Source organism: Bos javanicus, chromosome 4 (assembly GCF_032452875.1).
Source record: "Bos javanicus breed banteng chromosome 4, ARS-OSU_banteng_1.0, whole genome shotgun sequence".
Lineage (NCBI taxonomy): Eukaryota > Metazoa > Chordata > Mammalia > Artiodactyla > Bovidae > Bos > Bos javanicus.
Window position 1 is genome coordinate 109249487 of NC_083871.1, and position 72089 is coordinate 109321575.

The following is a 72089-nucleotide window of genomic DNA, read 5'->3' on the forward strand; positions in this document are numbered from 1 at the left end:
TCTGACCAGTGTATTCTTGGAAAAATTCTATTAGCCTTTGTCCTGCTTCATTTTGTACTATAAGGCCAAACTTGCCTGTTACTCCAGATATCTCTTAACTTCATACTTTTGCATTCCAATCTGCTATGATGAAATGTACTTTTTTTTTTTTTTTTTTGGGTGTTACTTCTAGTCTTGAAGGTCTTCACAGAATTGGTCAACTTCAGGTTCTTCCACATCAGTAGTCAGGGCATAGACTTGGATTATTGTGGTGTTGAATGGTTTGTCCTGGAAATAAACTGAGATCATTCTGTCATTCTTGTGACTGCACCCAAGTAATGCATTTCTGACTCTTTTGTTGACTAAAGAATCTCATTTCTTCTAAGGGATTCTTTCCCACAGTAATATTGTGAGTAATATGCTCACAGTAATGAACATATAACGGTCATCTAAATTAAATTCACCCATTTCCGTCCATTGCACTGATTACTATGCTGGCAATGTTCATTTTTGCCATCTGTTGCTTGACCACATCCAATATACCTTGATTCTTGAACCTAACATTCCAGGTTCCTATGCAACATTGTTCTTTACAGCATTGGATTTCATTTTCTCTACCAGACACATGCACAACTTAGCATTGTCTGCACTTTAACCCAGCTGCTTCGTTGTTTCTGTAGCTGTTAATAATTGCCCTCCACTCTTCCCCAGTAGCATATTGGACACCTACTGACCTGAGGGGTCCATCTTCTGGTGTTATATCTTTTTGCCATTTCATATTCTTCATAAGGTTCTTGTGGCAAGAATATTGGAATAGTTTGCCATTCCCTCTTCTAGAGGACCACGTTTTGTAAGAACTCTTTACTATGACCTGCCTGTCTTGGGTGACCCTGCACAGCATGACTCATAGCTTCATTGATTTATACAAGCCTCTTAGCCAGAACAAGGCTCTCATCCAAAATCAGGGAAAAGCCATACATCTGACTATACTGAACTTTGTCAGCAAAATAGTCTGTGCTTTTTAATACAGTCTAAGTTTGTCATAACTTTCCTTCCAAGAGCAAGTGTCATTTTCAGGCATCAGATCAGTTCAGTCACTCAGTTGTGTCTGATGCTTTGCATCCCCATGGAGTGCAGCATGCCAGGCTTCCGTGTCCATTACCAGTTCCCACAGCTTGCTCAGACTCGTATCCATCAAGTTGGTGATGCCATCCAACTGTCTCATCCTCGATCATCCCCTTCTCCTCCCGCCTTCAATCTTTCCCAGAATCAGGGTCTTTTCCAATGAGTCTGTTCTTCACATCAGCTGGCCAAAGTATTGGAGTTTCAGCTTCAGCATCAGTCCTTCCAATGAATATTCAGGGTTGATTTCCTTTAAGATGGACTGGTTTGATCTCCTTGTAGTCCAAGTGACTCTCAAACATCTTCTCGAGCACCACAGTTCTGAAGCATCAATTCTTTGTCACTCAGTCATCTTTATGGTCCAACTCTCACATCCATAGATGGCTACTGGAAAAACCAGACCTTTGGCTATATGGACATTTGTTTGTAAAGTAACTTCTCTGCTTTTTAATATGCTGTCTAGGCTTGTCATTGCTTTTCTTCCAAGGAGCAAATGTCTTTTAATTTCATGGCTGCAGTCACCATCTGCAGTGATTTTGAAGCCCAAGAAAATAAAGTCTCTCACTGTTTCCATTGTTTTCCCATCCACTTATCATGAAGTGATGGGATCAGATGCCATGATCTTAGTTTTATGAATGTTCAGCTTTAAGCCAAATTTTTCACTCTCCTCTTTCACTTTCATCGAGAGGCTCTTTAGTTCTTCTTCACTTTCTGCCATAAAGGTGGTGTCATCTGCATATCTGAGGTTATTGGTATTTGTCTGTGCAAACTTGATTCCAGCTTGTGCTTCATCCACTCTGGCATTTTTCATGATGTACTCTGCATAGAGGTTAAATAAGCAGGGTGACAATGTACAGCCTTGACGTACTCCTTTCCCAATTTGGAACAAGTCTGTTTTCCATGTCTGGTTCTAACTATTGCTTCTTGACCTGCATACAGACTTCTCAGGAGGCAGGTAAGGTGGTCTGGTGTTCCCATCTCTTTAAGAATTTTCCACAGCTTGTCACGATCCACACAGTCAAAGGATTTAGTGTAGTCAATGAAACAGAAATAGATGTTCTCCTGGAATTCTCTTGTTTTTCCTATGATCCAATGAATGTTGGTAACTTGATCTCTGATTCCTCTGTCTTTTCTAAATCAAGCTTGAATCTCTGGAAGTTCTCAGTTCATGAACAGTTGAAGCCTGGCTTGGAGAATTTTGAGATTTCCTTTGCTAGCGTGTGAGATGAATGCAATTGTGGGATAGTTTGAACATTCTTCGGCATTGCCTTTCTTTGGGATGAATGAAAACTGACCTTTTTCAGTCCTGTGGCTACTGCTAAGTTTCCCAAATTTGCTGGTGTATTGAGGGCAGCCCTTTAGCAACATCATCTTTTAAGATTTGAAATAGCTTATCTGGAATTCCATCACCTCCACTAGCTTTGTTCATAGTGATGCTTCCTAAGGCTCACTTGACTTTGAACTCCAGGATGTCTCACTCTAGGTGATTATCTGGGTCATTTAAGATCTTTTTGTATAGTTCTTCTGGGTATTTGTGCCACCTTTTCTTAATATCTTCTGCTTCTCTTCAGTTCATACTTTTTCTGTCCTTTATTTTTCCCATCTTTGCATGAAATATTCCCTTGGTATCTCTAATTTTCTTGAAGAGATCTCTAGTCTTTCCCATTCTGTTGTTTTCCTCTATTTCTTTGCACTGATCACTTAGGAAAGTTTTCTCATCTCTCCTTGCTATTCTTTGGAATTCAGCATTCAGATGGATATATCTTTCATTTTCTCCTTTGCTTTTCACTTCTCTTCTTTTTTTTAGCTATTTGTAAAGCCTCCTCAGACAGCAATTTTGCCTTTCTTCTTCTTGGGGATGGTTTTGATTATTGCCTTCTGTACAATGGTACAAACCTCTATCCATAGTTCTTCAGGCACTCTATCAGATCTCATCCCTTGAATCTACTTGTCACTTCCACTGTGTAATTGTAAGGGATTTGATTTAGGTCACAACTGAATGGTCTAGTGCTTTTCCATACTTTCTTCAATATAAGTCTGAATTTTACAACAAGGAGTTCATGATCTGAGCCACAGTCAGCTCCCAGTCTTGTTTTTGCTGACTATATAGAGCTTCTCTATCTTTGGCTGCAAAGAATATAATCAATCTGATTTCAGTATTGACCATCTTGTGATGTCCATGTGTAGAGTTGTCTCTTGTGTTGTTGGAAGAGGGTATTTGCTATGCCCAGTGCGTTCTCTTGGCAAAACTGTTAGCCTTTGCCCTGCTTCATTCTGTACTCCAAGGCCAAATTTGGTTACTCCAGGTATATTGTTACTTCCTACTTTTGCATTCCTGTCCGCTATGATGGAGGGCTTCTCTAGTGACTCAGTTGGCTAAGATTCTGCCTGAAATGCAGGAGACCTGGACTTGATCCCTGGGTTGGAAAGAACCCCTAGAGAAGAGAATGACTGCCCATTCCATTACTCTGGAGCATCTCCAGTATTCTGGCCTGGATAATTCCACAGACTCTATAGTACATGGGGTCACAAAAAGTAAGACATAACTGAGTGACTTTCACATCACATCACATTCCCTATGCCCTATGGTGAAAAAGACATTTTGGGGGGTGGGCAGTGGGGATTAGTTCTAGAAGGTCTTGCAGGTCTTCATAGAACCATTCATCTTCAGCTTCTTCAGCATTAGTGGTTGTGTACAGACTTGGATTACTGTGATATTGAATGGTCTGCCTTGGAAACAAAGAGGGATCACTGTGTCATTTTTGAGATTGCACCCAAGTACTGCATTTGGACTCTTATTGACTATGAGGGCTCCTCCATTTCTTCTAAGTGACTCTTGCCCACCATAGTAGATATAATGGTCATCTGAATTAAATCCACCCATTCTGGTTCATTTTAGTTCACTGATTCCTAAAATGTCAATGTTCAGTCTTGCCATCTCCTCTTTGACCACTTCCAATTTACCTTGATTCATGTACCTAACATTCCAGGTTCCTATGCAATTTTGTTCTTTATAGCCTCAGTCCTTACTTTCATTACCAGTCACATCCACAACTAGGCATTGTTTTTGCTTTGGCTCCATCCCTTCATTCTTTCTGGAGCTATTTCTCCACTCTTCTCCAGTAGCATACTGGGCACATACTGACTTTGGTGTGTGTGTGGGTGCTTCCCTTTGTGGCTCAGCTGGTATAGAATCTGCCTGCAATGCAGGAGACCTGAGTTTGATCCCTGGGCTGGGAAGATCCCCTGGGGAAGAAAATGGCAGCCCACTACAGTATTTGCCTGGAGAATCCCATGGACAGAGGAGCCTGGTGGTCCACTGTCCTTGGGGTTGCAAGAGTTGGACACAACTGAGCAACTAACACCTTCACTTGACCTGGGGAGTTTATCTTTCAGTGTCATATCTTTTTGCCTTTTCATACTGTTCATGGGGTTCTCAAGGCGGGGTTCTCAATTCCAAGGGAATTGGTTTGCAATTCCCTTCTCTGGTTCATATATTTTGTCAGAACTTTCCATGGTGACCTATTTTTAGGCATACAGGTATCCAATTATTCAGTACTGTTTGTTGAAAAGACCTTCATTTTTGACAGTATTTGCCACTGCCCTTTTATCAAAAAACAATTCATCATAAATATGTAGATCTACTTATAGACTGGTTATATGGATTGACTTTTTTCTACAAAGGAACATTTTAAATAGCCATGACTTTATTCAGGTTATATATTTATGTTTGAATGAACTTTTGGTAGTATATATCTTTGAAAGAATATTTAATTATATCTAATTTTAAATTATTATCATATAATAATTAAAAATTATCATTTAAATTATGTTCTTATATGTAGAATCTGTGATGATGTTACCTGTCTCATTTTTGATATTGATAATTTGCATCTTCTTCCTTTTTCCCCAATCATAGTAGCTATAAGTTATCTGCTCTATACATCTCAAAATAATGGATTTTAATTTCATTTATTTTATCATAATTTTCTGTTTTCTATGTCACCATTTAATGCTCTGGTCTTCATTTTATTTTTTATATTTTTCTTTGGAAAAAATTGCTCCTCTTCTAGTTTCTTCAGTTATAAGTTTATATCACTATTTGAATTTTCTTTTTTCTTTTCTAATATATAGGCTTTTGGTGGTATAAGTTTCTTTTTAAATACTGCTTTAGCTCTATTTGGCTTCCCTGGTGGCTCGGACAGTAAAAGCATCTGCCTACAATGTGGGAGACCCAGGTTTGATCCCTGGATCAGGAAGATCCTCTGGAGAAGAAAATGGCAACCCACTCCAGTACTCTTGCCTGGAAAATCCCATGGATGGACGAGAAGCCTGGTAGGCTACTGTCCATGGGTCACAGAGTTGGACACAACTGAGCAACTTCACTAGCTTTATCTCACAAATTTGTATATGTTATCTTTTAAATTTTCATTCACATAAAGAATGTTATAAATTAGTTTTGGATTTCTTCTTAAATCTGTAAGTTTAGAATATTTTTCAAATAGTCTGGGTTGTTTAGATATCTTTCTATTATTAATTTCTAATTAAATTCTACTAGTGTCAGAGAACATACAATTTAAGTTTTCTTTAAAAAAAAATTAGTCTTGTTTATTGCCCAGAAGAAGGTCTATCTAGTTACATTTTCAATGTGCAATTGAGCAGATTGCATATTCTGGTACTGTTGAGTGTGCTATAAACATCAATTAGATCAAGTTGGTCAACAGTATTGTCTATGTCTCCTGTATTATTACTGATTTCCCTTTGTTTTAACAACTTTTGAGAAGGTAAGAGTTGAAATCTTTTTTACTAAAAAATTTATTTTGGAGTATAGTTGATTTACATTGCATTGGTTTCAGTTCAGTTCAGTTGCTCAGTCGTGTCCGACTCTTGAGACCCCATGAACCACAGCATGCCAGGCCTCCCTGTCCATCACCAATTCCTGGAGTCCACCCAAACCCACGTCCATCGAGTTGGTGATGCCATCCAACCATCTCATCCTCTGTTGTCCCCTTCTCCTCTTGCCCTCAATCTTTTCCAGCATCAGGGTCTTTTCAAATGAGTCAGCTCTTCACATGAGGCAGCCAAAGTATTGCAGTTTCAGCTTCAACATCAGTCCTTCCAATGAACACCCAGGACTGATCTCCTTTAGGATGGACTGGTTGGATCTCCTTGCAGTCCAAGGGACTCTCAAGAGTCTTCTCCAACACCACAGTTCAAAAGCATCAATTCTTCAGCGCTCAGCTTTCTTTATAGTCCAACTCTCACATCCATACATGACCACTCGAAAAACGATAGCCTTGACTAGACAGATCTTTGTTGGCAAAGTAATGTCTCTGATTTTTAATATGCTGTCTAGGTTGGTCATAACTCTCCTTCCAAGGAGTAAGCATCTTTTAATTTCATGGCTGCAATCACCATCTGCAGTGATTTTGGAGCCCAGAAAAATAAAGTCAGCCACTGTTTCCACTGTTTGCCCACCTATCTGCCATGAAATGATGGAACCGGATGCCATGATCTTCATTTTCTGAATGTTGAGCTTTCACTTTCCTCTTTCACTTTCATCAAGAGGCTCTTTAGTTCCTCTTCACTTTCTGCCATAAGGGTGGTGTCATCTGCATATCTGAGGTTCTTGATATTTCTCCCGGCAATCTTGATTCCAGCTTATGCTTCCTCCAGCCCAGCATTGGTTTCAGGTATATAGTAATATGATTCGGTTATACACATACATATATCTATTCTTTTCCAGGATCTTTTCCCATATATCACAGGTTATTAAGTAGAATTCCTGATGCTGTACAGTAGGTCCTTGTTGATTATCTACTTTATGTATAGTAGTGTGTATATGTTGAGACTTCTCAGGTGATGCTAGGGGTAAAGAACCCACCTACCAATGCAGGAGACATAGGGAGCTGCAGGTTTGACCCCTGGGTTGAGAAGATCCCTTGGAGGAGGAACTGGCAACCCACTCCAGTGTTCTTGCATGGAGAATTCTATAGACAGAGGAGCCTGGTGAGCAAACATCCATAGGGTCACAAAGAATCAGACATGACTGAAGCAACTTAACACACATGCACACAGTGTGTGTATGTTAATCCCAGACCTTCAGTATCCCCACTCCCTTTCCTCTTTGGTAAGCCTAAGTTTGTTACCTTAGTCTGTGATTCTGTTTATGTTTTGTAAACAAGTTCATTTGTGTCTGTTTTTTAGGTTTCACATATAAGTGGTGTGTGATATTTGTCTTTGTCTGACTTATCACAAATAGATAATTTCTATGTTCATCCACAAAATCGCTACAAATTGCATTATTTCAGTCTTTTTTATGGCTGAGTAATATTCCACTGTGTATATGTACCACATCTTCTTTTTCAGTTCCCCTGTCAGTGGATGTTGAGTTTGCTTCCATGTCTTGGCTGTTGTAAACAGTGCTGCAGTGAACACTGGAGTGCATGTATCTTTTCAAATTATGGTGTTCTCTGTATATATGCTCAGGGATAGGATTTCTGGATCATATTGTAACTGTTCTTAGTTTTTTTAAGGAATCTCCATTCTGTTCTCCCGGAGAAGGCAATGGCACCCCACTCCAGTACTCTTGCCTGGAAAATCCCATGGACAGAGGAGGCTGGTACGCTGCAGTCCATGGGGTTGCTAAGAGTCAGACACGACTGAGCGACTTCACTTTCACTTTTCACTTTCATGCACTGGAGAAGGAAATGGCAACCCACTCCAGTGTTCTTGCCTGGAGAATCCCCTGGACGGGGGAGCCTGGTGGGCTGCCATCTATGGGGTCGCACAGAGTCGGACACGACTGAAGTGACTTAGCAGCATACTGTTTTCTGTGGTGTCTCCCCAAATTTACATTCCCACCACCAGTGCAGGAGGGAAATCTCTGACTATATTTTTCTGTTTCTCCTTGTAGTTTATTCAGGTTGTGCTTAATGAAATTTTAATTTCAGTTCATAAAAATGTGCATTTATTATGTTCTCTTGGTTTACTGATTAATTTTAAATTATGAAATGATACTCTTTATCCCTGTTAATGTTCTTTTTCTCTTAAATATACTTGTCTATACTAATATAACACTCAAACTTTCTTTTATAATTGTTAGCATGATATGTCATTTTCCATTCTATTTCTTTTACCATATTCATGTTTTTATATTTAATAGGTAAATTTTTTAGGCAATACATAGTTTATTCTTATTTTTTCATCCAGGCTGACAATTTATGCATTCAAAAATGTATTTAGATTATTTACATTTAATCTGAATATTGATGTGGTTGATTTTCAGTCTGACATTTTGCTATTTTTTCCCCCATTTATCCCATTTGTTTTTTTATTCCTTTTTATCTCTTTTTTTGTCTCCTTTGGTATTACTTGTTTTTCTATGATTACATTGAATCTTCTTTGGTTTTTCATTGGCTATAACCATTGCTTATTTTATGTTAGTGGCTGCTTTAAAATTTATGGCATACATACTTGCATATTTAAATTGTCACGATGTACATTCAAGTGATAATTATACCACTTCATATACAGTATATGAATTTTGTCATAGTGTACTTCACTTATCCCATCTTGTCTTTTGTCATAATATTGTTGTACATTTTAATTGTAGTAAACTTTAAGTGTAAACTGGAAAGTGTATTGATATTTTACTTAAAGGAGTCATATCACTTTTAAAGATATTTAGACAATGAAAAAAAGTTAAAAGATTAACACGTGCTGTTACTCTTTCCAGTATCCTTTGTGTAGATTCATATTTGCATCTGGTATTATTTTTCCGTTTTCTGAAGGGCTAACTGCACTGTTTCTTATAGTACAGATCCAGTGCTGACTAACCCTTTTAGCGTTCTAATGTCTGAATAGATTTTTATTTTGTCTTCATTTTTGAAAGCTGTAGGATTATAGGTTGAAAAGGTTTTTTTTGTTTTGTTTTGATTTTTATTTTCCTTCTTGCTATTCACTGTCTTTTTATCTTGCATGGCTTATAATGTCTTCTTTCATTCTTATTTTTTATTCTCCACACAAAGTATCTTTTTTTACTTGAATGTTGGCAGTGTTTTCCGTTTATTACTGATTTTAAACACTTGATTTTGAGGGATCTTGGTGTGTATTTTTCTCTTACTCCTCCTCCTTCTCCTACTCTTCTCCTTTCTCCTCCTTTATTATACTTCTTGAGTCTGTAGGTCAGAGTATTCACATTTCAAAAATTTGCAGCCTTATTTCCTCAAATATTTTTCTGTTCTGTCCTCTCTTTGGGGGATACCAGTTGTATGTATATTAGTGTTCACCAGTGATCACTTAAAGCATCATTTTCCCCCTCTATTTCATTTTGAGTTTTTCTATTGCTACATATTTGAGTTTATTGATAAATTGTTCTCCAATGATTCATCTGTTATCTATGCCATCCACTGTATTTTTCATTCCTGACATTGCATTTTTAGTCTCTAAATGTTTGGTATTGGTCTCTTTAATATCTTTTATGTCTCTACTTATAATGCTGAGTATTTCTGCTATCTTCTTGAATATTAACTCTTATTAGCTGATTTACTAATTCTTTCAACTCCTCCAGGGTTGTTTCTGATTGATTTTCTTGCTTTCATTTTAGCATTCCTGGTAAATTTTTATTGAATACCAAACATCGTGGCTTTGTGTTCTTTTTTTCATTCCTTTAAATATTGTTTGCTTTAGTTTGGGATGTAGTTAGGTTACTTACTAATAGGCTACTCCTTTCTGGCTTGTTTTAAAACTTTATTAGACCATGTCAGAGCAGTGTTAGTGTAGGACTAAGTTGCTATTCTACTGATAAAGAACCTTCTGAGCTTTGTGAATGATGGGAGTTTTCACTTAGGCTCTTATGAAGAAAAACTATGCTTGGTTTACGTAAACTCTGGAAATTGGATCCCTTCAACTTTCTGATTGGTACTCTCCAGACTGTGTGACTTCCTCACACTCATTAACTGACGAAATCTTACCTGAAGATTCACTCTGGAGTTTGCACTTTCCTGATGTTTTCTCTCTGGAGAGCTCTAGCTGCCTGTTCCTTTCCAGAAACTGGTTTCATCTCCTCTACTCAGGAAAACCACAAGGCTCCATTTGCATTCCCTTTCTTTGAACCATGGCCTAGGAACTCTCTCCAGGCAACAAGCTAACAAGCTTTCACTGTCTAACAATGCTTCTTTTTCGTTCTCCCGTATCTCATGGATCATCCTCCTTCATTGCCTGATGTCCAATGTCTTGAAGTGTCATAATTTTATTTTTTCTAGTTATTTATTTATTTTTTTAAATTTTATTTTATTTTTAAACTTTACATAATTGTATTAGTTTTGCCAAATATCAAAATGAATCCGCCACAGGTATACATGTGTTCCCCATCCTGAACCCTCGTCCCTCCTCCCTCCCCATACCATCCTTCTGGGTCATCCCAGTGCACTAGCCCCAAGCATCCAGTATCTTGCACCGAACCTGGACTGGCATCTCGTTTCATACATGATATTTTACATGTTTCAACGCCATTCTCCCAAATCATCCCACCCTCTCCCTCTCCCATAGAGTCCATAAGACTGTTCTATACATCAGTGTCTCTTTTGCTGTCTCGTACACAGGGTTATTGTTACCATCTTTCTAAATTCCATATATATGCGTTAGTATACTGTATTGGTGTTTTTCCTTCTGGCTTACTTCACTCTGTATAGTTATTTCCAGTAGGAAGATATTTATTCCGTTTTGGCTTGAAGCTGAGTCAACAATGTATTTCTTTTTTTTTTTCATAATTAATAGACTTTTTAAAGAGAATTTTTAGGTTTAAAGAAAAATTGAGCAGAAAGTACAGACAGTTCCCATATTCTACTTCTTACCACTGCTCCCTTCCATACAATTTCCCTTATCCTTTTTCTTCTTCTCCTTCTGATCTTCCTCTTGCTCCTCCTCCCCCTCTTTTTTTCTTCTTAGCATGTAAACTTGCTATTATCAATGAACCAATACTGATACATTTTTATTAACTGAAATCTTTATATTAGGGTTCACTTTTATATTTTACAGTTTGATGGGTTTTGAAAAAATGCATAATGTCAAATATCTACCATTACATTATAATACAGAATATAATATTTTTTTTCACTGCCCTAATAATCCCCTGTGCTTTTTCTATATATTTCTCCCTCTCCCACCCCCAACCCCCAGAAACCACTTATCTTTTTACTCTCTCCATAGTTTTGCCTTTCCCACAATGTCATAGAATTAGAATCATACAGTATATGGACTTTAAGATTGGTTCTAGGATTTAATTTTATTCTCTTGGTTAGGGGCTTTTATGATGAAAAATAACTCTCTACATCCTGCACTTTTTTCTTCTATGCCATGAGGGAATTTGTTTAAATCCTTATGTTTTCACTAATTTAGTGGGAGAGACCCTTTGATCGATTGTATAATATTTACACAACAAAGGATTTGTGATATAAGATGTCAGAATATGGGGTAAGTATGCACATGGATCCAAGTTGCTGGCATTGTAACACCTGGATTCTGGGATGGTTGGGGCTAGATCATAAAATGTAAAGAACTCCCAAAACTAACACAAGGACATGAGAGGTACACCTTTACTGAAATCCAGAAGCTTTCCATTGTGCCTTTCTAGATAGCAATAGTTTATTATGATTGTTCTAGTGTTAGGGGTGCTGAAGGGATGAGAAGGAAGGGATATTACAAGTTTTATGCTCAACTGTAGAATCTTTTTAAAATGTCCTTCCATGAAGTGAGCTTATTATCAGTTGGCTTCCACATGATAAACAAAATCTTCCCAATTATTCTGAGCTAAAGTAATCTTTGCCTTCATTATAGGAAAACAGTCACCAAAAGGTAGACAATGTGTGTTGGTTGTTAAGAACTAAGGTCGGAGTAGGGGGAGTGAGAGGTGAGGCCAGAGTGATGACAAATAGTCTGATTTGAAAGACCTTAGATGCAGTGTTGGAGAATTTGGACTATTTTATTAAAACAAGCTATATGGCATTGTAAACAGAAGAATGGCACAGTCATATAGGAGTTTAAGACCAATCAGTCTAGCACAGTGATTTCCCACCTCTGCTTCATATTAGAATCATCTTGGGAATGTTAAAAAATACAAATATCAGGTCACACCTCATACCAAGTAAATCAGGTTGTCTAGGGGTGGGGGAGAGGAAGCATCACTGTTTTATACAGGGAGAAGTAAGAGCATAAGCCCTGTATAATACTGTCGATACATTGTTGCATGAAGCTTTAACCTGCATCCCAATTCAATTTAATGAAACATTTACTGCCTGGGCATAAGTTAGAGATGCCATGAGCATGTCTATAAGAAGACCTACTATGTAAATCTCATTGTCTGTTAGCAGTGTTCATGTTTTATAAAGAACTTTGAGTAGTTAGTAAATAAAAATATTTCTGTACCTTTAGTCAGCTACCAATAACAGATGGACATTTGTTCCCACTGAAAAGACTGTTAAAGGCTTGTGTTATTATTTTTTAACCTAGATTTTGAAAACATTTCTATCTTTTCAATGTGACCCAGGAAAGCTACAGAAGTGTGCAGAAAAGTGGATGTTTATGGTTCATATACAGAATCTTGCAATCCATATGTAATCCTTCTACAATCTTCCAACAGTTTCTGTCTGAGGTGCCTATGGTTTTTCTTAGTGGTTATCTGTCTCTGGAATGTTCTGAAACTTGTGCAACAAAATAGGAATTTATCTGATGTACATGAGCTTCCTATACTTCAGAGACCAAGTTTGAAAACTGTACATTGATGCAGGGAACCATTGACTTATTGAGGGTGTGTTCTTTCTTCTCAAGTCTTATAAATTGAATCTTCTAGAAGACATACATAGTGCCTAAAAGAGGTGAAAGTTTCTCTTGGGTTTACTAGTATTTTGCAATCTTAGTGGCAAGTATTCTAGTATTTACTAAGGATCTATTTTATAATGGTTTCCAGCTTCCCAAGACAGCTCTACCTAAATAAAAGTAATTTTCTTCTCTGCCCTTATTTCTCTTTACCCAGATATTATTTACTCTGTAAAATAGGAGAAATTTCTAACGGTGGCATTGACACTGTTTTGACTCAATGAGTTAAGTCTCCAGATCTGTCCCATTTATTGTGCTTTTTTGTTTGTTGAATTAACCCCCATGGAGAAGAATCATGATATTTTGCAAGAGTTTTTAGCAATAAAATGGGGTTTAATGAAATGCTAGAAATTTTTTGAAAAGCCACATTGCTTTATTTGAAAGCCCTATGTTGAGCCAATGGGCATTGAATCACTTCATCTATTTATCCACTTATCAAATATTTTGAAACTGTAAATATTTACTGAATTGCCTGGCTAATTTGCTTGTTGGGACACAGAAAGCTTAACAGAGATGTTAGTGGACCTAGGACAGGTCTATGGGGGTAGCAGCAAATATTGATGTAGCTTCTGATAATTTGTAAGACTGAAAATGCTGGAAGAATTTGTTTGGGATTTCCTATACCCAGTAGGTCTTTCACATCTTCCTCCCCTCAACACCACGAGAACAACCACCACCTCTACCATAATCACAGTTACCCCATCTCTCTGATGTTAACTGACCTATTTATTGAAATGGCATTTTAAGATCCGTATCTGATACTTGGACCCCAACCCCAGGTGTTTTGACCTATGTGGTGGGTCTCAGATAGTCAGTATTTTTCAAAAAGCTTTCCAGGTGATTGGGAGGTAGAACTAGGGTTGAAAATCACTAAGCTGATCACAGAGGGTGATCAAGACTTTGGCACAGAACTGCAGATGTTTCCAGAGAAATAGTACATTCTCACAGCACTTGTTGCCCTCTGGTTTGTATAATGTCCTGGGTTCAAGTGTGAGTTCTTATCTTTGTACCTTTTCTTTTTGTCCCTTGTCATTCAGAATATTGTCCTTGGCCTCAAACAGTTTCAGTGCAAATTATGTATATGCATTCAGTCATGAACAGACCCTAGGTAAATCACCCTGGATCTTCCTTTACTGGTTGGCAAAATAGGGACAATGAAACATGCATCTCAGAGTTTGTGTGCTGTCTGAATAAATGAGATCAGTGTATGAAATCCTTAGCAACGTCTGTGACAGAAAGTACACTTAATAAATGGTGGCCTCTGCTACAGCTGCAGGTGCAACAACAATTTTTTCGCGCCAAATATGACTTTGGGTTTCTCCAAGAAAAAATTTGGGACAAAGAATTGGTCTTTTCAAGTTCGACAAGATGTTCAAGTATTGTTGCTATTCAGAAAAAGCATTAGAAAGTAAAATGTTCTGTAGGTCAGCAATTTCAAGCTTCATTAAGCTCTGAAAAAGCAGAATTTTAAAGTTGAAGCTCTTTACAAACAAACAAAAATTCAGTGTGTGAAAGTGCTTTTCTTTGTGTACAAACGGCAGAAACCTGAAATCATCTGCCAACGTGATTGATAGGGAGAGATCGAATCTCTGAAGTTATCGGAAATAAACAAGGTCAAGTTTCATCTAGTGGGTTGTGCTGGGTCCCATTTACTCGCAAGTGCTCCAGATGAAGATAAATGCTCTGGGGTCCCTGGAGGCATGTATTCTGGAAAGACAATGCAAGATACAGTGCACAGGGGCAGGGCCAGGCAGTGAACCCAAACAGGTAAACTCCAGAAGCTCTGCCAGCGACTGTTCAGACATGGCCTTCACTGCAAATGTAAGTGAAGGACAAAGTTGTTCAGTGTAGAGATTTATATGTGTCTCCTGTAATTCAAATCCACGGCTGAAATTTATGACTATTTTCATACTTATCAAATTTGTGCTATCATCCAGACTTAGAAAGAGGTGAATTTCGGATGATTTTTTTCACTTTACATAAAAGTTCTACCGTGTAAAGTAGATTAACAACAGACAATACAGAAGAAGGGAATACATGCTGAAATCAGAAAGACTCAACTTTGAATTCCAGCTCTGCATCACTTATTATCAAATTACTAAATTTCTTTGTATCTCAGTTTTTTCCAGTAAGCAAAAGGACCTTTTAATACCTGCTTCAGAAACAAAATTAGTTACTGAGTTACTACTTACAATGTGCTTAATTCCAAGTTTTTGGTAATTCTCAGTGTAGATTTGTCTTACTTTCACCTTTCATTCTTTATTTGGTATGTGTAAAGGGCAACACCCCACTCTCCCACCCACCCTGCCCCTCTTTTTATTTCAAGGCTCATCTGGAAAAAACTTTGGTACACAGTATTTTGAGACAGAGGGTCATTCCATGCAAGTAATAATAAACATTATTGCAAGTCATATATGCTGCTAAAAGTCCGTGAGGACGGCTGAGGAAAGAGCAGAAGGGAAAATAAAGGCAACTGAGAACAACCGTCATACTGTGTAGGTTTCCCACAGCACTTTATCTCTGTGGACTCTTATTTGATCCAACATCCACTAGCCCTTGTATGCACGGGGCATGTGCTTGGGACATGAATGTATGGGAGGGAGGCATACTAGGCACTGGGAGGTCACATGAAAATGGTGAGTTCGTTGATCTGAGTGACCTGGGAGTAGAGGATGTCAGGGTGTGCAAAGCTCCCAAAGCTAGGGAGAAGAGAAAAAGAAGCTGAGAGCATGTTGGCAGCCTCCTCATGATGCCAAACGCTGATTTCCACTATATGTAGATGGCCCCTTTTTTAAAACAAATATTCATTCATATTATTAATTTATATCTTTTTGGCTAAACTGGGATCTTTGTTGCTGTGTGAGCTTTTCTCTAGCTGTGGCAAGCAGAGGCTACTCTCTGCTGTTTCTGCCGCTGCTAAGTTGCTTCAGTCGTGTCCAACTCTGTGCAACCCCATAGAGGGCAGCCTACCAAGCTCCCCCGACCCTGGGATTCTCCAGGCAAGAACACTGGAGTGGGTTGCCGTTTCCTTCTCCAATGCATCAAAGTGAAAAGTGAAAGTGAAGTCTCTCGGTCGTGTCTGATTCTTCACAACCCCATGGACTGCAGCCCACCAGGCTCCTTCATCCATGGGATTTTCCAGGCAAGAGTACTGGAGTGGGGTGCCAGTGCCTTCTCCGGGCTACTCTCCAGAGGGGGCCAGTCTCTAGTTGTGGTGCACAGGCTTCTCACTGCCCTGGCTTCTCTTGTTGCGAACACTGGCTCTAGGGCACGTGGGTTTCAGCACTTGCGGCCTGTGGATTCGGTAGTCGTGTTTCCCAGGCTCTAGAGGACAGGCTCAGTAGCTGTGGGGCACAGGCTTAGTTGCTCCACAGCATGTGGAATCTTCCCGGCCCAGGAATCAAACCCGTGTCTCCTGCATTGGCAGGCGGATTCTTTACCACTGAGCCACCAGGGAAGCCTATTGTTAGGCAGCTAAAACTAAAGAAAAAATTAGATAGCGTGGAATCTGCATACGGCCACAATGATCCAGCCGGAGTCCAGTTGTTTTACCCTTAGCCTAAAGTGAATGGGGATTAGAGTGTTCTCAAACTTGGAAGACACATTTCACTTATCAACAGCTTCAGAGGATGAAGCCTTTGGGTAGGAACCCAAGGAATTTCAGATAGCTTGTCTTGCTTGTTCCTAGGCATGGGATAGTTCAGATGTGTTTGTGTGTCTCACACACTAGGTAGAAAACACATATAAAATTTCAAAAGATATTTACTTTTTAAGATTCATAGACATTGTCTAAAGAGAATTATATATGTAGGTCGCCATCCTGCCTATGAAATATTTGGTCCTTTGTACCTTTGGTTAATTTGTCACCTCTTGAGCTATGGCTCTGATTTGAGAGGTGAAAGAGGGAGTCAGTGCTTTTGCACATCTTTTACCAATCTCAAGACTAATGATATTACTGAACACAACAATAACAAAATCTTAATTAGAAACATTTTTTGAGAGTTTGCAATGTGTCAGTCATTGTGCTGAATGATTTACATAATTCTTTTATTTAATCCTCACACAGCTCTGTAAGATCAGTATTATCACAATTCCAATTTTACAATGCTAGAGAGCACTGAGCAAAATTAATTTCTGTCAGAGTCAGTGTTCAAATTCCTATATGTTGACCTTCAGAATCTGATGTACAAACTTCTAAGTTATCCATCCTCTAGAGCAGGGGCTGGCAAACTTCCTGTAGAGGGCTAGATAGTGAGTATTTTAGAGTTTGCAGGGCATAAGGTTTGTTTTGCAGTGAATGATTCAAGGTGGCTGTGATAGTACAAAAGCAACCATAGATAAGGCATGAAGGAATGGATATGGCTGTGCGTCAATAAAATTTTATTTACAAAAACACTTGGCAGGCTGGCTTGGCCCACAGGCTATGGTTTGCGGACCTTTAGTCTAGAGCAGGACTGTTTTATATAACCCTCCACAGTGACGGTAATGTTCTCAATCTGTACTACCAAATATAGTAGCCACTAGCCATGTGTGGCTATTGAACACTTGAAAGGTGGATAATATGACTGAGAAACTGGATTTAAAATCTTAATTTTGTATTAATTAATGTATAGACACATTTGTGTAGAAGTTATGGCATAGGGCAGATTAGATTATAAATATTGGCATGTACGCTTGTCAGCTCTGGCCATTGTGGAATAAATGAGATGATTAAACTGATACTCTTTTAAAACTATAACTTCAAAGAACAGATAAGATCATCAGTTATAAAGCATAAAAAGAAAGAAAAAATATCAGAATTAAATAAATTAAATTGTGCATAATTGTTATTTCAGCTTTGCAACAAGTCATTCTCATTAGTGTGAAAATGTGGTTTTTCCGTTAATCTGTTGTCATACACAGAACTTTAATAATAAATATATAAATTTTTTATCTTTTTTCTTTTAAGTTTTAGACTTCTAGGCCACCTAATGCTATTGTGTGTGAACTTACTATTCAGAAATTAGCTATGGCAATAATATAAAAGTTATCATCATTTGTTTCTTTCTCACTCCTGTGGTTTGAATAATTTCCGAAAACTGACAAATCTGCTAACATGGATAAAGATATTAGGTTTTTTCTCCCTAAAATGTATGTGTTGAAGCCCTAGTCCCTAATATAGTGGTGTTTTGGAGGTGGTGTTTTTGGGAGATAATTCGGTTTAGATGAGGTCTTAAGGGTGAGGCTGTAAGTGGGATAGTGTCCTTACAAGTAGAAGATAGAGTGCTCTCGGCCACGTGAGCACACAGGGAGAAGGCGGCCATCTGCTGGGCAAGGAAGAGGACTCTCGCCAGGGACCAAATCTGTAGGCACCTTGCTCTTGTATCTTACAGCTTCTGCAGAAATTAGTATCTCTTGTTTAAGCTGTTCAGTCTGTGGTACTTTGTTGTAATAGCCAGAGCTATGACAAATCCTGTAATGTCTGAGTCTCTTAGAGAGAGCACATTTAATCTACGTCTCATATCTACCTGTACCATCATCAGAAAAGGGAGATTATGCACCTGTTTGAAGATGTTTGCAGATCAATTGAAAATGCTATAAAAATTATCTTGGCATGCACCATGGCATCATCTACATGTCAGGGAAAATTGTGTCCACTTAAAACTACCATATGAGCCAAAGTGATTATAGGTGTTAAGTAAGCTACTAAAAATATGGCATCATGATATTTACATAGACAAAAATATTTGAAGGTACAGAGGAAATATCTTTGACACTTGCAAAGAGATGCTTCAGTGACCATCAGGTTTTCACTGCTCAGCATTTGGTCACTGAAATATACTCACTGAGTTCATACAGAGCTTAAATCTATCTAAGTATCAAGATTCACGTGCCACCATACACAGGATCTAAAGGTGTAAGTATGTACACTTGTACAGTTCTGGGAAGCTTTCTGACTTGCTGTGTTAAAGATGATACCACTCATTCAGTTGCTAATATTGAATTTATGTAACACAAAAATTGCCATTAAGTTTGGAGGCTGAGATGAAGAGACAGCACCACTTGACATAAACATTGTCTCAGCATCTATAGCTGCTTTCGGGGGCATGTTTTTATGCATATTTAAAGTTTATAGCAGAGCACGGGGATCAGAGTTTCTTTTCATATTCAAACTTTATAGCAAAGCCACAACTACACATTAATATAGCAGCTGTAATGTATTTCCAGTTAAGCTGTCATAAAGTCTAGGGCTTTTCACATCATCACTTTTGAAGGTCGGTGCCACGAAGAAAAAAGCCATTTGTACTGGATCACCATGGAGGTTGGTAATATACATGGTAATAAATATCACAATATATTTCATTTTTATATGTTTTTGATGAAGAGGTAAAAGTACATCTTCTACAGTTGCTTTTCAGAAATTGCTCATCTGTTGGGAACGAGAGTAAAAGAGACTGAAGCTAAACATTATTTACTGAGACATTACCACTCTTCACTTACACCACAGCTGAAATGAGAAGGGGATGCCAATGATATTTCATTTACAGTATTGATTTCCAGAGCTCGCCCTATGAAAGTATTGCATGTGTATTCAAGATAAATGTGAGAAAATGGAGATATGCTGACAGGCACGGTTTCCTTTGTTTTTTATTTTTATCATTCGAATAATTTATATCCTTTTGAAACGTAATTGAAAATGTCTTTCAGATGTCATTTCACCACTTTCACGTGGTGCCTGAGGTTTGTGAGTGCCCTGGAAATGTTTAAATGCTCACGGATACTGGTGTGTATATACTTAAACATACATATTTTTAACACAGTGTAGTTTCTAGTCAAAGCTATGGTTTTTCCAATAGTCAGGGATGGATATGAGAGTTGGACTATAAAGAAAGCTGACCACTGAGGAATTGATGCTTTTGAACTGTGGTGTTGGAGAAGACTCTTGAGAGTCCCTTGGACTGCAAGGAGATCTAACCAGTTTCCATCCTAAAGGAAATCAGTCCTGAATATTCATTGGAAGGACTGATGCTGAAATTGAAACTCCAATACTTTGGCCACCTGATATGAATAACTGACTCATTGGAAAAGATCCTGATGCTGGGAAAGATTGAAGGCGGGAGGAGAAGAGGATGACAGAGGATGAGATGGTTGGATGGTATTATTGATGGACATGAATTTGGGTAAACTCTGGGAGTTGGTGATGGACAGGGAAGCCTGGTGTGCTTTGGTCCATGGGGTCACAAAGAGTCACACACAACTGAGTGACTGAACTATACTGAACTGAATAGTTTCTTATGGGCTTCCCTGTTGGCTCAGTGGTAGAGAATCTACCTGCTAGTGCAGGAGATGTGGGTTTGATCCCTGGGTGGGGAAGATCCCCTTGAGAAATAAATGGCAACCTACTCCAGTATTCTTGCTTGGGAATCTCATGGATATAGGAGCCTGGTGTCCATGGGGTCGCAAAAGAGTCATACATGACTTAGCGGCTAAAGAGTTAGTCAGTCATAGTTTCTTACAGTAATAAAGATTTCCACTGCTCTGTTCACTTCAGCTGGATTACCAGCATGCAAAATCTTTACTTAAGCATGTGAGATCAATCTAGTTCCCTGACTAGAAGTGTGTAACCAACGCTTGGCACAGTCAAATAAATTTAAGAAATAAAAATAAATATTAAAAAAACCCAAAGAATAATACAGTTAAAAAAAAAAAAAAGATGGATGGCTGGGAAAAGGTGTGAATATCCGTTTCCTTCCTACCTTTCCCTGTTTTGCTCTGGTTGGATTTTCCTCTTTGAATCGGTGGTTAATTGCACTCACCCTTCTGCTAAATCAAACATCTATGTCAGTTCAGCTAATCCTCTTCCTTTTTCCATTTTAAGTTCTGTCCATGAGAACTTCTTATGCACAGTCAGTCCTGGTATCCTGCCTGACCTTTCATTGCCATGAACATCTATTAGGAAGAGAAGAGTGATTTTAAGAAACAAGACAGCGATCAACATACAAATCATGAGATCAGTGCAGAGGTGCAGGAAGGCATGGGAGAGCCGGATACTCCAGAGGTTTGTGCACCCACTAGGGCTTCTCTGAGCCAGACCAAACTGCCCCCAAACCTCATTTCCCTCCTCTCCTTTTTTAGCCCCCAGTGTGAAGCACCCAATGTACAGGGCCTTAGCCATGTCTGAGGATGCAGGCAACCAACCTGATATCTTCCCCTTTCCCTTCTCAATTCCCAAATCAGGCTTTTATTCACAATTCTTATTTCTAAGTTTTCAGAGTTTCTTTTATTAAAAATGATAGACAGTAAGCAGCAAAGCTCTTACTTTTAAAAAACAATCAAAAAGTCCAAACATGCTTACACACAGTTGCAATAATTATCAAAACCCTGTATCATACAATAGAAATTAATGCAGCCTACACATGAAGGCACATCACTGCTGATGAGAGCAATTTCTGTGTGATCTTGGAATATTCATTTACTTTTTTTATTAGCACAATCCATTCATGCATCACTTTGATATATACTAATACAAAAGCAAAAACAAGGAAATACTAAGGATGGAAATATACTTCCCTATACACAATTTTAGAAATAGTGTGAGGTTTTCAGCAAAGTACAAAAAGTTCGTCACATGAGAATTTGTTGTTGTTAAGTCCCTCAGTCATGTCCAGCTCTTTGCTACCCCATGGACTGCAGCACGCCAGGCTTCCCTGTCCTTCACTATCACCCAGAGCTTGCTCAAACTCATGTTCATTGAGCCAGTGATGCCATCCAACCATCTCTTCCTCTGTCATCCCCTTCTCCTCCTGCCCTTAGTCTTTCCCAGCTTCAGGGTCTTTTCTAATGAGTCAGCTCTTCACATCAGGTGGCCAAAGTATTGGAGCTTCAGCTTGAGCATCAGTCCTTCCAGTCAATATTCAGGGTTGATCTCCTTTAGGATGGACTGGTTTGATCTCCTTGCAGTCCAAGGGACTCTCAAGAGTCTTCTCCAACACCACAGCTTAAAAGCATCAATTCTTCACATGAGAATATATACTTTTAATGACTAGGATTTTAGAAATAAAAGAATTGAGTCACATATCTCTAGTTTGTGAACTCAGAGATTTGCAGTGATATATGTCTGTTCTGTGTATATGCATTCATATGTATTGAAGAAGACTACATGAGAGATAGACCCTCACCTTTCCCATACATAAGCTTATGGCTGTTATTTTCAGAAATGGAATTTATCTGTGTTACTTCTGGGTTGCATGGTCAGGAAGTCATATGATGAATACAACCAAACTCTGTACAAAGAACAAGACAGGAGTTAGTCTGGAAGTGCAAAATTAATGGGATGGAAAATTAAATCTACTACAGCTCATTGATACAATTAACTTTATCATGTAGGTAGTTATTCAATATAATTCTGAATGCTGAGATTATATATAGCAGAATTCTTTTTTTAAGAAAAGCGTTTAAAATGCAATTTAGTCAAAATCATCAGGTAATTCAAACCACCTGTTGAATTAGTATAGAGCATCTCTTTTTAAAAAGATTTTTAAGTTAAAATTAGTTTTTCCGATTTTATTAAAAAACAATTGACGTATATCACAGTATAAGGAGGATATCACAGTGGTTCAATTTACATATATTGTGAATTTACATATATATGTTCAATTTACATATAAGTGAATACCACAATAGGTTTTGTCTTTATTTATTATATGAATATACAACTTAACAAGCTATGAGGGTGTAGTGAGGATAGACAGATATCCTTGAGAAAATTCCCTACAGGTTGTTGGTTGATTGAATTGATTAGTATTGCTTCAGTTCAGTTCAGTCACTCCATTGTGTCGACTCTTGTGACCCCATGGACTACAGCATGCCAGGCTTCCCTGTCCGTCACCGATATATGACCACTCCTGGTATGTTTCAGTTACAGTGTCTTTCTTAGGCTATCATCAGAAGGCGTGATTTAGCAGTTGTTCAGTCGCTAAGTCCTGTCTAACTGTTTCACAACCCCACAGACTGTAGCACTCCAGGCCCCTCTTTCCATGGGACTTTACAGCAAGCATACTGGAGTGGGTTGCCATGTCCTCCAGGGAACCTTCCCGACCCAAGGATCTAACCCACATCTCCTGCATTCTTTATCACTGAGCAGGTAAAGAATGCAGGTGGGTTCGTTACCACTGAGCCACCTGGGAAGCCCTGATTTAGCAGTACCTTTTACTAAATAAACAGGCAGACAAACAAAAGGATCAAAACGAAACCCTAGGGGCCTTAGTTGAATTCCGGATATGAGTCTTTCAGTATTTGGCTTTTCTCTCTCACAGTGTAGTGCAAGGATGTTAAGGTTTCCAAGTAGACTTATACATAGACTTATACAGCCCTCTACTTATTGCTGTAGCCGGAACTCCAGTACGGGGTTGAACAGAAATGGGTTGAAGACAGCAGGCACTCTTGCTTTGCTCCTGTTTCTATGATAGTGAAAGACAGGGAAGTCTGGTGTGCTACAGTCCATAGCGTTGAAACAGTGGGAATCGACTGAGCAACTGAACGACTATGCAGAAAGCATTCACTCTCCCACTATTACAAATGGTGTTAGCTGCAGGCTTTCCATAGATTCCTGTTTTCAATTTGAGGAAGTTTTTTCTATTCCTAACTTGCTGAGTGCTTATCATGGTGATTGGGGAATGCTGTTCAGTATTCTTTCATCTTTTATTACCACAATCAAATAATTAACATTAATATCACAATTTGGTGATCATATTGATTGATTTTCTAATGTAAAACTAACTTTGCATTCTACTTCAGTTTTTCAGTTGAGTCGCTCAGTTGTGTCTGACTCTGTGACCCCATAGCCACAGCACACCAGGCCTCCCTGTCCATCACCAACTCCTGGAGTCCACCCAAACCTATGTCCATTGTGTCGGTAATGCCATCCAACCATCTCATGCTCTGTCGTCCCCTTCTCCTCATGCCCTCAGTCTTTCCCAGCATCAGGGTCTTTTCAAATGAGTCAGCTCTCTGCATTAGGTGGCCAAAGTATTGGAGTTTCAGCTTCAACATCAGTCCCTCAAATGAATACCCAGGACTGATCTCCTTTAGGATGGACTGGTTGGATCTCCTTGCAGTCCAAGGGACTCTCAAGAGTCTTCTCCAACACCACAGTTCAAAAGCATCAATTCCTCAGTGCTCAGCTTTCTTTATAGTCCAACTCTCATATCCATACATGACTACTGGAAAAAGCATAGCCTTGCTGGACGCTTGTTGGCAAAGTAATATCTCTGCTTTTTATTTTATTTTATTTTATTTAACTTTACAATATTGTATTGGTTTTGCCATATATCAAAATGAATCTGCCACAGATATACATGTGTTCCCCATCCTGAACCCTCCTCCCTCCTCCCTCCCCACGCTGTCTAGGTTGGTCATAACTTTCCTTCCAAGGAGTAAGCGTTAAAAATTTCATGGCTGCTGTCAAAATACACAGTGATTTTGGAGCCCAGAAAAATAAAGTCAGCTACTGTTTCCACTGTTTCCCATCTATTTGCCATGAAGTGATGGGACCAGATGTCATAATCTTTGTTTTCTTAATGTTGAGCTTTAAACCAACTTTTTCATTCTCCTTCACTTTCATCAAGAGGCTCTTTAGTTCTTCTTCACTTTCTGCCATAAGGGTGGTGTCATCTGCATATCTGAGGTTATTGATATTTCTCCTAGCAATCTTGATTCCAGCTTGTGCTTCCTCCAGCCCAGGGTTTCTCATGATGTACTCTGCATATAAGTTAAATAAGCAGGGTGACAATATACAGCCTTGACGTCCTCCTTTTCCTATTTGGAACCAGTCTGTTGTTCCATGGCCAAATCTAATTGTTGCTTCCTGACCTGTATACAGGTTTCTCAAGAGGCCGGCCAGGTAGTTTGGTATTCCCATCTCTTTTAGAATTTTCCACAGTTTATTGTGATCCACACAGTCAAAGGCTTTGGCATAGTCAATAATGCAGAAATAGATGTTTTCTGGAACTCTCTTGCTTTTTCCATGATCCAGCGGATGTTGGGAATTTGATCTCTGGTTCCTCTGCCTTTCCTAAAACCAGCTTGAACATCAGGAAGTTCACGGTTCACATATTGCTGAAGCCTGGCTTGGAGAATTTTGAGCATTACTTTACTAGCGTGTGAGATGAGTGCAACTGTGTGGTAGTTTGAGCGTTCCTTGGCATTGTCTTTCTTTGGGATTGGAATGAAAACTGACGTTTTCCAGTCCTGTGGCCACTGCTGAGTTTTCCAAATTTACTGGCATATTGAGTGCAGCACTTTCACAGCATCATCTTTCAGGATTTGAAATAGCTCAACTGGAATTCTATCACCTCCACTAGCTTTGTTCATAGTGATGCTTCCTAAGGCCCACTTGACTTCACATTCCAGGATGTCTGGGTCTAGGTGAGTGATCACACCATTGTGATTATCTGGGTCATGAAGATCTTTTTTGTACAGTTCTTCTGTGTATTCTTGCCACCTCTTCTTGATATCTTCTGCTTCTGTTAGGTCCATACCATTTCTGTCCTTTATTGAGCCCATCTTTGCATGAAATATTCCCATGGTATGTCTAATTTTCTGGAAGAGATCTCTAGCCTTTCCCATTTTGTTGTTTTCCTCTATTTCTTTGCATTGATTGCTGAGGAGGGCTTTCTTATCTCTCCTCGCTATTCTTTGGAACTCTGCTTTCAAATGGATATATCTTTCCCTTTCTCCTTTGGTTTTCCCTTCTCTTCTTTTCACAGCTATTTGTAAGGCCTCCTCAGACAGCCATTTTGCTTTTTTGCATTTCTTTTTCTTGTGGATGGTTTTGCTCCCTGTCTCCTGTACAATGTCATGAACCTCCATCCATAGTTCATCAGGCACTCTGTCTATCAGATTTAGTCCCTTAAATCTATTTCTCACTTCCACTGTATAGTCATAAGGAATTTGATTTAGGTCATACCTGAATCGTCTGGTGGTTTTCCCCACTTTCTTCAATTTAAGTCTGAATTTGGCAATAAGGAGTTCATGATCTGAGCCACAGTCAGCTCCTGATCTTGTTTTTGCTGACTGTATAGAGCTTCTCTATTTTTGGCTGCAAAGAATTTAAGCAATCTGATTTCAGTATTGACCATCTGGTGATGTCCATGTGTAGAGTCTTCTCTTGTGTTGTTGGAAGAGGTTGTTTGCTATGACCAATGTGTTCTCTTGGCAGAATTCTGTTATCCTTTGACCTGCTTCATTCTGTACTCCAAGGCCAAATTTGGCTGTTACTGCAGGTGTTTCTTGACTTCCTACTTTTCCATTCCAGTTCCCTATAATGAAAAGGAAATATTTTTGGGGTGTTAGTTTTAAAAGGTCTTATAGGTCTTCATAGAACCGTTCAACTTCAGCTTCCTCAGCATTACTGGTCAGGGCATAGACTTAGATTACTGTGATATTGAATGATATTGCATGATATTAGAGTGAATCCCAATTGGTCATAATGTATTTCTTTAAAAAGGTACTTTAGATTTAATTTGCTAAAATTTTAAAATGATTTTTGTGACTTTTCATTATAGATAGTTCCTGTTCAGTCGCTAGATTGTGTCTGACTCTTTGTAACCCCATGAACTGTAGCATGCCACACTTCCCTGTCCTTCACTATCTCCCTGAGTTTGCTGAATCTCATGTCCATTGAGTCGGTGATGCCATCCAGCCATCTCATCCTCTGGCGCCTCCTTATCCTCCTGCCCTCAATCTTTCCTAGCATCAGGGTCTTTTCCAGTGAGTCAGATCTTTATGTCAGGTGGCCAAATTACTGGAGCTTCAGCTTCAGCACTGATTCTTCCAATCGATATTTAGGGTTGATTTCCTTTAGGATTGATTGGTTGGATATCCTTGCTGTCCAAGGGACTCGGAAGAGTCTTCTCCAGCACCACAGTTTGAAAGCATCAATTCTTCAGTGATAGGTCATCTTTATATTCCAAATCTCATATTCATACATGACTACTGGAAATACTATAGCTTTGACTATATGGAGCTTTGTCAGCAGTGTGATATCTCTGCTTTCAAATACACTGTCTATATTTGTCATAGCTTTTCTTCCAAGGAAAAAGCATCTTTTAATTTCATGGCTGCAGTCACTGTCCACAGTGATTGTGGAGCCCAAGAAAATAAAATCTGCCACTGTTTCTACTTTGTCCCCATCTATTTGCCCTGAAGTGATAGGACCAGATGCCATGATTTTAGTTTTTTGAAAGTTGAGTTTTTTTAAGTCAGCCTTTTTACTCTCCTCTTTCACATTCATCAAGAGGCTCTTTAGTTAATCTTCACTTTCTGCCATTAATGTGGTATCATCTGCACATCTGAGGTTATTGATATTTCTCCCAGCAATCTTGATTCCAGCTTGTACTTCATCCAGCCTGGCATTTCACACGATGTACTCTGCATATAAGCTAAGTAAGCAGGATGACAATATGCAGTCTTGATATATTGCTTTCCCAATTTGGAACCAGCCCGTTTTTCCGTGAGTTCTAACTGTTGCTTCTTGACCTGCATATACGTTTCTCAGGAGGCAGGTAATGTGGTCTGGTATTTCCATCTTATCAAGAATATTCCACAGTTTGTTGTGATCCACACAGTCAAGGGCTTTTGCATAGTCATGAAGCAAAAGTAGATAGTTTTTGGAATTCCCTTGCTTTTTCTATGATCCAGCATATGATGGAAATTTAATCTCTGGTTCCTCTGCCTGTACAAATCCAGCTTGTACACCTGGAAGTTCTTAGTTCATGTCCTATTGAAGCCTAGCTTGAAGTATTTTGAGCATAATCGCGCTAGCATGTGAAATGAGTGCCATTGTACAGTAGTTTGAACATTTTTTGGGCATTTCTTTTCTTTGGGAGTGGAATGAAAACTGACCTTTTCCCATTCTGTGGCTACTGCTGAGTTTCTTAAATTTGCTGGCATATTGAGTGCAGCACTTTAACAGCATTATCTTTTAATCTGAAGTTTTCTTTCATGTTTTCGTCTGGTTTAGATGTTAGGGTAATGCTGTCTCATAAAGTTAATTGGGAGATGTTTCCTCCTCTCCTTGATCCTGAATAAGTTTTTGTAGGACGAGGATTATTTCCTTCATAAGTGTTTGGTAGAATTCAACAGAGAAGACCTGTGAACCTAAAATTTTCTTTGTTGAATGATTTTTAACCACAAGTTCATTTAAGATTTTCCAGGTTAGCTATTTCATCTTAAATGAACTTGACAATTTTTATCTTTCAATGAAGTTGTCCATTTCATCTATTTTCAAGTTTAGTGGCAGACAGTTGCTTATGATATCTATTATGTTTTTAATATCTATACAATTTGAAGTGTTTTTGATGTTGGAATAAGCATGTTAATTCCTTATTTTTTCAGATGTTTTACTAGCAGTTTCTCAAGTTTAATAATTTTTTTGTGAAAGAACCAACTTTTGGTTTAATTTCTTTGATTTCTAGACTCATATTTTTTATTTCCTTTCTTCTACTTGCTTTGGGTTTAATATATTCTTCTTCTCCTAGTTTTCTGAAGACTAAGCTTAGGTCATTGATTTAAGAACTTTGTTATTTTTAGAGTAAGGATTTATTGATGTGATTTCCCTTGAAATCACTATTTTAGTTGTAGCCAGCAAATTTTAATGTACCATGGTTTCATTTTCTTTCAGTTCAAGATATTTTCTAATTTTCTTGCATTTCTGCTTTGATCTATGTATAATTTAGAAATATGTTGTTTATATACCCTACTTAGGGATTTTTTTTTATATATCATTGATTTTTAGTTTGATTTCTTTTTAATGCTGCTAAGTCACTTCAGTCGTGTCCAACTCTGTGCGACCCCATAGATGGCAGCCCACCAGGCTTCTCTGTCCCTGGGATTCTCCAGGCAAGAACACTGGAGTGGGTTGCCATTTCCTTCTCCAGTGCATGAAAGTAAAAAGTGAAAGTGAAGTTGCTCAGTGGTTTCCGACTCTTCGCGACCCCATGGACTGTAGCCCACCAGGCTCCTCTGTCCATGGGATTTTCCAGGCAAGAGTACTGGAGTGGGGTGCCATTGCCTTCTCCTTCTTTTTGAATAGCAAACAATATGTTTTCAGTCATCTTACATGCACTAAGCCTAGTTTTATGATGCTGTATTTGCCCAAGTTTAGTGAATGTTGCAGTATGCTTGAATGCCGAATACGCTCATTTTGAGTTAGCCATAAATATCAATTAGGTCAACTTGGTTAATAGAGTTGTTAAAGTCTTTTATATTCTTACTAATTATCTCTCTACATTTTCTGTCAATTACTGAGAACTGGGCATTGAAATATCCAACCACAATTGTTGACTGATTCTATTTCTTTGTTCAACTCCAGCAGTTTTATTTTCCCTCATTTATTTTGAAGTTTTGCTTTTTGGATACAAACACTTCTGATTTTTATATCCTGATGAATCAATCTCTTTATCAGTATGAAACATCCTTCTTTATTCCTAGTAATACTCCTTTAAAAAAAATCAACTTTTCTTATATCAATTTTATCACTTCCTTTTACTTTTATCCTCATTTTGTTCCTACATTTAAAATTCTCCCCCCTCCCAGTTTTATTGAGGGATAATTGGCATACAGAACTGTTGCAGGAAGGGGGACCCCTTCCAGGGCCTGAAACTGAGCTCTTGTTTAACACTCAGAAATGAATTGTCTGAGGAGACCCATGCAGTGACAAAGCAAGAGATTTTACTGGGAAAGGGCATCCAGGTGGAGAGCAGTAGGGTAGGGGAACCCAGGAAAAGAGTTCTGTCACATGGCTTGCAGTCTTGGGTTTTATGGTAATGAGATTAGTTTCCGGGTTGTCTTTAGCCAATCATTCTGAATCAGAGTCCTTTCTGGTGGTGCATGCCTTGTTCAGCCAAGATGGATGTCAGAGAAAAGGATTCTGGGATGTGGTCGGACATGTGGTATCTCCTTTTGACCTTTCCTGAAGGACATGTGGTATCTCCTTTTGACCTTTCCTGAACTCTTCCGGTTGGTGGAGGCTTATTAGTTCCATGTTCCTTACCAGGACCTCCTGTTGTAAAACAACTCATGCAAATGGTTACTATGGTGCCTGGCCAGGGTGGGCGGTTACAATCAGTGTGCGTCCCCTAACAGAATTGTGTAAGTTCAAGGTGTACAGCATAATGGTTTGACTTGCAAACATCATGAAATTATTACCACAATAAGTTTATTTAACACCCATCATCTCATATAGGTACAAAAGAAAAAAAAAAAAACAGAAAAAATACATTTTTTCTCTTGCGATGAGAACTCTTAATATTTACTCTTTTAACAACTTTCAAATATACCAGACAGCAATGTAAAGTTTGTTTTGTTGACAACATATAGTTGTTTTCAGCTTTCAAATTCTAATGATTTCTGATTTTATTCAGTGTTATTTATATTTAATATTAATTTTTAAATGTAAATATCAATAGTTAATTTTAAATCTGTAAATTTATTGTTTATATATGCCCCATATGGTCTTTGTTTCCGAGTTTCTCTTCCTTTCTCTTGTATTAATTTTTCTTATGACTTCATTTTATTTCTACTTTGTGCCGTATTAGCTATACCTCGTTATTTTCTTTTTATTTAAGTGGTTTCTTTAGGGATTTTAATATATGTCTTTAACTTGAGTCTACCTCCAAATAATATTTTTTCACTCCACAATAATGTAAGAGATTTGGATAAAGCTACTCCCATCTCCCCTCCATCTTTTATGTTATTATTGCATATTTTACTTATAAATATGCTAAAATCTTTGGTATATTGTTATGATTTTTTATTTGATTGGTGGGATTTGAGGATTTGCTTCTAACTTGTTGAGGCTGGTCTACTTCTCACTTCCTGAAGTCATACCAGAGTTCCTCTCAGTAACTGATTAACAGTCACTGGTCAATAAGTATCCAGACTATCATATTTTCTCTAATCCTTTGCCCTTGTTTCTAACTATTTTTTATTAAGTCATCGCTCAATAATTGAGTCATTTCCTTGAACACTATCTACATAGATATTTGTTTCAATATATGCATTTTGCTCTTCTGAGTGTTACTCTATAACTCCTTTTCTTTACATATTTTATGTCTCCTAAGTTGTAATATGGTTAGTTTTACATGGTTATAATTATGATATTAATATGGTTAATTTTATCATATTTCATATAAATTTAATTATAAACTAAGGCCTATCCCAATACTTCTGCACATTTTTCTTGTACTCTATCATGACATCAAGTTTAACCTATTCTTACAAAGTTGTTGAAATACCTTAATAATTGCCATTTTTTGAACAGTTTTGTTGTTTTAAAAGTATAACCAAAATGTTCAAATAATTGAATTAGAGCTAAAACACTAATGTACTGCTATTAGATAAGTATCACGGAAGAGATATTTTTAGGAATTTAATGCTTGAACATAAATTTATATGATTTCAGCTCTGTGAAAACTGAATTAGTTTCTCCAAAAGTGCTGAGTACATTGATTTGAAAATTTGTACCTTATCCACCAGCACCTGCAGTAAAACACTTCATTGTATAAAAGTCAAGAAAAACATTACCTGAAACTATGTTTAAATGAGGTGATTTTTCATTCAAGCTGTAGCCTGGTCATAAAAATGTAGGGGTCACATTTACAATAGGACTTTAGATGAGGATTTAGTTCAAATAAAGACCCAAGTTGTATCTGGGCATCCTGTCAAACTGACCATGAATAATGTAAATCTCTTTTATTTTCAATATTTTATATTTTTAAGGTAGATTATTTTCAGGGCATTCTGAGCTAGCATGGCAGCAGGTATATCAACATTTCATAGAATATAATACAAAGATTAATTCCATTACATCTGAATCTAATTCTCTTAGGTACATCAAAATCACATAGGGATGCCTCCATACTTTCAGGCTCATAAAATTGCTATAGGGGGCCATAAATTGGCTCTATGAAGTTCACTTTGCCCCCAGGAGAAACCATGAAGAGCAATAGGATTCAAGTTATGCTGTGTGTGGTAGAAAGAATTAATTCAACGGGGAAAAAATTTCCACTTTAAGCTCAAATTTAGCTTCATGGTAGCAAAGAATACAATGCATGAATAAGAATTAGATATTCATAGTGACTGAAAGTATGACCCTTAGTCTCTCCAAAGATAACTATCAGCCTCAGAAGCCATTAAAAATGTAGAAGAAGAGTATTATTTACATCAAAATTTAAATATAATATTTAGAAATCTTTAGAGACCAAGATGGAGGAGAGCACTCATTATGTCTAGTCTTCTGCCTTCTATTTGGCTAATTCCTCATTAGAATTGTGTTCTCTGCCTCTGGGGACCTAATCAAGGGAGGCAGGATAGGATTTCTGGCCCTTTCATACTCTAATGAATAGGAAGGAAGGACAATGTAGTAATTTTCCTCTAAAGTGATAATGAATTTTGTTGTTGTTAAGAAAACTGTAGATGTGGTTCAATTCATCTGCTATCATGGGACATTCCTTTAACACTATTAAAATCTATTTGATTTCCTTTTTATTTTAAAGTTTGGACATATGTAATTATTCAGTCTTTTTGTCCAACTAAATGGAATTTGAGGATATAGTTTCTAAAACATATTTCTTTTCAGTTTCCTGCAAAAGCCCTTTGATGGGACTCTCCTTACCATGACTTTCAAGGGCTCCATATTCTCTTCATTCCATTCCTCCACTCTTATTTTTAACTACTTTTCTTCATGTGTCCGAAGTTTCAGCAAAGGTGATTCATTTTTCCTGTGCTTCTTTCTCTTTATACTTCTGCTGAAGCCATTCTTTTCTTGTATCTGTGTCTTTAAGCTCCTTTCCCCTCTCCCCAAGTCCTTCATAGAGTCTTTTCTAATACATCCAAATATGAGGCAAAAAAAATTGTTTCCATAATTTTCCAAGACTCACTTTTGGGACATTTTATTATAATTCTGATTTCATTCTAGTGGATACTCTGTTTTTGTCTCTGCTGCTGCTGCTGCTAAGTCGCTTCAGTCGTGTCCGACTCTGTGCGACCCCGTAGACGGCAGCCCACGTGGTTCCCCCCTCCCTGGGATTCTCCAGGCAAGAGCACTGGAGTGGGTTGCCATTTCCTTCTCCAATTTTTGTCTCTACTACAGTGTTTAATGCATAGTATGCACTCAATGAATACATTTTGCATGAATGCTAAATAAATTGATAATTAAAATAACAGAAAAAGAATAACTTTAGGACTATATGGGCAGAAAACACATCTTACAATTTCTCAGCTGCTTTTTGAACAAGTATTCAATTTTTTCTTCAATGCCATAAAACCTAGGCAAAATATAAGTGGTTATGGCTTGTTTCTGAAGGGTAATTTTCTTACTGGGGATTCCCCGGTGGCTCAGGTGATGAAGAATGTGCCTGCAATGTGGGAGGCCGAGGTTCAGTCCCTGGATTGGGAGATCCCTTATTGCTTTTGGACTTCTGTAACGAAATGCCACAGACTGTGTGGCTTATAAACAATAAAATTTTATTCCTCACAGTTCTGGAGGCTGGAAGTCTGGTATCAAGGTGCCAGCTTGGTTATATTTTGGTGAGAGCCTCTCTCTGCTTCCTATCTGTTGCTTTCTTGCTGTGAGGTCCTTTATTTAAGGCACTGATGTCATTCACAAAGGCTCCACCCTCATGAGGGAGTCACATCTCAAGAGCCCTGCCTCTTAATACCACCATCTGTAGGGGTTAGGTTTTAAACATATGAATTTTGGGGACCACAGCAGAAAGGAACTTTTAAACATAAAAGCAATGACAAAATTTTAAAGAAAAAAGTATATTTGGCATTTATGAAAAAAATTAAAAAATATTTAGGCTGAAATGACTTAAAACAGATTGGGAAATATTAGCAATTAATATTATAAGATAATATCCTTAATATAATAAGGATTCTCAGAATTGACTTAGGAAGTTCAGTTTTATACCTGAACCTGTCATGAGGCCATGGACAGGGGATAAGAGCCTGATTGGGAACTTGTTTGGGGATTGAAGGGACATCTGGTTTCCCAGAGGCACATGGATTCAAGAATATAAACAGAGATTTTTAAGAAGTAGGAATGAATTCTGAAAACAAAATCAATAATCTCTCCCACTGCAGTGGGATTGTGGTTGATTTTCATTATCTTCCTGTCCTTTTCTAGGTTTCCAGTTTTTCTGTAATAACCATGAATTTTTATCATCAAAAAAACAATTCTGTGGGTATATATTATTTTTTAGAAATAATTTCCACTCCTTGAATGTAAGCTGGCTCCAAGAGCTTGGCAGAAAAGGAAGAGTTTGTCCCTTAGCTGTGCGTGCTGTCGCTTCAGTTGTGTCTGACTCTGTGACCCATGGACTGTAGCCCGCCAGGCTCCTCTGTCCATTTGATTCTCCAGGCAAGAATACTGGAGTGGGTTGCCATGCCTTTCTCCGGGGAATCTTCCCAATCCGGGGATTGAACTCACGCCTCTTATGTCTTCTGCATTGGCAGGTGTGTTCCTTATGACTAGTGCTACCCAGGAAGCCCCACCTTAGCTGTAACAGAGCCAAAAAAAGGTGCCTCACAAGGCACCAATGTTCAGTTGAGCTGCGGGGCTCACCTTCTTCAACATCTGCTCAAAAGTGTCTCTATTATTCCTGCTGCTCTCACTAAGCAGCATTCAGGAAATCTGCATTTCTTAGAAAGAGGCATTTTTGGGTAGGAAATGCAGATGAATCATGAGCGTAAATATTGGGATTTATTATTACTTTTGTTGGAAAGAAAGGACTTCAATGAATCAATATGAAAATAAGATGTGGAGAATCTTTCCTTGCATCATATCTTGCAAAGAACTTATGAAATTTTCTGTATCTTTACCCAGTTGTGTTCATGTGGTGTGTGAGTGTGTTCATGTGGTGTGTGTCAGTGTGCACAAACCCTTTAAACTCTAGGGCATTAATTTCTTTATTTGTGCAAATTGTTGTGTTAGATTATCTTGAGGTGGATTCCTTCAGCTCTCAGATTTCTGAAATTCTAAACCGTATGTATCAGGTTTCTCTTATAGTTTTCTCCTGTGATGCATAGTGAGTAGGCACAGAAGGAATCATTTTCTAGGGTGGTGCCGTCTATGCTAAAGGCATCTTTCCTTGAAATTGTCCCTGACGTGATACCAAAAATAATTAAGAGAGCTTCTAACTTTCGGTTTTCAAGTCTTAGGGTCCATAAGCCTCTGAGTAAAAGAAGTAATTTTTAGAGAAAGGGCAAATGTTACCTTTCCAAGACAAAATGCAGGCAATTTTTCAAATATCACCCTTTCAGGTCTGCACTCTGACCTAGCTCCAAGCTAAACTGACAGCCGCTGTCACCATTTTCATTGGAATACCTGATACGGCAGCCCAAGACCTCGGGTAGCTCTTGGCTCTGGGATAGGATTTTATGAGCATTTTTGCCCAAACCTTACTATTTGGGTAGCAGTATTGCAGTTTTTTTTTTCATTGTTTAATATAGATATAGTGCCAAAGAATTGATGCTTTTGAACTGTGGTGTTGGAGAAGACTCTTGAGAGTCCCTTGGACTGCAAGGAGATCCAACCAGTCCATCCTAAAGGAGATCAGCCCTGGGTGTTCTTCAGAAGGAATAATGCTAAAGCTGAACTCCAGTACTTTGGCCACCTCATGTGAAGAGTTGACTCATTGGAAAAGACTCTGATGCTGGAAGGGATTGGGGGCAGGTGGAGAAGGGGACGACAGAGGATGAGATGGCTGGATGGCATCACTGACTCGATGAACGTGAGTCTGAGTGAACTCCGGGAGTTGGTGATGGACAGGGAGGCCTGGCGTGCTGCGATTCATGGGGTCGCAAAGAGTTGGACACGACTGAGCGACTGAACTGAACTGAACTGAACTGAATAGTTATATAGTATGTTGTCACTTTGAGATGAAAATTAGGTTTAAAGTTAATTATTCACAGCTATTTAAAAATTTTTAGTATTAACCAGCATTATCTATGTAGTAGAAAAACATAAAACATATTTAGTTATTCCTCTGAAGCTAAAAGTTAATTCTTACTTATAATGAATTAAGTTGTTTTTATTCAACAAACTTTTATTTCCAGAAGACATCTGAGCATTTGGTTATTTAATAACTTATAAATATCAATTTAGAATGTTTAGGATATTTGCAACAATTTTTTCATATAGTTAATAAGTTATTCAAACAATTGTATTTGTTAATCAAAAGACTGAATGAACGAAGTGGATTTACAAGCAGAGTTCATTCTTTTCTTTTTTTTTTTTGCGCCAGGCCCTGTACTCACAGTCTCATAGGTTAGTACTCTCACTCATACCTCGTTATTGCATCTCCGAGAGATGCCGTGATACACATGGTTTCCAGAGCTGTGCGTCTCAGCCAAGACCAGAATAGAATCCTAGTAGACTCTGAAGCCTCTTTTACAATAGTTCAGCTCAGCTGACTCTGAAAAGCTGAAGTGGGCTCTAAGACTTGAGCCTTGCCTTCATCTTCTTAAAGCATGTGGTCTTGGATCCTAGCAGTGCCTGGCAGGAGCTGAACTTGACTTCTCTGTGGTCATGCGGGCTTCCCTGGTGGGTCAGCTGGTAAAGAATCTGCCTGCAATGCGGGAGACCTAGGTTCGATCCCTGGATTGAGAAGATCCCCTGGAGAAGGGAATGGCTACCCACTCCAGTATTCTGGCCTGGAGAACTCCATGGACTATATAGTCCATGCGGTTACAAAGAGTCGGACACGACTGAGCCACTTTCACTTTCTGGTCATCTAGTCTCAGTTGGTCCAGCCGTGCTCTGAAAATCCTGACAGGACTGTTAGCGGGAAACTGGCATAAATGTATGAATGTGTGTGTGTGTGCATGTGTGCGTGCTTACGCGCACACACGAACAGTGAGTCAGGCAAAATAAGTCACATGGAAAAACTTCAGCAGCCTCTGGACTTTCTGAACTTTTCTCCAATACCACATGCCCCCTCCCTTCCCTCCTATCCGTGTTCCTCTTACTTTCCTTTCAAATAACTTGGCCTTACCTTTCCAGCTGGGGCTCTCTCCATCACCCAATCCCTTACTATTTAACTGGTACTTAAACTGTACTTCAGTACATAGCCATCATTTTAAAAATTCAATGTCTGATAAACTTTTGAATATTTTAAAAAGCTGGTTTATAAACTTGTGGATAAGAGTCTTTATTGTTTCTTCCTTCATTTCATTATATAATTTTGACCATTTCTTTTTAAAGACATTAGTTACATATCATAAGGGACCTATAGAAAGGATGACATTACGTATATCTCATGACTTGCTAACAGCAATGGATGTAAAATAAATTAGTAGATGAAGGAAAAGACAGAAGATTGAGATTCATGGTCAGCATGGGAACTGGGGTTATGCCAAGTTTAATCTTTCTCTGCTGACCCAGTTCTTTGCTAATAAGAACAATAAGGACTGTTCTCCATTTATGAGCCTGAAGGGCCAGGTCAGATCAGTTCTGCAGTATTTTAAAACATCACTTTTCAGCTTGTGGATTCTGTATCATACATCACAGGTCCTTCTCACTCAACATTTCATCTCCATCAGCATGTACATGTGTCCTGGAAACATCCATCTTAAAATGAATAAAACAAAACCAACCCCAAAGAAAAAACAAAACCCTCAAATGTCCTTTGACTCCACGTAATCCACCAGGTAACAGAAACATATTTCTTCCCGCTTTAAAAAAAAAATTTATTAAAATTGTGATCTCTCTTCATGGCCTCCAACTCCTCCCTCTCTTTCCCTCTTAAGCCTATTACAATTTTACTTTATCACAACTCCAGTACTCTTGAAAACCTCATTACATTTCTCCACATTGCCTAAATCTAAGGGAACTTTTTTTCTTATCTAACTTTTCAGTAATAGTCAATCCATTTTACCATCCCTTTTTTCTTTAAATATGCTTTGATTATTTTCTGTGATACCGCAATCTCTTCCTTCCTAATATTGTATTGACTGCTTCTTCTTGGTCATTTTTGGCCAGTCTTGTATTAGACCTTTAACACTTGAAGTGTTTTAGGGTCGGATCCTAGTTTGTCTTTTATTCTTTAACTACCTGGTCTCTTTGATAATATCTTGTTTTAGAAAATATCTTGTCTTATAGATAAAAACTAGAAAATATCTTACTTAGATATTTCTTTATTGTCTTTCCATTAGTGTTTGTGATCAAGAGAGATGGATACCTTGTCTCCATAATGGATGAAACATAGGAGGCACTAGATAAATATTGATATTTGCTGAACCCTGAGTCATAGAAACTTATAGTTCATTTTGGGAAACCAAGATGTGAAAACTTCAGTATTAGTTCTAGGGAAGCATCAAGTAATACTCTTTGTGATCCCATGGTCTATACAGTCCATGGAATTCTCCAGGCCAGAATACTGGAGTGGGCTGCCATGCCCTTCTCCAGAGGATCTTCCCAACCCAGGGATTGAACCCAGGTCTCCCACATTGCAGGTGGATTCTTTACCAGCTGAGCCATGCAGGGAGCCCAAGAATACTGGAGTGGGTAGCCTATCCCTTCTCCAGTGGATCTTCCTGACCCAGGAATCAAACTGGGGTCTCCTGCATTGCAGGCAGATTCTTTACCAACTGAGTTATCAGGGAAGCTCAAGTAATAGTTCAGTATACATTTTCCAGGCAAGAGTACTGGAGTGGGGTGCCATTGCCTTCTCCGAGTAATAGTTCAGTATACATTTTATTGGAGAATGGTATTAGCCATCAGGATCTAAGTGCTATGCTATGCTATGCTATGCTAAGTCACTTCAGTCGTGTCCGACTCTGTGTGACCCCATAGACGGCAGCCCACCAGACTTCCCCGTCCCTGGGATTCTCCAGGCAAGAACACTGGAGTGGGTTGCCATTTCCTTCTCCAATGCATGAAAGTGAAAAGAGAAAGTGAAGTCGCTCAGTCGTGTCCTACTCTTATCGACCCCATGGACTGCAGCCTACCAGGCTCCTCCATCCATGGGATTTTCCCAGCAAGAGTACTGGAGTGGGGCGCCAGTGCCTTCTCCGATCTAAGTGCTAGGTGTGCTAATTAATAGTAGAATGTTGTTGCTTCTGCTACTGCTGCTAAGTCGCTTCAGTCGTGTCGAACTCTGTGCGACCCCATAGAAGGCAGCCTACGTGGTTCTCCCATTCCTGGGATTCTCCAGGCAAGAACACTGGAGTGGGTTGCCATATCCTTCTCCAATGCGTGAAAGTGAAAAGTGAAAGTAAAGTTGCTCAGTCGTGTCCGACTCTTAGCGACCCCATGGACCGCAGCCTACCAGGCCCCTCCATCCATGGGATTTTCCAGGCAAGAGTGCTGGGGTGGGGTGCCATCGCCTTCTCCAATTGTTGCTTCTAGGTCCTCTTAACTGACAGAGCAAAAATATATCTGTGTGTACACAACTGCCTTTTCAAGAACTAAAATATTATTTATGTATTTCTTATTACAGTTAATATATACTTCTATGAAAAATTGTTCATTGTTTTCCTATAAGGAAATAACCTCCAAAGATTTGTTATCTTCATTCTTAGTAACTGAAAAGATACTTTATATATTCATCCTTAAAATTGCATGTTTGGAAGAAAGTATTTCTTCCCCATGTACCACCTTTATTAGTGCTCGATTACTGATTTATCGCCTGGAAGCAGTATTTAAGATATAGCTGGGGTCAATTATATTAGAATAACTGTCACTAATTCCCTGATTTGAAAAATCACATACTATTTCGATTAAAACCTTGAAAAAAATCTGCCAAAGAAACCACATAGGTAAGTAAGCCATACCATGCTTTTAAAAGAAATACCATAATTTTTATAGAGAAGTCAGGAAAGACTTGTAGAAAATTCATAGAATACAAGTACATACATAATGTTTTAAATAATGTAGTTTTGAGAAAATGTAGTTAAAAAATTACAATGTACTAAAAACTCTGGCAAATCAAGCAAGGTGTTCCACATGTGATTGTCTATAATAACAGAAAGTACTATAAGCATCAAGGTATTCTAGCCTAAAACATCAGCTTTATTTTCTCTTTGAAGTATAAAATGTCTATGGATTCTTCAACAGAATTCTGGACTGAAGTTAATTTTTCTCTTTTTGACTCAAGTTTACAATTATTGTTATGTGCATAATATTTTCTTTTTGCCTCCTGCAAAATAATGATAAACTGAGGGGTACTAAATTGTATAATTTATTTTTGCCCCTATTAAATAGCCTTAGAATGTCATGTTGCTTGACTTGAAATGTGATTGTGAAATATTTTTAGAGTGTAGAGAGCAATATGAATATATTTGCAGCCAACACAGAGTTTAAGAACAAGAGTCTTTACTGATAGAGTTGGCACCTCCTGTTCTTCTTCATTCCATGAGCTTTCTCTTCTGATATAGCCATTGCCAGGAATTTGTGTTGATCACTCTTTGGCATGTTGTTATATTTTCCCGGTATGTGTGTGGATCAATAAACACATATGGTGAAGTGTTTCTTCCCTTTTTACTTTAATAAATATGTGTCTATATCATTCAACAACTTACTTATTGGGGTGCTGAATTACACTTTTGAGGCTTGTCCACACTTCTTCACTTAACTGTACATCAGGGGATAGTGACTATAGCCTGCATGCCAAATCTGGACTGTTGCATGTTTCTGTAAATAAAGTTTTACAATGAAATAACAGCCCCGGGCCCTAGCTTGGTTTATTTGGGTTGGCCAAAAAGATCATTCAGATTTTCCCCTACACTGTTAATGGAAAAACTCAAATGAACTTGTTGGCCAACCCAATACCTTGTCTGTGCTGCTTTTGTGCTCTAACAGCATAGCTGAGTAGTTGCAGCAGAAACTATGAATTACAAAGCCTAAAATATTTATTATCTAGCTGGCCTTTCATGGGAAAAGTTTGTTGACTCCTGCTCTAGTTCATCCAGCTTGTTTGCTCTATGTTATTCTAGTGTATCATAACATAAGTATGAACTGTATTTAGTTTTCCTCCTCTTGCCAGGCAATTATACTTTTTCCAGGGTAAATGTTTTCAGCTTGTTTGCTTTTCCATGTGGCTTCTGACTTTCTTTCACAGGTTGTCTAGTTTAATTTTGTATGGAATGGCAAGTTGTACAACTAGGCTTATCTACACTGAGTGTAAAAGATGAGTAAGAGAATGTTGGTGAAAATTTGGAAGTTCCTCTAAATATTTCATATATCAGTTTAAGGCATATATCACAGCATAGATATATGTTTTTCTCTTTATTTCCATTAGTCAGCTCTATCCCTGATTGGTAAGGTTTCTTTTGGGGCAGCAAGGTGTTCCTGTTTTTATATGTGATTAAATATGGCAGGGGCTGTGGAAAATGTGAAACTGAAGAAATATAGGTTGATCCCTCAGCACATAACCCATTGCTCTTGGCACAATATCAACTCTGCTGTAGGAAAAATATAATACAAAGGTGTGACCTTCAAAAGAAACCAATGAAATACTAAGACACATACCCAACAAAAACACTTCCTGAAATGAATTACAGATTGATGATGGACTTGAAAAGAGAAGTTAATGCTGAAAAAATCCTTCAACTGTTCTTTAAAGGATCGAGAGAATGAAATATACCTGCCTGCCAGTAAACATGCATAGCAAGACTTTTCCATCTATCATTTCATGTTCTGCCAGGCAGCAATGATATTCTGACTTCAGAAGCTTGAATTTCCTTAATGAGTTCTCTCTAGACTTTCACAGCTTTTCTATTATATCAGTTTCAGAAGACTTAAAGAAGGATTTGTATTAAAGTGACTGTATGTCTATCATTTTTGTAAGGGAAAAAAGGAATACTGGATAAAGGAGAATGCATTGTGCCATCCCCACCCTGAATTTATTCTATTTTTCAACTTTCTCCTAATACAGGTGATTCCTAATGTAGGTTGAAGCCATCCATTTAAGCATGACTTATTCATGCTCACAAAATGATTGATTTAGACAACCACTGAAATGCTGAACTCCCCACTCCTATAGCTTGACATTCTTGCACTACAGATACTGAAGGCTTAAGGCAAGAAGATTTACTATATGAAGGATCAGCCCGAAAGCCAAGATGGATCAGTGACAGCCATGTTGATTTTTGAATGCAGTTATAACCATAAAAATGACTGGTATTGTGTGAGTTCATTTATCCCTCACAGGGACATCAACAGAGAATATGTTAAGTTTTCAAGTCACAAGAGGGTGAGCTTTTCTAACCAAGAAGTTGGCAAAAAAAATCGATCAACTGAAATCTGTTTTTAATATTACCACCAGATTGTTACTGTTGTTCATTTGCTAAGTCATATCCAACTCTTTGTGACCCCATAGACTGCAACACACCAGGTTTCACTGTCTCTCAGACTTTGCTCAGATTTGTATCCATTGAGTTGATGCTATCTAACCATCTCATCCTCTGTCACCACATTCTCTTTTTGCCTTCAGTCTTTTGCAGCATCAGGGATTTTCCAATGAGTAGGCTCTTTATATTAGGTGGTCAAAGTACTGGAGCTTCAGCTACAGCATCGGCCCTTCCAATGTATATTCAGGGCTGATTTCCTTTAGGATTGACTAGCTTGATATCCTTGCAGTCCAAGGGACTCTCAAGAGTCTTCTCCAGCACCACAATTTAAAAGCATCAATTTCTTGGCACTCAGCCTTTTTATGGTCCAACTCTCACACCCATACATGACTACTTGAAAAATCCTAGCTTTGACTATATGGACCTTTGTTAGCAAGGTATCTTTGCTTTTTAATATGCTGTCTGGATTTGTCATAGCTTTTCTTCAAAGGGGCAAGCATCTTTTAATTTCCTGGTTGCAGTCACTGTCCATAGTGATTTTGGAGCCCAAGAAAACAATAGCTGTGACTTTTCTACTTTTACCCCATCTGTTTGCCATGAAATGATGGGGCCAGATGCCAAGATCTTACTTTTTTGAATGTTGAGTTTCAACCAGCTTTTCCACTCTCTCTTTCACTCTCATCAAGAGGCTTTTTAGTTCCTCTTCAATTTCTGCCTTTAGGGTGGTGTCATCAGCATATCTGAGGTTGCTGATATTTCTCCCAGAAATCTTGATGCTAACTTGTGATTCATCCAGCCCTGTATTTCACTCTTCATGAAAGTTAAGTAAACAGGATGACAGTATACAGCCTTGTTGTACTCCTTTCCTAATTTTGAACCAGCCATTTGTTCCATGTCCAGTTCTAACTGTTGCTTCTTGATCTGCATACAGATTTCTCAGGAGACAAGTAAGGTGTTCTGGTATTCCCATCTCTTTAACCACCATATACAAACAATTAGTAAAAAATTAAGCACAAATGAGGATGTTAGAAAAAGGCAAAGTTATTTTTTCCAAACCTGTATTGCAAGGTATCATTTCTGGGGATCAAAAATATTTTCCCAATTTTAGTCAAAGTGAAAACAAACTAAACAACTCAGCAAATCTTAAGGTGTGGAAGAAATGGTGTTCTCTTTGTAAGAAAAATTAACCTTTTCTGCACAAGAATTTTAATTATATTCATCAATTTATAGGCAACGTTTATCTGCTGAAAAGAAATTTTAGAAAGCTTTCTGCTTTGCTTTCTTTGGCACTTCCACATAGAAGTCTACATATCAGCCAAACATATTTTAGAATTGTGGAGGAAATCTCAGCAATTCTTTCTCCCCTCCCTCCCACTTTCCTTCCTTCCTTCTCTTTACATTTAGTCCAATATCTTTTGGAATACTAATGATTAGGCACTAAACCCTAGAAGAGCTGATAATCATATGCAGTACACAATTATATACATCTAGCATCTCTTATGGAGAAGGCAATGGCAACCCATTCCAGAACTCTTGCCTGAAAAATCTCATGGACGGAGGAGCCTGGTGGGCTGCAGTCCTTGGGGTCGCTAGGAGTCGGACACGACAGGACAACTTCACTTTCACTTTTCACTTTCATGCATTGGAGAAGGAAATTGCAACCCACTCCAGTGTTCTTGCCTGGAGAATCCCAGGGACGGGGGAGCCTGGTGGGCTGCCGTCTCTGGGGTCACACAGAGTCGGACACGACTGAAGCGACTTAGCAGCAGCAGCAGCATCTCTTATGATTGACTTATCCACATGTTTTATAAGTGACCAAATATTCTATAAGCATGGATACTAGACATATTAGTCAATGGCATACTCAACATATATAGTGTCTGCCCTCACTGAGTTTGTGCCTTGTGATTTTTCCCAGGGATTTTCCATTTAAAGAAGTGGTCCAGGCATTATTTTAGGGACAGTAAAGAGTTTCTAAATATTAATTTGAAAGGTCAATTTAGAAGCTGAACAGCATAAATTTTTCATCTTGTTTGTCTTGAATCTATTAGGATACCTTTTATGTGTTCAGAAGTGTGCACTAAACTACTATTCTCAGTATCACACATCCTGCTAGATACTAAGGATGTAAGAAATATCAGATCCACACCAGAACATAAAAAGATAAACAAAAATGTGACAACCTGCTAGGAAGAATCTTTCTTGCCTAATAGGATATATAAGCAATGGTGAAGCAAGGTACCCCTGTCTCTCCAAGGAGATCCGCCTTCTGTCCAACAGCAGCAACCATGGTTCCCTACCAACACACTCTAGTAACAAGAGACTTATTTTTGCACCGGACATCTCTCCAGAGAAACCAAAGCTTTGTCCAAAATGTACATTTCAACTGAATTTTGATTTTATGCCTTTTATCTCCCTTTTAAATAATAGTGTCTAAGTGATGAAGCAAAGATGGTGGAGTAGAAGGACTTGCGCTTATCTTCTCCTGCAAGAACATCAAAATCGCAACTAGCTGGTGAACAACCATTGACAGGATATTGTTGGAACCCACTGGGAAAAAAAAAAAATACTCCATGTCCAGGGACAAAGGAGAAGCCACTGCAAGACAGTAGAAAGGGCACAATTATGTTAAAATCAAATCCCTTACCTGCTGGGTGAGTGACCCATAAACTGAAGAAGTTCTCGCACTGTTGCAAACATTCTAGACTCCACATTAGACTTGACAACCTGGGGGTCAGGCAAAGGGACAGGGAATCCCAGGGAATATGACTTTGAAGGACAACAGGATTTCATTACAGAACTTCCACAAGACTGTGGGAAACAGAGACTCTTGGAAGGTACAAACAAAACCTTGTGCACACCAGGACCCAGGGGAAAGGAGTAGTGAGCCCACAAGAGTCTGAGCCCAATGCCTGTGAGTGTTTGAAGGTCTCCTGTGGAGGCGTGGTCAGCAGTGGCCTGCTGCAGGGACAGAAGCTATGGCATTTGCAGACCTAGGAGGCACATGTTGGCCTAAGTCCTTTTGGAGGTCGGCTTTAGCCCTACCACAGAGCCTGTAGACTCCAGGACTGGACTACCTCAGGCAAAAATACTAACAGCAGAAAATTGGAGTATAGATTTCCTGAGCATGGACCTGCCCAGCAGAGCAACACCTAGTGTTCCCCATAGCCAGTCCCTCCCATTAGGAAGCTTGCACAAGGCTCTTATCCTCATCCATCAGAAGAAAGACAGAAGAAGCAAGAACTACAATCCCACAGCCTCCAGAATAAAAAACCACAATTACAGAAAGCTAACAAAAATGATCACATGGATCACAGACTTGTGTAACTTACTGAAGCTATGAGCCATGCATGTAGAGCCACCCAAGACAGGTCATGGTGGAGAGTTCAGACAAGATGTGGTCCCCTGGAGAAGGAATGGCAAACCTCTTCAGTATTCTTGCTTCTAGAACCCCATGAACAGTAAGAAAAGGCCAAAATATATGACATCAGAAGATGAGCCACCCAGGTCAGTAGGTGTCAGTATGCAACTGGGGAAGAGCAGAGAAATAGGTCCAGAAAGAATGAAGAGGCTGGGCTAAAGTGGAAACGACGCTCAGTTGTGGATGTGTCTGGTGGTGAAAGTAAAGTCCAATGCTGTGAAGAACAATATTGCATAGGAACTTGGAATGTTAAGTCCATGAATCAAGGTAAGTTGGATGTACTCACAAAGGAGAAGGCCAAGTGAACATTGACATTTTAGGAATCAGTGAACTAAAATGGACAGGAGTGGACAAACTTAGTTCAGATGACCATTATATCTACTACTTTGGGCAAGAATCCCTTTGAAGAAGTGGAGTAGCCCTCATAGTCAAAAAAAAAAAAAAAAAAGAGTCTGAAATGCAGGACTTGGGTGCAGTCTCAAAAGCAGCAGAATGATCTGTTTGTTTCTAGGCCAGATTGTTCAACATCACAGTAATCCAAGTCTGTGTCCCAACCACTAATGCTGAAGAAGCTGAGGTTAAACAGTTATATGAAGATCTGTATGACCTTCTATAACTGAAAAGTACTTTTCTTCATAGGGGATTGGAATGCAAAAGTTGTAAGTCAAGAAATACCTGTAGTAACAGGCAAGTTTGGCCTTGGAGTACAAAATGAAGCAGGGCAAAGGCTGACAGAGTTTTGCCAAGAGAATACACTGGTCATAGCAAACACCCTCTTCCAACAACACAAAAGAAGACTCTACACATGGACATCACCAGATGGTCAACACTGAAATCAGATTGATTATATTTTTTGCAGCCAAAGATGGAGAAGATCTATACAGTCAGCAAAACAAGACTGGGAGCTGACTGCAGCTCAGATCATGAACTCCTTATTGCCAAACTCAGACTTAAATTGAAGAAAGTAGGAAAACCACCAGACCATTCAGGTATAACCTAAATCAAATTCCTTATGATTATACAGTGGAAGTGACAGATTCAAGGGATTGGATCTGATAGACAGAGTGCCTGAAGAACTATAGCTGGAGGTTCATGACACTGTACAGGAGGCAGTGATCAAGACCATCCCCAAGGAAAAGAAATGCAAAAAGGCAAAATGGTTGTTTGAGGAGGCCTTACAAATAGCTGTGAAAAGAAGAGAAGTGAAAGGCAAAGGAGAAAAGAAAAGATATACCCATTTGAATGCAGAGTTCCAAAGAATAGCAAGGAGAAATAAGAAAGACTTCCTCACTGTTCAATGCAAAGAAATAGAGGAGAACATAATACAAAGGATTAGAGATCTCTTCAAGACAATTGGAGATACCAAGGGAACATTTCATGCAAAGATGGGCATAATAAAGGACAGAAATTGCAAGGACCTAACAGAAGCAGAAGAGGTTAAGAATAGTTGGCAAGAATACACAGAAGAACAATAAAAAAAAAAAGGTTTCAATGACTCGAATAACCACGATGACGTGGTCACTCACTTAGAGCCAGACATCCTGGAGTGCAAGGCAAGTGGACCTGAGGAAGCATTACTATGAACAAAAGCTAGTGGAACTGATGGAATTCCAGCTGAGCTATTTGAGATTCTAAGAGATAAGGCTGTTAAAGTGCTATGCTCAATATGTCACCAAATTTGGATAACCCAGCAAAGGCCACAGGACTGGAAAATAGTTTTCATGCCAGTCCCAAAGAAGGGCAATGCCGAAGAATGTTCAAACTACTGTACTGTTGGGTTCATTTTACAAGATTATGCTCAAAATCCTTCAAGCTAGGCTCCAACAGTATGTGAACCTAAAACTTCCAGATGTATAAACTGGATTTAGAAAAAGCAGAGCAATCAGAGATCAAGCTGCCAATATCTGCTGGGTCATAGAAAAAGCAAGGACATTTCAGAAAAATATCTCCACTAACTTTGCTAAAGCCTTTGATTGTATGGATCACCACAAACTGTGGAAAATTCTTAGAGATGGGAATGCCAGACCACTTTATCTGCTCCTGAGAAATCTGTATGCAGGGCAAGAAACAACAGTTAGAACCAGACGTGGAACAACAGACTGGTTCAAAGTTGGGAAAGGAGTATGTAAGGCTGTATATTATCACCCTGCTTATTTACTTGTATGCAGAGTATATCATGACAAATGCTGGGCTGGATGAAGCACAAGCTGGAATCAAGATTGCTGGGATAAATAACAATCTCAGAAATGCAAATGATACCACTCTAATGGCAGACAGCAAAGAGGAACTAAAGAGCCTTATGATGAAGGTGAAAGAGGAGAGGGAAAAAGCTGGCTTAAAATTTAACATTGAAAACACTAAGATAATAGCATCTGGTCCCATTACTTCATGACAAATAGATGGGGAAAAATTGGAAACAGTGGCCGATTTTATTTTCTTGGGCTCCAAAATCACTGCAGTCAGTGACTGCAATTGTGAAATTAAAAGTTGCTTCCTCCTTGGAAGAAAAGCTGTGACAAATTTAGACAGCATGTTAAAAAGCAGAGACACCACTTTTTAAACAAAGGTCTGTATAGTCAAAGCTATGGTTTTTCCAGCAGTTACGTATGGATGTGAGTTGGACCATAAAGAAGGCTGAACACCGAAGAATTGATGCTTTTGAATTGTGGTGCTGAAGAAGATTCTTGAGGGTCCCTTGTACAGCGTGGAGATCAAACCAGTCAATCCTAAAGGAAAGCAACCCTGAATGTTCATTGGAAGGACTGATGCTGAAGCTGCAATACTTTGGCCACCTGATGAGAAGAACTGACTTATTGGAAAAGACTCTGATGCTGGGAAAGACTGAGGGCAGGAGGAGAAGGGGACAACAGAGGATGAGGTGGTTGGATGGCATCAGCAACTCAAATAACATGAGTTTGAGCAAGCTCCAGGAGTTAGTGAAGGACAGGGAAGCCTGGTGTGCTGCAGTCCATGGGGTAATGGCAAAGAGCCAGACATGTCTTAGAACTGAACAACAATATCAGTAAGATATAGATTGGAAAGTTTATGTATAATTAAAAATAAATATAATTATAGCAGTTATCTATAATTATCTAAGCCCCAGTTTATTTATCAGAAACATGAGTTAGCAGTATTTACAATTTTGTATAGGTTTTAAGTAAGATAATCCATGCAAAATATTTCAATGTTGCCTGTCTAATTACTAATTCTGAATGAAAATTATGGATTACTTATTTATTACTTGCAACACCACTACTATTACTACCCATCAAAGTAATTAAAGAGTAGCCTCAAACAGAAGAATATAATGTAGGTTTGAGGACTCCAATAGCCACCAAGATATCCGCTTTCTACTTCTACATGCAATTCTTATTTCTATACAGTATTGAGTCATACCAAAAAGCTTATAATTTTTGTAATCATGACTGATGGTTTAATAAGATTAATGAAGATAATTTTGTCCCATAGCACACAAAATTTCACTAATAAAAGCCACATAAATATTTCTATCTCTCAAATCCCCTACTGTTTACTCTATCAATAGTAATACCTTTTCTTCTAACTCTGTACAATGTCCACATTTGTGTTCCCCTCTCCACTTCTCTGCAGAACAGTCTTGCTCTGGACACAAACTTGAGTATCACCCATCTAAATTTTCTCTTCAACAAGATTCCTTACAACCAGCAGAATGTCCTTGGCTTGAAAGGAACTTCTTTTGCTGTCAACTGGGGTTTATTAAAATATTACATCCAAACAGAAATGACATATTCTCCATGATAAATTCTAAGCCAAGAGGGTATAGTTTTCTGCACATCATTTTGCCAAGTAGGAGAAATTTGAAAAGGAGTTAATCAGTGATGGTAAATATCTTATAGGAGTTTTTGAAGTAAGAAAATGTCATTGAATTTGGTGATTAGATAGCTCATCTCTGATGGAATAGTTTTGTGTAGTCTTGGAGACTGAAAAATCAGATTGTGATATTTCTTCATCAAAAAAAAAAGTGTCTTTACTGCTTCCAAATCTGTGTGATAATGTTGTAATTTGGGAGCCAAAAAGAAAATGTTTAAGAAATGAACAGATGGTAATTAAACAGATACAGGAGCCAAAATCATTTTTTCAGCATTTGCTAGCTAAAAGAAAAGTGGTGGGCCAAAGATTTCATAGTATCAAAGAAGAGCTTTTAAAAGGAAAAATGGAAATGATGAGATCGAAGATGAGAAAGAGATGACATGGAAAGGAAAAGTGAAAAAAAACAGCTTTGGAAAGTTTTTTTAATTTTTTTACTGAGATAGGGGAAGACCTAAGAAAGGATGAATATTTTGAGAAATTTTGGAGATGGTACAATTAGTGGAGTTATGGAGAAGTACTAGGGTGGCTAGCAAGCTGAGAGGAATTGGCATCCAGTATTCTGCATTTCCAGACTTTGAGTGAGTGGAGGAAGCTTTTAAAGTATCTAATATGAAGAATAAAAGTTATTATGAGGGAAATGATACTGGTTGTATACCCAACCCTGAGAACTGTGAATGGTGGTGTTGTGTTGTTGTTTAGTCGCTAAGTTGTGTCTGACTCTTTGTGACCCATGGACTATAGCCGGCCAGGCTCCTCTGTCCATAGGATTCTCCAGGCAAGAATACCAGAGTGGGTAGCCATTCTCTTCTCCAGGGGATCGAACCCAGGTCTCCTGCATTGCAGGTGGATTATTTACCATGTGAGCCACCAGGGAAGCCGTATCCTGCTTCCTCACAATTTTACTCTGGAGGGTTTTAAGTTTAACAAATGACTGGAATGAGAGCCTCCGTCAGTTCAATTTTAAGCAAAGGATTTTTTTTTATTTTAGTTTCATTACAGATATTTTATTCTTTTAAAAACTCATAGATTTAAAATATTTATTGCCTTTTGAATGTAGGCTTCATTCTCTTTAATGTGGCTAGTGTAATTTTTTAAAACTAATTTTTATTGGTGTGTAGTTGCTTTTCAACATTGCATTAGTTTCTACTGTACAGCAAAGTGAATCAGCCTTATGTATATCCCCTCCCTTTTGGACTTCCTTCCCATTCAGGTCACCACGATGTGTTAAGTAGAGTTCCCGGTGCTACACAGTCGGTTTTACCAATGTTTACATATGTCTTGATTGAAGAAATTAGGCAGGGTTGATTTATGGCAGAGGCTAATTCATCAGGGTATTGTGGTGGTTGTTGAATTTTTGTTTATATTACTTTTCTAGCTGTCCTCAGCCCTCAGAAATGGGAGCAGTGAAAACAGCTGGTAGGTTCACAGAGTAAAATGAAAAATAATTGATTGTTCTTGAGAGGTTAGCTTTGAAATATCTGACCACGAAATGGAAGCTGGGAGGGAAGATGTAAAATCCAAAGGTAGAGCTGTTAGTTAAGAGGGCTAAAATGAGACAGCAGAACCCCTCTCTCTTTATATTTGCTCTTGGCCTATACCCGTATGTTCTCTGCAGTTCTTCAAGGCTCTTTGACCCTGAATCTCCAATAATCCTGTGTACCCCAGAGAAGTAAGATCACGCCTTTGGAAAATGGCAGTATTAGCTGTCTTCAGCAATTTTATAGGCCATTCTTCATCCCAGAAAAGATGCAGTTATATGTACGTAGCCTGATGTGATAAATACACTTGAAAACATCTGACAGTTAACTGGAGCAGTTAACACATCACAAAAAAATTGCATCAGTTCTTGCTGGAATTTTTTTCTCTTATCTATGACATGAAAAGTTTAATGAATGAACTAATATGACCCTACCACTGAATTCAGTTTTTCAGATATTCTAATGAATTCCATCCAAATCAAGTATGTGTTGTGTTAGTCACTCAGTCATGTACAACTCTTATGTTCCCATGGACTGTAGCCCGCCAAACTCCTCTGTCCATGGAATTTCCCAGGCAAGAATGCTGGAGTGGGTTGCCATTTCCTTCTGTAGAGGATCTTCCTGACCCAGGGATTGAACTCAGGTCTCTTGCATCTCCTGCATTGGCAGGCAGATTCTTTACCATTAGTGCCACCTGGGAAGGCCCAAATCAAGTATATGTAATAGTCTATTCAAAAATATGTCTTTACTCACTCATCTTATACGTCAGAACTGTTTGGGGAGGGGGAAGACAGATTTAACTTGACTGGGTATTAACACGACTGAGCGACTTTCACATTTCACGGTTTTTATTAGTTAAAATGTGGTCAACATTCTCATATCTCAATATCTATACAAAGATCATTTCCCTCTGATTGTTAAGAACAGCTATGCATAGGATTATACACTATAGCATGGGAGATTTGAAAGCATATTAGAACAGGAATCTGGATGACAATTTTTTAATCTCAGTTTAAGCATCTCAGCCACAAAATTAAGCAATTCCTATATTGTCCAAGCTATTAGTTTGATCATTTGACCAATTCAGAAAAGCTGGTCTTTCCTAGAATTTATAATTAATTTATTGAATATCTATGAAAAGCTTATTCTGTGTGAAGGAATGCAAGTACTACACTTGGGATTCTTGCTCTCAAGAATAACACTCTTCCGAAAGATGCTATACAAGCAGGAGGTGAGTCAAAATAAGTACTTGAATTTTTGGAAGGGACCTGTGAAAGTACTCTGAGGGGAGTGCAAGGATTTTTAGGTATATGAGGCGACAGAGAGAGGAGCATAGAAATATCATCATAGTGGGAAAACTATGACTCACCTGAAGTTGTAAAACATATTTCTACAAAACTGCAGATATATCTTATAATGTAATACAAACCAGACTCAGATTAATATCTGAGACATGTCACTGAGAGATTAAAAAAGATAATCTGATGTATTCTATTAAATGTATTAATATTTTATTTGTTACTCTCAAGTATTAGAAGGTTTTCCTCTCTCGGTTATAAATACTTCATCCTAACTGTTGGTATGGCCTATCAATCTGCTATGCTTAGCATAAATAAAATATAGAGAAGATATTTTCTTTCTATGGAATTATGGTTATCATTGTCATTTGTTGATAAGTCACAGAAAACTTCCAATTGTTTATCACAAAACATAATTGTGGTCTTTTTTATGTATTTCACTTAGGAAAAACATTTGTACTCAAGAGCTGAGTCACATTTGGTAGAATGCTCTATAAATAGAACCGCTGTTGCTAACACGGTATCTTAAGCAGAAATGGAATAACAAATTAAACACTGGAGACAGAAAAAAAGGTAGTAATGCAGAGTTCTCTTTGAAATGTGCTTACACCCAGATGTTGAGAAAACTGCTTGGGAAATAGACACAAAATTGTGTTCTTCAACTGATGTGGTTGAATGAACATCAGTATTGTGTGATATTTTAAGGAAATTTCAAAATGGTAGAAATTATTTAAAGTATTGCAAAAGAATGTCTACCTTTTTGCATCTTGAATATGATGTGGTTTTGGTGAAAATAAAAAGTACACTTTATTCAAATTATACCAGCTAGAGTGAGGCAAATGGGACAGTGGAAAACGTTGTTGTCCTGAATATGCATGAAGCTAACTGGGGGAAGACAGCACATCATACAATAAATGTTGCATTTGTGGTGAAAGTGAAAGTGAAGTTGCTCAGTCATGCCCGGCTCTTTGCGATCCCATGGAGAGTAGCCTGCACCAAGCTCCTCCATCCATGGGATTTTCAAGGCAAGAGTACTGGAGTTGGATGCCATTTCCTTCTCCAGGGCATCTTCCCAACCCAGGGATCAAACCCAGGTCTCTCACATTGTAGACAGACGCTTTACCGTCTGAGCCACCAGGGAAGTTTGCATCTGTGGTACCAACCCTTAATACTGCAGAAGCATAAGAAGACTTTACTGACTAACCACAGAGACTCTAGGAAAGATCAGTATATTAGGGATGTTACAGAATATGACTTGATTGGATAAAATGGAAAAGAATGGCAGATACATATGCTGATGTCAAGACTGTAAATGGTGACATGAGAGAAGAGAGGCTTGAAATTCTGAAGGCTAGGATTTCACAGGGTTGACAATAGCTGCTATCCTTTATCCCTCAGTGTGTACTGTGAATAATGTTAGTGTCTTACTATTTTAATGTCATAATAGGTTTATAATTATTATTCCCACTTTTCAGATGGAGAAACAGAGACTCAGCAAGTGTTTCAGTTGTTTTAGGTCTCACAGCTAAGAAATGATGCAGCCAGCTTTTATTTCTAAATATATATGGCTCCAGTCCAAATTATTCTTTATTCTGTGGCCTATTTTTTGAAGATTCTTAAGCAAACTGGAGAAGGAAATGGCAACCCACTCCAGTATTCTTGCCTGGAAAATCCCATGGACAGAGGAGCCTGGTGGGCTACAGTCCATGGGGTAGCAAAGAGTCAGACAGGACTGAGCGACTTCAAGCAAAGAGGTGTGTTATGTTGATAGTTACAAAAAATTACTTTGTTAGTGATGTGGTTGGTGAATTAGAGGGGAAACAAACTAAAGATACGGATGTCACATACAGCACTTTGGTTGTAATTTCAACATTTCCATTTAATTCCTTCTTAATGTTTCCATCTCTGCTGAAATTACCTGTCTAATCTCGCATGTACTCTATCTTTCCCACTGCAGACTTGAATATACTAATCATAGTTGTTTCATTTATTTATTTAAAATTTTTAGTGGAGTGCAGTTGATTTACACTCTTGTGTTAGCTTCAGGAGTATAGCAAAGTGAATTGGTTATACATATATCCAGTTCTTTTAAAGATTATTTTCACATATAGGCCATTACAGAGTATTGAGCAGGGTTCCCTGTGCTATATGGTAGGTCCTTATAAGTGATCTATTCTATATGTATGTATGTCAATCCCAATCTCCCAATTTATCTGCCTCTTACTCCAGTCATAGTTATTCTTAATTCCCTATCTCATACTTACAACTTTTGTGTTGTATCTGAGTCAGGTTCTGGTGATGGCTTTATCCCTTCAGACTGTATTTTCTTGCCTTTTTTGCATGCCTTGGAATTTTTTGTTCGACATGTTTAAGGGGGTAGGTGCTGAGGTAAATTGGCCTCTTGGATGGGAATTTGAGTTAATCAACTTAGGAGGTGAGCTATGTTTGAAGTATATTGTTGCTATAAGCACCAGAAGCTGCCATTTTCTCTAGCAATTTTTTCCCTGTTTTTGGCTTTTGAGCATCCCTTTTGTAGCTCTCCCAGCTGTACTGAAGGCTTGTTAGCATGGCAGCCAGGTGTTGTGATTGTATCTCCATCTCTGGCATGCTTATGGGGCTTGCATCTTAGGGCAATAACCTTCACAAAGGTTTCTGTCTTTCTTGAGGATAGAGGTTTTTTCCCTCTGTCCACAAGAATGGATATCCTCCAGGGTTCTCTGTCTAAAAAAATGATAAAGCATGGAAAGGAGGAAAAATATGACTATTTCCAGAAAGAGAAATAGAAATACAGTTGGAGCAAAGCATATTTGCAAAAACAGAAAAGCAAAGGGTTGCAAAAGTATGGGCCAATGCATAATCACAAGCCACATCATAAAAGGGAAATTAAGCCAATTGTTAAAGTACGGGCTTTAGACCTGGTGGCTAGGACAGTAAAGACTCTGCCTGCCAATGCAGGAAACTGGGGATCGAACCCTGGGTTGGGAAGATCCCCTGGAGAAGGGAATGGCTACCCAATCCAATATTCTTGCCTGGAGAACTCCACGGACAGAGGAGCTTGGTGGGCTACAGTCCATGGAGTCAAAAAGAGTCGGACATGAGTGAACGACTAACACTTTCACTTCTACGCTTTTGGCAATGAAGAGGGTACCTGTGATTGAACTTGGCAATAGCAGTATATGAGTCTGTTTCTTCTTGCCAGATGTTTTTCACACCTATTCTTTATCCTGCTTCTGATATGAATCCCCATTGACTTTTAGTTCCAAATGAGGCATACTTAAAACCAAGAAAAGAGTACTTGGAAGAGGTAATGTTTTTAAATGACCCCTCTGTGTAGTGATGCCAAGAAGACTAAATATATATGGTGGAAATACTATAAGGTGAAATTGGCAAAATAGGTTAAATGTAGCTTACAGTGGATTTTTGAAAATTGTTGTAAAAAAGACCCTACATTAATTAAAATCACCTGATAACCATTTTTAAATACACAGTTCAGTAGTGCTAAATATATTCACATTTGAAACATTTCTCTAGAAATGTTTCTTCTTGCACATTTGTAATTCCGTACTCATTAAACAACAACTCCCCTTTCCCTCCTCGTCCCACCCCCTGGTAACCTCTGTTCTACTTTCTGTTTCCATGAACATGACTTTTAAGATCATCATATAATTGGAATCATAGAGTGCTTATCGTTTTGTAACCAGACAATTTCACTTAGCATCATGTCCTCAAAGTTCGTCCATTTTGTAATATGTGACAAGACTTTCTTTTTAGGGCTGAAAAATACTTCATTGTATATATAAACTATATTCTGCATATCCATTCCTCTGTCAATGGGCGTTTTCATTCCTTCTACTTCTTCACTACTATGAATAGCGCTGCTATGAACATTAAGTGTATAAATATATTCTTGAGACCCTGGCTTCAATTCTTTGGGATACATACACATAAGTACAATTGCTAGATCATACGGTAGCTCAATCTTTTATTTTTTGAGGAACTTTTATTGTTTTACATACTGCTTGCTGGCGTGCTGCAATTCATGGGGTCGCAAAGGGTCGGACACGACTGAGTGACTGAACTGAACTGAACTGTACCATTTTACAATCCTGTAACAGTGCACAAAGATACTAATTTCTCTCTATTCCTGTCAACACTTGTAACTTTCTGAGGTTTTTATTTTTTAATATTTTTAATAGAAATCTAAATGGATGTGAGTTAATTTATTACGATTATTTTCATTTCTATATCTCTGATGGTTACCAATGTAGTGCATCTTTTCATATACTTGTTACCTACTTGTATATCATCTTTGAAGAAATATTTAAGTCCTTTGCCCATTTAAAAAATCATGTTATTTGATTTTGTTGTGGTGGTTAAGGTGCATGAATTCTTCGTGAGTCAGTCCTGGTAGGTTGTGTGTTTTTAAGGATACATTTGTTTCTTCTTATACAAACTTTGGATAGTTTTTATAGATGCAATCTCTTTTGTCCTTTCTATTTCTGTGGCATCAGTTGTGATGTCATCTGTTGTCTGACTTTAGTTATTTGAGTCTTCTATTTTTTTTTCTTTAGCTAAGAATTTATCAATTTTGTTGATCTTTAAAAAAAACATACTTTTTAGAGCTTTGGTGATTTTTTCTATTGTTTTTATGTTCTCTATTTAAATTATTTTTTGCTATAATCTTTATTATTTATAATCTTTATTATTTCCTCCCTTCTGCTAATTTGGTTTGTTCCTTTTCTAGTTTTCTGAAGTGTAAAGTCAGGTTATTGATACGAGATCTTTCTTTTTCTTTAATGTTCATATTTATAGCTATACATTTCCTTCTTTGTACTGCTTTCTCTGCCTCATGTCAGTTTGGGTATGCCATCTTTTCATTTTTACTTATCTGAAGGTATTCTCTAATTTCCCTTGTGAGCTCTGCTTTGATCCATTTACTGCTTAACAGTGCATTGTATTTCCACATAACTGGATTTTCCAGTTTTCCTTGAGCTACTGCTTTTTAATTTTACTTCATTATAATCAGAAAAGATATTTCGTTCACTTTTAATTTTCTTGATGTTTTTAAAGGTTTGTTATATGCCTTAACATGTTAGCTGTTATAGAGAATGTTCCATATGCACTTGGGAAGCCTATATACTTTGTTGTTGTTGAGTGGAATGTTCTGTAAATGACTGCTGGTTCTGAGTGTTCTTTAAGTGTTATCTATGGAAGCAACAGTTAGAACTGGACATGGAACAACAGACTGGTCCCAAATAGGAAAAGGAGTTTGTCAAGGCTGTATATTGTCACCCTGTTTATTTAACTTCTATGCAGAGTACATCATGAGAAACGCTGGCCTGGAAGAAACACAAACTGGAATCAAGATTGCCGGGAGAAATATCAATCACCTCAGATACGCAGATGACACCACCCTTATGGCAGAAAGTGAAGAGGAAGTCAAAAGCCTCTTGATGAAAGTGAAAGTGGAGAGTGAAAAGTTGGCTTAAAGCTCAACATTCAGAAAATGGAAATCATGGCATCCGGTCCCACCACTTCATGGGAAATAGATGGGGAAACAGTGGAAACAGTGTCAGACTTTATTTTTCTGGGCTCCAAAATCACTGCAGATGGTGACTGCAGCCATGATATTAAAAGACGCTTACTCCTTGGAAGGAAAGTTATGACCAACCTAGATAGCATATTCAAAAGCAGAGACATTACTTTGCCAACAAAGGTCCGTCTAGTCAAGGCTATGGTTTTTCCAGTGGTCACATATGGATGTGAGAGTTGGACTGTGAAGAAGGCTGAGTGCCGAAGAATTGATGTTTTTGAACTGTGGTGTTGGAGAAGACTCTTGAGAGTCCCTTGGACTGCAAGGAGATCCAACCAGTCCATTCTGAAGGAGATCAGCCCCGGGATTTCTTTGGAAGGAATGATGCTAAAGCTGAAACTCCAGTACTTTGGCCACCTCATGCAAAGAGTTGACTCATTGGAAAAGACTCTGATGCTGGGAGGGATTGGGGGCAGGAGGAGAAGGGGACGACAGAGGATGAGATGGCTGGATGGCATCACTGACTCGGTGGACATGAGTCTGAGTGAACTCTGGGAGTTGGTGATGGACAGGGAGGCCTGGTGTGCTGCGATTCATGGGGTCACATAGAGTCAGACACAACTGAGCGACTGATCTGATCTGATGCTTCCCTTGTGGGTTAGCAGTAAAGAATCCATCTGCTAATGCAGAAGACATGGGTTTGATCCCTGATTTGGGAAGATCTCCTGGAAAAGAAAATGGCAACCCACTCCAGTTTGCCTGGAGAATTCCATGTATAGAGGAGTCTGGCAGGCTGCAGCCCATGGGGTCATAGAGCTGGACATGACTTAGCAACTGAACAGCAACGACAACAGCAGTGTTGTCCAAGCCCTCTGTTTCTTTACTAATCTTCTGTCTGGTTGTTCTATCTGGACAGTGGGGTATGAAGTCTCCTACTGTTATTTTGTTACTCTATTTCTCCCTTCAATTCTGTCAAAATTTACTTCATACATTTGCAAGCTATGAAGTATGTTGCCTAAATAATTATACTTGTTATATATATTTTAGTGAATTATTACATTTATCATTATATATCCTTCTTTGTCTCTTATAGAAGTGTTTTTATTTAGAAGTCCATTGTAACTAATATTAATATAGCCATTCCTGCTCTCTTTTGGTTACTGCTTTCTTGGCATATTGTTCTCCAAGAAAAAATTTTCAGTGTATGTGTGTACTTAGATCTAAAGACAGCATGTAGTTGGATCCTGTTCTTTATCCAGCCAACCATTATATATCTTTGATCAAAGAGTTTAATCCATATACATTTAAAGTGATTATTGATAGGAAGGGACTTACTATCACCATTTTGTTGTTTTCTGTGGGTCTTTTAGCTCTTTCTTCTCTTATTGCCTTCCTTTTTGTTTTGTTGATTTGGGACAGTGATGGTGCCTTCTCATTTCTTCTGTGAATATTCTATAGTTATTTTCTTTGCAATTACCATTGCAATTACATAAAACATAGAAAAGATGTAGCACTCATTTTAAACTGATAACAACCTAACTCCAATTGCACATAAACATTCTACTTCTTACAACTCCACGCCCTCTACTTGATGTTATTGATATCACAAATTACATCACTATATTTCATGTCTACTAATATAAAGTTTTGTTATTTAAAAGTATTTCATCATTTAAATTCTATGCACAAAAATTACAACAGTACAGATTACTATATTTGTTCATGTATTTTCTTTTACTGGAGAAACTTATAGTTCTGTATGGCTTTTTTGTTGCTGTCTACCATTCTTTCATTACAACTTGACAGACTCTTTTTTGCATTTCTTTTAGAGTATCTAGTAGCAATGAACTCAATTCCTTCAGCTTTTGTGTCTTAACTTTTTCTTTATTTTTTAAAGGATGGTTTTCTCAGATACAGTGTTCTGTCTTGAAAATTTCCTTTTGTCTTTCAGTATTTTGATCATATTATCTTACTAACTTCTGAATTTCTAAGTTTCTGCTAAAAAATCCACTGATAACCTGATGGAATATCCCTTGTATATGACAAATAACTTCTTATTTTGCTTTCAGGATTCACTCTTTGTCTTTAACTTTAGACAGTTTGAGTATAACATGTCTCAGTATGACTCTGGGTTTTTTTAGTTGGAGATTTTTCAGTTTCTTGTATCTATGTTATTTTCTCAGATTTGGGATTTTTTTTTTTTTAACTGTTATTTCTTCAAAGTTCTCTTCCACTTTCTCTCCTTCTCTTCTCTTGAGATTCTGATAATGTGTGTATTCATTCCTGTGATATCATTCTGTAAGGTGCCTAGTCACTCTGTACTTTCCTTTATTCTTTTTTGCTTTCACTCTTCTCACTCAATGATTTCAAATGCCTTGCCTTCAAGTTTGCTGATTGTTTCTTCTACCTATTCTTTCTTCTTACTTCTATCAGTTCTGGTGTTGAATACATATAATTAATTTTTCAGTTTATTTACTGTCTTTTTCAGTTCCAGAATTTCTGTTTAGTTCATTTTTATAGTCCATCTGCTGATATTCTCCTTTTGTTCAGTCATCATTTTCCTAATTTTGTTTAGTTGCCTATCTGTGCTTTCTTTTACTACATTCGGCATTTTGTGATAGTTAGCTCATAGGTCTGCATTTCTTAGAGTTGGTGTCTGAAGTTTTATTTTGATTGGGCCATGTTTCCCTGTTCATCTGTATGCTTTGATTTTACTTGCTTTTTTCTTGGGAGGTGGAGATAAATTTGGCATTTCCTGGTAGCTCAGCTGGTAAAAAAAAAAAAATCTGCCATTCATACAGGAGACCCCAGTTCAATTCTTGGGTCAGGAAGATCTTCTGGAGAAGGGATAGGTTACCCACTCCAGTATTCTTCTGCTTCTCTGGTGGCTCAACTGGTAAAGAATCTGCCTGAAATGTGGGAGACCTGGGTTCGACCCCTGGGTTGGGAAGAACCCCTGGAGAAAGGAGCAGCTACCCACTCCAGTATTCTGGCCTAGAGAATTCCATGGACTGTATAGTCCATGGGATCGCAAAGAGTTGGACACGACTGAGCGACTTTCACTCACTCTCCCAGTCTTTGCATACTGGCTTCTTGCAGGGTAAAACCTTCACCAGTCAGTTGGCTGGAGATTCTAGGATCTTATAAACATTTTCTGACCTATTGCTCTAACTGAAGTCTGCCTGTGGAATTCAACTCTAGCATGCTGCTCACTTATATTCTCAGCAGCTTCTAAACTACGGCACTCCCTTGTTAGTGGTCTGAATCAGGTGAGACAGACACTATTCCTTTAGGCAGAGCCCTGACAAACCTGAACGTTGGATTCAGGATCCACTCCTTTGTTTCTGTCTTGAGAGAGGAGCCACAGTATGGGGGACTTCCTACTGCTTGCTTCACGCTATGCTGCATAGGGAAAGGAGCACCAAGCATATTACAAACACTGCAATTTTTCCTGCATTTTTCATTGGAATTCATTCTTGGTTTTACAATGGCCGTGGTGCTTTAGCTTCTCAGTTGGTCTCTAGAAGTCTCACAGATGTATTCTGGTCCATATGTTGTTGTTAACTTCATTTGTTTATGGGGAAAAGATGGCCTGCAACTTCTTAGTCCACCATGGTGCTGATGTTCCCAAAGGAGCGTTTTATACCTGGGTGAGAAGTTGAATCTTGTTTCTATGAAAATAAAGAATCAGGAGAAAGTTCTATAGAATGAAGCAAAAAGATTCAGTAAATACTAAAGAATGGGAATTCTAGTTCAACACTCAATTCTTGTATGAGAAAATGAAGGAAATGAAACAATTTTTCTAGGTTGTCTAGTGACAGAAGCAAGTGTGTGACTCCAGTTCATCTTCCTTGTATCACATGTTATATGGCAGTATAAATGATGCTTTGTCTACAGTGATGGTAATAAGTTGTAAATAAATTTTAACTTTGGAATTTTCACTACTTACTTAAAAAACCTGCTGCTTATGATAATCATAAGTTCAAACTGGGCTTGCCAGGTGGCACTAATGGTAAAGAACATTCCTACTAATGCAGGATATATAAGAGACACAGGTTTGATCCCTGGGCTGGGAAGATCTCCTGGAGGAGGGCATGGCAACCCACTCCAATATTCTTGCCTGGAGAATCCCATGGAGAGTGGAGCTTGTCATGGGGTCACAAAGAGTTGCATATGACTGAAGCAACTTAGCACACACATGCACAATTCAAATTACAAAGTTTATCTTATATGATTCACCTTTCTAGGAAATCCCACTGGTTATCATCTTAACAACTGTAGATAGTAGATTTTCTATTTTAAAAGTGCATTTCTTAATTTATTTAAGTGACTTCTCTAAGGCTCTTGGGGCTTTCCCTTTCTGATATAGTTCATATTTCTTAGTGTTCATTACGAATAGCTGAAAGGAATAGGGATAGAATTCTGCAAAGCACAATTATCATCAGATTGTTAGAGTGCTAATGAATTTTTTAAAGAAAGTTCTCTTCTCATTGCCATGAGTAATAACAATCTTTTATAGAATAGTCGCTTGAAGTACAAAAAATCATGAAGTATAGTGAATAAAGGCTTGAAAGGGCAAGACGGGGAAGTAGACATTTGAATATTCCTAGAATGGGAAAGACTAGAGATCTCTTCAAGAAAATTAGAGATCCCAAGGGATCATTTCATGCAAAGATAAAGGGCTCGATAAAGGGCAGAAATGGTATGGACCTAACAGAAGCAGAAGATATTAAGAGGAGGTAGCAAGAATACACAGAAGAACTGTACAAAAAAAGATCTTCATGACCAAGATAATCACGATGGTGTGATCACTCACCTAGAGCCAGATCCTGGAATATGAAGTCAAGTGGGCCTTAGAAAGCATCACTACGAACAAAGCTAGTGGAGGTGATGGAATTCCAGTTGAGCTATTTCAAATTCTGAAAGATGTAGCTGTGAAAGTGCTGCACTCAATATGCCAGTAAATTTGGAGAACTCAGCAGTGGCCACAAGACTGGAAAAGGTCAGTTTTCATTCCAATCCCAAAGAAAGGCAATGCCAAAGAATGCTCCAACTACCACACAATTGCACTCATCTCACACACTAGTAAAGTAATGCTCAAAATTCTCCAAGCCAGGCTTCAGCAGTACGTGAACAGTGACCTTCCAGATGTTCAAGCTGGTTTTAAAAAAGGCAGAGGAACCAGAGATCAAATTGCCAACATCCGCTGGATCATTGAAAAAGCAAGAGAATTCCAGAAAAACATATATTTCTGCTTTATTGAGTATGCCAAAGCCTTTGACTGTGTGGGTCACAATAAACTGTGGAAAATTCTGAAAGAGATGGGAATACCAGACCACCTGACCTGCCTCTTGAGAAACCTGTATGCAGGTCAGGAAGCAAAGTTAGAACTGGACATGGAACAACAGACTGGTTCCAAATAGGAAAAGGAGTATGTCAAGGAGTATGTCACCCTGTTTATTTAACTTATATGCAGAGCACATCATGAGAAACGCTGAGCTGGAAGAAGCACAAGCTGGAATCAAGATTGCCGGGAGAAATATCAATAACCTCAGATATGCAGATGACACCACCCTTATGGCAGAAAGTGAAGAGGAACTCAAAAGCCTCTTGATGAAATTGAAAGAGGAGAGTGAAAAAGTTGGCTTAAAGCTCAACATTCAGAAAACGAAGATCATGGTATCTGGTCCCATCACTTCATGGGAAATAGATGGGGAAACAGTGGAAACAGTGGCTGACTTTATTTTTCTGGGCTCCAAAATCACTGCAGATGGTGACTGCAGCCATGAAATTAAAAGATGCTTACTCCTTGGAAGGAAAGTTATGACCAACCTAGATAGCATATTCAAAAGCAGAGACATTACTTTGCCAACAAAGGTCTGTCTAGTCAAGGCTATTGTTTTTCCAGTAGTCATGTATGGATGTGAGAGTTGGACTGTGAAGAAAGCTGAGCGCCAAAGAATTGATGCCTTTGAACTGTGGTGTTGGAGAAGACTCTTGAGAGTCCCTTGAACTGCAAGGAGATCCAACCAGTCCATTCTAAAGGAGATCAGTCCTGGGTGTTCATTGGAAGGACTGATGCTGAAGCTGAAAGTCCAATACTTTGGCCGCCTCATGCAAGAGTTGACTCATTGGAAAAGACTCTGATGCTGGGAGGGATTGGGGGCAGGAGGAGAAGGGGACGACAGAGGATGAGATGGCTGGATGGCATCACTGACTCGATGAACGTGAGTCTGAGTGAACTCCAGGAGTTGGTGATGGACAGGGAGGCCTGGCGTGCTGCAATTCATGGGGTCGCAAAGAGTCAGACATGACTGAGCGACTGAACTGAAGTGAACTGAACAATCACATGCTTTTAGAAATTATATGTTGTATAATATTAATTATATTGTTGTAGGAAGATGGACCCCTTCCAGGGCCGAAACTGGGCTCTTGTCTAACACTCGGAAATGAATTGTCCAAGGAGACGCATGTGCTGACAAAGCAAGAGATTTTATTGGGAAAGGGCACCCAGGTGGAGAGCAGTAGGGTAAGGGAACCCAGGGGAACTGCTCTGCCATGTGGCTCACAGTCTTGGGTTTTATGTTGATGGGATTAGTTTCCCGGGTGGTCTTTGGCCAATCATTCTAATGCAGAGTCTTTCCTGGTGGTGCACGCATCACTCAGCCAAGATGGATGCTAGTGAGAGGGATTCGGGGAAGTGGACGGACACGCGGTGTCTCCTTTAGACCTTTCCTGAACTCTTCCGGTTGATGGTGGCTTATTAGTTCTGTATTCCTTATCAGGATCTGCTGTCATAAAACAACTCATGCAAATGGTTACTATGGTACCTGGCCAGGGTGGGCGGTTTTAATCAATGTGCTTCTCCTAACAATTCCCCCCTGAGAGACTTCATACTCAAGATACTTCTTGGGAATTGGGGCAGAGGTCTCTTTCTTCTGTGACTTCTTCCTGCTGTGCATGGGGGTGGGCCTGCCTAGCAGAGCAGAAGTCTCTCTCTACCTGATCTAAGTTGGGGTGTTCCACATCTGAAACCAGCTTCCACCCTTGAAGTAACAGCAATTTAGTTTGAAACTGTTGGCCCCTCTCAGAGATGAAATAGACAAGGGCCAAACAGGAGACCTAACAGAATGGTCATCTCTGGTCCCTAGAAACAGAAGGCAAAATTTGGGGTGAGGGTTGCAGGGTTTGTGACCCTTTTTGATTGGTTGGTGGTGAGGCAACAGAGCTGTGCTCCAGGAATCTTGTGTTCAGTCTGAAGTTACCATCCACCTGGGTCGGGGCTCAAAGACACTGTTATGCATATTTCTTTGAGTAGGAACCAGGGCTCTGTCTGGAGGCTGTACCAACCTTTGATTGTTTCTCCTGTTTCTGTATCCCCTCCCTTCCCTGATTAGCAACAGTTTGAATCCACCCTTTGGAACTCAGGGAAGGTCAAGGAGGCTGAATGAAGCCTGTATCTTACAGACAAGAAATGGAGAACACAGAACTGATCTCTACTCCAGAGCCCCACAGAGTTCTACTCAGTGTTAATTTAGGGAACTAGGCAACTATGACTGTGATAACTTCTTGTCAAAATGGAGCACAGGACTGCCTCAGCTTGGAGAAGAGACACTGAACTGGAAGTATTTCTGAGTTCCAAGTTCTAGATCTGAGTCTTGTATGATTATAAGACTTGTATGATTACAAAATCTCAATCCCTTGGTCTGCCATTTTGGTGTAACAGACCCAATTAGAAGTAGCTGGAGGAGTGATAACTGGAATTTAGTAGACAAAATAAATCTCATTTCTTTTTATAAGAATAGGCCTGAAACCCAGTCTGGACCTGGCACTTCAGGGAGACAGGTAGCCAGTTGCCTAGTTTTATAAAAAGTAAGGTCGCAGTTACTAGCTTCCAGCAGACACTGTTTTGAGAATGGTGGCATACAAGCCAGACACGACTCAGAAACCTCAAGTGTTTAGCAATACAAGGTCTAATCTGAAACTACACCCATAGCATCACCTAGTTATTTCCCTGGATATCTGAACCATAGCTACTCTATTCTGACTTTTAATTGTAAACTTTTCCTTGATAGCCAAAGCAGATTTCACCATTAATGACATCAGTGTTTCTCTAGGTATGAGAAGATGCAAGAATTGGGACTCATAAAATCTTCTCCTGAAAAGATTTAACTATCTGAAGGCCTGTTCTGCCAGTTTTTCCCAGAGCACAGAGTGCCTCATTCCAGATTTTCACCCTGAACTCCTTTCAGGGGCGTTAAAAGTCAGCAGTTGCAGCAGCCATGATTTAATTTTTGTAGATGTAGATGGCAACTGTCAGTCTTCAGTTGGTGGAGCCCCTTTTTGCTCATAAACTTGACCATGATTTTGAGGGGGGCATTTCATGACCTTTTTATCCCATGGTGCTGAGAATGTCCATTCTCAGATTTGGCAAAGATTTTGTTGACAGGCCACTCAATGTGCTGTTACTGGACTAGGCCATAAAACAGCATCCAAAATTCTCTAGACCACCTGTCTTACTAGCCTCTTGGTCCAGGAAAATATTCCCTCTTGTTGCTTCTTCCCATATCTAGAGTTATACTGTTACCATCATCGATTTCATATGGGTCTACATATTACTCTATTAGAGGCCTCACACACACATTTGACGGTGAAAGAAACAGTAATTTTGTAAAACAGGTGAAATTCAAATAACATAGCCAGCAGTATTAGTAAAGTCACAAGTAGGACTTAAGTTAAGATCTTCCATTAGATGTAGGCCAGTATATCTCAGGTAATATGACTTTGTGTACTCAGGAGAATCTTTATTTTCCAGGGAAATTATATATTGTCACCACTGGCTATAAGGCACATAGCCCCATTTTCTAGTGTTACTAGACTGATGGTCCTTACTTAGATCAGATCAGATCAGATCAGTCGCTCAGTCGTGTCCGACTCTATGCGACCCCATGAATAGCAGCACGCCAGGCCTCCCTGTCCATCACCAACTCCTGGAGTTCACTCAGACTCACGTTCATCGAGTCAGTAATGCCATCCAGCCATCTCATCCTCTGTCGTCCCCTTCTCCTCCTGCCCCCAGTCCCTCCCAGCATCAGAGTCTTTTCCAATGAGTCAACTCTTCCCATGAGGTGGCCAAAGTACTGGAGTTTCAGCTTTAGCATCATTCCTTCCAAAGAAATGCCAGGGCTGATCTCCTTCAGAATGGACTGGTTGGATCTCCTTGCAGTCCAAGGGACTCTCAAGAGTCTTCTCCAACACCACAGTTCAAAAGCATCAATTCTTCGGCGCTCAGCCTTTTTCACAGTCCAACTCTCACATCCATACATGACCACAGGAAAAACCATAGCCTTGACTAGATGAACCTTTGTTGGCAAAGTAATGTCTCTGCTTTTGAACATGCTGTCTAGGTTGGTCATAACTTTCCTTCCAAGGAGTAAGCGTCTTTTAATTTCATGGCTGCAGTCACCATCTGAAGTGATTTTGGAGCCCAGAAAAATAAAGTCTGACACTGTTTCCACGGTTTCCCCATCTATTTCCCATGAAGTGGTGGGACCAGATGCCATGATCTTCGTTTTCTGAATGTTGAGCTTTAAGCCAACTTCTTCACTCTCCTCTTTCAATTTCATCAAGAGGCTTTTGAGTTCCTCTTCACTTTCTGCCATAAGCGTGGTGTCATCTGCATATCTGAGGTGATTGATATTTCTTCCGGCAATCTTGATTCCAGTCTGTGTTCCTTCCAGGCCAGCGTTTCTCATGATGTACTCTGCATATAAGTTAAATAAACAGGGTGACCGTTTACAGCCTTGACGAACTCCTTTTCCTATTTGGAACCAGTCTGTTGTTCCATGTCCAGTTCTAACTGTTGCTTCCTGACCTGCATACACATTTCTCAAGAGGCAGATAAGGTGGGCTGGTATTCCCATCTCTTTCAGAATTTTCCACAGTTGATTGTGATCCACACAGTCAAAGGCTTTGGCATACTCAATAAAGCAGAAATAGATGTTTTTCTGGAACTCTCTTGCTTTTTCCATTATCCAGCGGATGTTGGCAATTTGATCTCTGGTTCCTCTGCCTTTTCTAAAACCAGCTTGAACATCAGGAAGTTCACAGTTCAGATATTGCTGAAGCCTGGCTTGGAGAATTTTGAGCATTACTTTAATAGCGTGTGAGATGAGTGCAATTGTGCGGTAGTTGGAGCATTCTTTGGCATTGCCTTTCTTTGGGATTGGAGTGAAAATTGACCTTTTCCAGTCTTGTGGCCACTGCTGAGTTCTCCAAATTTGCTGGCATATTGAGTGCAGCACTTTCACAGCATCATCTTTCAGGATTTGGAATAGCTCAACTGGAATTCCATCACCTCCACTAGCTCTGTTCATAGTGATGCTTTCTAAGGCCCACCTGACTTCACATTCCAGGATGTCTGGCTCTAGGTCAGTGGTCACACCATTGTGATTGTCTGGGTCCTGAAGATCTTTTTTGTACAGTTCTTGTGTGTATTCTTGCCATCTTTTCTTAATATCTTCTGCTTCTGTTAGGTCCATACCATTTCTGTCCTTTATCGAGCTCATCTTTGCTTGAAATGTTCTTTTGGTATCTCTGATTTTCTTGTAGAGATCCCTAGTCTTTCCCATTCTGTTGTTTTCTTCTATTTCTTTGCATTGATCACTGAAGAAGGCTTTCTTATCGCTTCTTGCTATTCTTTGGAACTCTGCATTCAGATGTTTATATCTTTCCTTTTCTCCTTTGCTTTTCCCTTCTCTTTTCACAGCTATTTGTAAGCCCCCCCCAGACAGCCATTTTCTTTTTTTGCATTTCTTTTCTATGGGAATGGTCTTGATCCCTGTCTCCTGTACAATGTCACGAACCTCATTCCATAGTTCATCAGGCACTCTATCAGATTTAGTCCCTTAAATCTATTTCTCACTTCCACTGTATAATCCTAAGGGATTTGATTTAGGTCATACCTGAATGGTCTAGTGGTTTTCCCTACTTTCTTCAATTTAAGTCTGAATTTGGCAATAAGGAATTCATGGTCTGAGCCACAGTCAGCTCCTGGTCTTGTTTTTGCTGACTGTATGGAGCTTCTCCATCTTTGGCTGCAAAGAATATAATCAGTCTGATTTCGGTGTTGACCATCTGGTGACGTCCATGTATAGAGTTTTCTCTTGTGTTGTTGGAAGAGGATGATTGTTATAACCAGTGCATTTTCTTGGCAAAACTCTATTAGTCTTTGCCCTGCTTCATTCCGTATTCCAAGGCCAAATTTGGCTGTTACTGCACTTCCTGTGTTTCTTGACTTCCTACTTTTGCATTCCAGTCCCCTATAATGAAAAGGACATCTTTTTTGGGTGTTAGTTCCAAAAGGTCTTGTAGGTCTTCATAGAACCGTTCAACTTCAGCTTCTTCAGCATTACTGGTTGGGGCATAGACTTGGATTACTGTGATGATATTGAATGGTTTGCCTTGGAAACGAACAGAGATCATTCTGTCGTTTTTGAGATTGCATCCAAGTACTGCATTTCAGACTGTTTTGTTGACCATAATGGCCAATCCATTTCTTCTGAGGGATTTCTGCCCGCAGTAGTAGATATAATGGTCATCGGAGTTAAATTCACCCATTCCAGTCCATTTCAGTTCGCTGATTCCTAGAATGTCAACATTCACTCTTGCCATCTCTTGTTTGACCACTTCCAATTTGCCTTGATTCATGGACCTGACATTCCAGGTTCCTATGCAATACTGCTCTTTACAGCATTGGACCTTGCTTCTATCACCAGTCACATCCACAGCTGGGTATTCTTTTTGCTTTGGCTCCATCCCTTCATTCTTTCTGGAGTTATTTCTCCACTGATCTCCAGTAGCATATAGGGCACCTACTGACCTGGGGAGTTTCTCTTTCAGTATCCTATCATTTTGCCTTTTCATACTGTTCACTAGGTTCTCAAGGCAAGAATACTGAAGTGGTTTGCCATTCCCTTCTCCAGTGGACCACATTCTGTCAAATCTCTCCAACATGACCCGCCCGTCTTGGGTTGCCCCATGGGCATGACTTAGTTTCATTGAGTTAGACAAGGCTTTGGTCCTAGTGTGATTAGATTGACTAGTTTTCTGTGAGTATGGTTTCAGTGTGTTTGCCCTCTGATGCCCTCTTGCAACACCTACCGTCTTACTTGGGTTTCTCTTACCTTGGGTGTGGGGTATCTCTTCACGGCTGCTCCAGCAAAGCACAGCCTTTGCTCCTTACCTTGGACAAGGGGTATCTCCTCACCACCACACTTCCTGACCTTCAATGTGGGATCGCTTCTCTAGGCCCTCCTGTGCCCGCGCAGCCACGGCTCCTTGGACGTGGGGTCCAAGTCTTTAGGTTTAACGTCTCCTCTGTGTTGGAAACAATTAAATCATACTGATGGTCCTTAGTATGATTTAATTGTTTCCAACACAGAGGAGACTTTAAACCTAAATTACCATAGCCTGGTGTTATCTATATAAATCCATCCCATAATTGTGGGAGATTTTTTTCCTCCTCTGCTGAAACTTTTCTTGTTGCTCTGACTGAGCTTGAGTAATAGAAAAAAGCTCAAATTTATGGCCAGAGTCAGAGCAGGCATTATAAATTGGCCTGGTGAGGAGATCCCATCTAGTAATATCACACTAAACTGAATATGACTATAATTTTTTTAAGTTAATTTTCTCAGGGCTAACCAGTTAGAGTCTTGTAGTAGAGAAATTTAACAAGGTAACTCAGAACTAGACACAGGTAATTGGCCACAAACCCAACAATTGAATTGATTTCTAAAACTAGCATAGAATCAGGCCTATGATAGAAAAGCATTTGATTTATATACAAAGGTCTAAGAAGTCAAGAAAACATACATGATCATACAAATCAGGCCCAGCATCTTGGGCAAGCTGTCCACCTCTGATGTCGTCATCTTCTCTTCCTGGTGTAGTGTAGTTTCTCCTGCTTGAGCATCATTTTAAGGTGAGATCAGGTCAGCTGTCTTCTCTATAGACCAATCCACTGTAGGGGCCTTTGGAAGTGGGAATTAATCTAAGAGTTAATTTCCCTTCAGTTTCATTGTGCAAAAGCTAGTTAAGAGTACCTGGTTAAAAAAAAAAAAAGTCCTTCCATCCAGGTTGGAGACAGTCCCTTAAATTATGTCTTTTTCCAGTCCTGGTTGCAGGTCATGAGGCATCTGATCTTCATCCAAAGGTAGATTACTGAGATAAGCTTCAGAAACAAACTTAGGGTGTTCTTTAAGAATTCAATTAAATTTTACATTAATATCACATAACAGCAAAGAACTATCTAAGAGATGAGTCTTACTAGATGTAGACCTCCATTAACAAACTGGGATTTAATATTTTTTGAAATATCTTTTTCTCCCTAAAGTTACCCTCATTTTAATCGAATATAACCAAATTAAGGCTAGCTTGTTTGCAAAATAGGTCTGTTCCCACTAATTTTGGTCTGATGATTTATATAACCATGACTGATCACAGACTTTTTATTTTGCTGAAACATTTATAGAGTCTCAGACTGAACTTTCAAAATAAAACAGGGCTGGGAAACTCACACCAAAGGCTTATCACAGATTTTGCCTAACAAATCTAGGTGAATTCTTCCCTTTTTAAGGTCTCAAAAATTTCTTGAGATTTTTGTACCCGTGAGATAACTTTCCTAACTCATTTGATAAACTTACTGGAAACCTAAGAATTTCCAATTTTTGGAGGAGTCAGATACAGAGAAAACATAATTGTTTTGTTTATAACATTTAATTTTACCAAAGTATTGTCATAATTAGTTTGAGAGGAGGGTCTTCCCTACTCCCTGAAAACGTGTAATTTTTCAGAAAGAAACCATAAAAGTTATAAGCATATTCATTGGTTCGTTCAGTCCTTCTGTTAACTTTTGTGAAGTCATCAGGTTTTCCTTTAGAATACCAGGACATATCAGAATGTTAAGAACTCCATATAATTTCTAGGATATCTGTATTAGTAATTTTACCATACATTATAACATGAGCAGATTTATTACTCTTTTGACAATCTTTTTCATGTAATTTAACCAACCAAATAAACACAGTTTAATATCTCTCTCTGGGATGTTTCAGGGGCCCTCTGAATCACCCCAAAGTTAGCTAGAGGTCAAAAGAACTTCAAAAGAATTCTATTTAGGAAGTTTTATTGAAAAGATCAAT